The 72089-nt window shown below is 36.1% G+C and overlaps 1 protein-coding gene across 8 annotated transcripts; it reads right to left on the reverse strand.

The window, feature by feature from the left end:
* Positions 1–9180: 9180 nt before the first annotated feature.
* RUBCNL (rubicon like autophagy enhancer) lies at positions 9181–56205 on the reverse strand. Of its 8 annotated transcripts, none has more exons than XM_074217096.1 (16): positions 55906–56205; positions 49172–49264; positions 41187–41225; positions 36773–37450; positions 31938–32020; positions 31023–31233; positions 26189–26290; positions 24396–24456; positions 23874–24006; positions 23102–23247; positions 21065–21129; positions 18144–18382; positions 16882–16943; positions 14103–14256; positions 12679–12769; positions 9181–12172 (listed from the first exon to the last, which is right to left on the reverse strand). In XM_074217096.1, the coding sequence occupies exons 2-16, from the start codon at positions 49227–49229 to the stop codon at positions 12039–12041; spliced, it is 2256 nt and encodes a 751-aa protein (XP_074073197.1). In that variant the 5' UTR covers positions 49230–49264; positions 55906–56205; the 3' UTR covers positions 9181–12038. The 8 variants fall into 8 exon arrangements, with proteins under 8 accessions (XP_074073197.1, XP_074073199.1, XP_074073196.1 ...); XM_074217098.1 differs by lacking the exon at positions 55906–56205 and adding an exon at positions 53687–55899; XM_074217095.1 differs by lacking the exon at positions 55906–56205 and adding an exon at positions 53637–55899.
* Positions 56206–72089: the final 15884 nt, after the last annotated feature.

A 72089-nucleotide genomic window follows, 5' to 3' on the forward strand; every position in this document is an offset into this window, starting at 1 on the left:
CTAGATGTTGCAGTGCTTAGTGTATCAGACCTGGAGTCAGAAAGACTTATCTTCCTATGTTCAAATTTGGCTTCTAGCTGTGTGACCCTAGGCAAGTTGCTTAACCTTGTTTGCCTCAGTTTCCCCATCAATAAAATGGACTGGAAAAGAACGGCATACCACTCCAATATCTTTGTCAAGAAAATCCCAAATGAGGTCTTGAAGAGTGAGACGTTACTGAAAAACAGCAATATTCTTTTCTTATTATTATCCCCTTTTTAACATCACCAGTCCCACTCGTTTCCCTGTTGAATCTGATATTTTTCTACATCAAACTCTCCTTTGTCCAATTTATACACTGATGCCCAGACCCCCCTATACACACATTCTTCCGTGTTTGTATAATATTCTTCTCACCACAATTATGACAAATAGAAAGTTCTGTCTACTTCTTCCTGTCTACACTAATGTATTCCTTTTATGTGTCCTTATCTTTTCCCCTCTTAAAATTCTCAGAACAGAACCAATTGCCCTCCCAGTACTCTCTCTCCATAACAAACACTACCTGTTTTCCTTATGTAACTCCCAGAATACCCTATGAAGCAATTCAGGTACTGAAGGAAGGAGTTTCTTCTCTCTCCCATTAATATATTACCATTATATTATAAAGCCCCTTCAGCTTGTTCAAAATAAATTTACCTTTCTAGTTTTCTCTTGTCTTATATTTTCATTTCAAAGTTCCTATTTAGTTCTTGTCTTTAATGAGAAATATTTGAAAGTCCTCTAATCCATCAAACTTTCATTTTTCCTAAGATTAAAATCAGCTTTGCAAGACAAGCACCAAACTGATTGCTGCTACTCCCCAGCACTTCCAAGACCTCAATGTGGGATTACAATCCCTGTGCAGAACTCTTGGAAGACTTCTTTACTTTTAAAGAGAGTTCTCATTACTTCTAAACTCATTACTTCTAAAGAGAGTTCTAAAAGCAACAGTCCCTGTCACCTTTGTCACTGATAGCAGGTAGAGTCTAGACTTGTTTGCCTATGATGTAATTGTCTTTACTGATTGTCACCTTTGGGGGTGGGGGGTCTGTAGACTTTTGGATTACTTTTTGTGCATTTTGGGAATAGAAAAAAGTCACTTATTCACTATAGTTTTTTATTAGATTTTTTTTGATAATTATTGTTTTGTGCAAATTTCAGGGGTTTTTTTGAAGTAGGGATGAAGCAGAGAGCTGGATTACCTTCCTATGTCAAATAGCCACTTTAGCCAAAAGTAGGAGATTCATTTCTGAGGGAGGATGGGGAAAGGATTCCCAAAGAAGATGAAATTTGAGATGTCCTAAAGAAAATGGAGTGCTCTAGTCAAGAAACAGTAAATAGGTCAATATAACTGCATCATAAAGTTTGTGGAGAGGAGTAAAGTATAAGAAGGCAAGAAAGATCCAGGTGATGAAGAGTTACAAATGCCAAAGAGAAGATTTTAAATTTGGTCTTTCCAGATAATAGGCAGCCAACTGATGTTTATTCAGTATAGCTTTACTGAACTGATGCAGAGTGAAGTGAGTAGAACCAGGAGAGCATTATACCCATTAACACAACTGTGTGATGATTAACTATGATAGCCTTAATTGTTCTCATTAGTACAATAATCAAAGACAATTCTTTTCTGTTGTTGTTTTTTTTTTTAAGTTTTTGCAAGGCAATGGGGTTAAGTGACTTGCCCAAGGCCACACAGCTAGGTAATTATTAAGTCTGAGGCCAGATCTGAACTCAGATACTTCTGACTCCAGGGCCAGTACTCTATCCACTTTGCCACCTAGCTGCCCCAATCAAAGACAATTCTAAAACCCTGTAATGGAAAATGTCATCCACATTCAGAAAAAGAACTATGGAATCTGGATGCATACCAAACCATATTATTTTCACTTTTTATAAATTTGTTTTATTTTCTTTCTCATTTTTTCTTTTGTTCTGATTCTTCTTTCACAATGACTAATATGGAAATATATCATTTTATTTTATAGAAAAAGAAAAAGAAGAATAGAAGGATGGGAGAAGGGCAGGTTGGGAGTAGCCTGTTAATGACTTTGAAGACAACTTGGTGGTGCAGTAGATAGAGTCCAGGACCTAGAGTCAAGAGAGGTTTGAGTTCAGATCCAGCCTCAGACTTGTACTAGTTTTATGACACAGGGCAAGTCATTTATGCTCTGTCTCAGTTTTCTCATTTGTAAAACAAGAATAATAACAGCACCTATATCCTGTGTTTGTTGTGAGGAGAAAAATGTGATCTTTATAAAGAGCTTTATAAATCATAAAGAAATATTGTATATTATTTGATGGTAACTAGACAAGTTTGTATTTTATTCTTAGGCCAAAAGACACTTAAGATAATTGAATAGGGGAGTGACATGACTGTCAGATCTGTCCTGAAAGAAATCATTTTGGTAGCTGTATGAAGGACATAATGGAGTGGAGAAAGACTTGAGGCAGAGATACCAATGAAAAGGATAAAGCAATAATCTAGGTGAACTGAGGTGGTGCTTATGAGTGGAGAGAAGTGGTAAGATGTGAGAGATGCTATGGAGTCATAAACAACAATATGTGGCAACCAATAAGCTATGTGAGGGATGATGAAGGAAGCAATTGCAAGCCATATCAAGGTTATGAATTTCAAACCTCAGAGACTGGAAGAATGGTGATGTCCTTGACATAAACAGGGCAAGAAGGGAAAATAATTAATCCACTTTGGATATGTAGAGTTTGTGCTGTCTCTGAACATCCAGTTTGAAATGTCCAAGAGGCAGCTGATGAGGTTAGACCAAAGCTTGGAAGTGAAACTGGGTCTGGTTGTGTAGGTGTGGGACTCATTTATATAGAGGTGCCCAGTATCTCAATTGCACAGCAATAAGGATTTCTATTAAACCAGTGGCAGAAGAGAAAAAGAGAAAGGATGAATGTAGGATTATGACAACTCTATGTTTTTGTTCTATGAAATTATACTATGATGACTGAGTTTCAAAACCAAATAGTAGTGTTGGAAAAGGAGGGAAAATTGGCATCAAAAGAATAATTCAAAACCTCAGAGCTATGGTCACTGTCACAGACAGGGAGGGTGAATAGTTTTCTTGTCTCTGATTCACTTCACTCACACTTCACATGGCACATCACTCACACTCGGCAAGCTTCAATACCTTGTTCTTGTTCTTCCTGCTAAGACAAGACCATAAATGTGAGCGAGGACTATTGGATTTTAGAATACAATGTAATAAGATTCTATGGAAAATAATAGAGACTGAGTTTGGAAGTTAAACTCCTTGGCTTCAAGTAGTTTATAATTTCCAATCACTATTTTTTTTAGATTTTTTGCAAGGCAAATGGAGTTAAGTGGCTTGCCCAAGGCCACACAGCTAGGTAATTATTAAGTATCTGAGACCGGACCTGAACCCAGGTACTCCTGACTCCAAGGACAGTGCTTTATCTACGCCACCTAGCCGCCCCTTCCAATCACTATTAACAAATAAATTTAACATCCATATAAAACTGCTTCATTTTTTTTTCATTAAGGAAAAACATTTGAATATGCCTCTATTTAGAAAATCTACTCCCCACTAATTTTAAGTGGACATGTCTCAGATAATTTATTTACCTCATTCAACTCTACATTCTCATTTGATAGCCTCAAACCAGCTAAACCAGCTTCCTCATTGTCTTGTGAGTCAGATCTTTATAGAATTCAGGAACTGAAAAAAATTACCTGATAGTTTCTTGGAACCTGGGTTTCCCCTCAGTCTTCCCACAATTGGGACCACAATGAAATAAGCTTTTTTTTTTTTTTTTGGATAGGTTGAGTTTGAGGTCTCCAGGATATCCAGTAAAGAAAGCCCAATAGACAATTAGTGAATTTAGATTGGAATGCAGGTGAAAAATGGAGTTATTTATAGAGCTGGGTGTCATCTGCAAAGAGGCAGATAGTGATGACATGTTGATGAGATTTTCTCCCATAACTATAGTCATGATGTGATTTCCCATAATGTTGGGGAAGGGGGTAAAAGTTAAGGTTCAGAAAGATGAGGACCCTTACTAAGAACTTTACTATCATTCAATAACTCCTCCCAGGGTTACAGATCACTCTATCTGCTCTAGACTAGCCAGAGAAATGAAGAAAATATAGGAGGTACAGTTTTTGACTGTGGTATTGCTATGTATGGCCAGGACTCCCACAGATAAGGAGAGCTATCCCTTTATTGACATAAAAAGAGGCAGAATAAACATCCCTAGCCTCTTCTCCCCCTACTCTTATTCAAAAGCAGATTTTATTTCCTGCTAAATGAGGAAGCAGGAGGTTGGACACCCCTCAGTTTTCTTCAGAGAGAGTATCAAGCTAGATTCAAGGAAAGAGGTGTTGAACACTGATTTCTACCAGTGAGAAGAGAATGCCATACGAATGGACTTTGGGATTGAAGTTAGCTTTGAGAACTGGAAGGGGGTACTTATTCCAAAAATAGTAGCTCTTCTCCTATGAGAAACAAGACTCCAAAAACTGGCTATGAAATATGTTTTCAACACAATCAGAGAATCTCTGTTAACTATACATAGACTTCAGAGTATAAATTGATGGAATGAACAGTATATAATGGTCACCTATGCACAGATAACATATATCACATTTTTTCTCTCCACCTACCTATCTAGCTGTCAGTCTTTTGTCTGTTTCTACATATGTGTGTGTGTGTGTGTGTGTGTGTGTGTGTGTGTATCTCTCATGGCACAGAAAAAATGAAAGTCTCTTCTCCCAAGAGCTTTAATTCTTCCAGCAGTCAATATCAATACCAAAACCAGATAAGCATGTTCAAAATATATGCAGAGTAAAAACATCTTTTCAATTGGCGGGGTAGGAGAACCAACAAATAAAGAGATCAGAAAAAAGTCTCCTATTGGAGGAGGTACTGGAGTTATACTTTAAAGGAAGCTAAATCAAGTATATTTACTATGTAAGCAGGAGTTACCATGACCAATGAATTCATTACCTAGTCATAAAACTAGGCTAGTCTTTAGGGCAGACATAATTTATTCTGCTAATTTAGTTTTCAAGAATCCAACCTTACCCACATTCCATTATGAAGCATTCTTGGAAGAAGATAGATACAGAAATAAACACATAACTATACATGTATACACACATATACATGCTTGTGTGTCTACATGTAAATTTATACATATTTATACATATTAATAAATAAACACTGAAAGCACATTTATTAAGGACCTATCATGTGCAAGGTATTATACTACTAGAGCCAAGCTGAAAAGTGACACAGTCCTTGACCTCAAAAATGAGATACCAAACCAGCAGAGGCTAGTGGGGGCATGTACAAGAATGACTAGAACAGAGATTCTTAACCTTTTCTATGTCATGGAGCCCTTTAGTAGTTTGGAGAAACCTCAAACCCTTTCTCAGAATGGTGTTTGCAATTGCATAAAATAAAATACATTGGATAATAAAAGATCTCAATTATATTTAAATATAGTTATCAAAATATTTTTAAAACAAAAATCATAGGGCCAAGGATAACAACCCTTGAACTAACATAAAAGTTGGAGAATCAGTGACATAGGAGGTGCTTAAGAAATGTTATTTTTTTATATATATGCTCTAGAACATTTTTAAAAATACCACTTCTTCCCAACAATTTAGTAAATCTTGGATACCATATCTACTGAAGGTCTACCGAAAAAGTAAATCGATAGATTTTTATACACACACACACACACACACACACACACACACACACACAGAGTTCTAAAAGCATGAAAACAAATTAGGAAGATATTCTGATAAACCCCATTTAGAGGTAATGACAGCTTAAACCCTCAATGGATGCCATCAATAGATAAAACAATTTATAATATTTATATATACCTCAAAATGTTTTTCAAAAACTCAAATGAGATGCATCAAAGAGGCAGATTTGTAAAATAGGGCCCACATTCATAGTAATTCTGCATTCAGAAGGGTAGTCATGAGATGGTTCAGATTTATGTCCCCAGTTAAGAGAGCAAAACTCCTTAACAATGGACTGGGAATGGAGCTCCTATCTCTGGACTAGGAAAGATCCTTTTCTTCTCATTGGGTCCTCATACTGCAAAGGGATATCCAACAGCATAAGGACTATGTTGACTTCAAATGTTTATGAGAAACCAACAAATGTACTAACAGAATAAATTTAAGAAAAACACAAAAGGAAGTAAGACTGGGCAAGGTAGGGTCTCCCCATGTTCTTCTCTTGGCTAGTTTATTTCTTAGAAACAAGTGCAGACAGAAGGTATCCAGTTTCTCAGTTTGTCCAATGAGAAGGTCAACTCTGATGATCTTGGAAAAGAAAACTGCAAATGTGCCAAATAATAGCTGCTACTCTTTAGTATGGCTCCCCAAAATCTACTGCCACATAATCCAGTTACTCTCTTCAAAAAAGTGGTAAGAATTATAATCTTAGGGAGTTTTGTGGACAGTCAGCCCCCTTTTCAAAGTTTTTTTTTAATACATGTAAAGTCCTTTAGCAAACTAAAAGGCCAAATAAATTTCATCTAAGTTCAAAGTCATTTACATAAGACCCTATTCATTAGTGGACGCTAATTACTAAATTCTCCACTAAAATATAAGATCATAGCTAGTACAGATTTTTTTTTGATATTTTGTCCTTGCATCCCCAGTGCAGTTCCTGGTACATATTAAATGTTTAATAAATACTTGAAAATTGTTTGATTAGGAATGTCAACTGATAAAATCAATGAACAAGAGAGAAAGACAGAAAGTCAGTAGTTAGCTGCATTTGGTAATGACTGTTGAGAGGGACTGACTTCTAAAAGAGAACTCCTACTAAAATCTGTGAAATCCATCAGGCTTAGGCTGGTCAGATCATTTGGATTTTGTTGTCGTGAGACAATAATTTTATGATAACTTAGCATCTTCCCTGTCCAGGCAAAAATAGATAAGGATTAGGAAAACTGTTGAATTCAGTGAAACAAAACCTTATTGCTTGGAGCTGGTTACTGCTTTTAAAGGTACTAACCTAGTGGTAGAAATCGTTCCTCTGCCATATTGGGGAAGAAGATTATAGAACCAACAATGGAGAGCTTCCCAGAGCTGCCAAAACAATTTCCCAAGTAACTCTCTTTCTCATGAAATAAAGGTAGTTAATGCATCATCTTTTCAAACTATTGCAATGCTCATTCCTCATTTTTTAGTAAAATCCTCTTGCATGATCTCAGATCTCAAAAAAGGAGCAGTTTTACCATAAATCTCACATTCACATAATACTTCATAAATTGACTCTGAAATCATTATTTCAGTGAGAAAATATACAGACCTACATATTCTGCCCATTCCTTCTAGATTCCTAGGCAGAAGACATATAAAGTATTTAGGATGAAGGGAGCAGAAAGTGAAGATAGATCCATGATGTTATTTGTGTAAAAACTGATTTGACCATCATGTTATTTGTGTAAAAACTGATTTGATTACCTTCTCTTTATTCAAAGTTGTTTTAAGGAAATAATTTTTAAACAGTAATCAACTTACAGTTTCTTTAAAAGCTGAACAGGTTAATAAAATTGTGTGTGTGTGTGTGTGTCTGTGTGTAAATACATTATTCTTGAGCCTTTACCAATGGGGAAAAGAATAGACAGGAGTAGAAATAAGAAAAGAAATATGGATCTCTATATTTTCCCACTTGTCTGGTTTCTTTGCTTCATTAGCATCAGTTAAGCCAATTTTTAAAAATCACGATGGTGTGATTGAATGATTATTAGATTTTTGATTCAAAAATCCTGCATTCAAGTCCTAGTTATTAGACTGAAGCTAAAAGCTTCATGACTATATTTTAGGAATAATATCTTACCTAAATTATATATATCTACCAACACCAAGAACAATTTTGCAAACACCAGTATAGGATAGTTCCGGAATTAAACTATCATTGCATGATATTAAGTAACTCATTTCTCTTTTCTTAACTTCAGTTTTCTCATTTAAAAAAATTTGAAATGCTATTATTTGTCTGAATTATCTCATTAGGTTCTTGTATGAACCAAATGAAAGAATATTTGCAAAGAACTTTGGTGAGCCTTAAAGTACTAAATAAAATGTACATTATATTCAGTTTGAGAAATTTCTATGCTCTGTTTGCTCATGGATGTGAGTCAATTAATTATACATTATTATATACATATCATCAGTGGAAAGAGATTAAAGGTTAACACTCAGCATCACCTAGGCAAGGTGATGGCAGGAGGGAAACAGTCTTTTATTTTTTGACTATTAGCTAAGAAAAATAAGCCCAATTGCATATGGGACTTCCTTGAGTAGGTTACTGACACTTATCTGGGATATGTGAAGAAAAGACCTATTTAGAAGCAGTAAAGAGAAAGACTTGAGTGAAAGATTGGAGCTAACTGGGCTACAAATACATAAGGGATCTGGCTCTATCATGTCTCTCAACTTGTAAGTCTTGTAATTCTAAAGACAGTTGAGAGAAAGTCTTCCCTCAGATGAGATGGGTTTACTCATTATTCACTTTATATGATATTTTTTGGTGTAACTAGCATTTGGTGGAAAGAATTTAAGTTGAAAAGAGTAAGTTAAGGGATCTAAAGGAAGGAACTAGAATTTGTTCTGAACTTCTCATATCTCTAAACCCAGAAATATTTGAAGAGTTGTAGACTGAGCTAGGCTTTTAATGATTTCCAGATTTGGTACTAGACTAGCAATCTGTTGGTTCTCAGTGAGATCCCAGAGACATTTTAATATAGCACATAGAGTAACAGATATGGAATCAGGAATCTCTGATACTTACTAGTTCCTACAATTCCCCTTCTCCCCTTCAGCTTCATATTTCACTGGAAAAAAAATAGGACCATTCACCAAGAGGTCCTTCTTTTCCCTTCTTTATCTCATATCTTCCAGAAACCTTCTTCCACAATATACTCTTTCACCTATCTCACATGAAGAAGTGGCTCTTCTCCTTGTCAGAAAATATGCACAGGTGATTTCCTCCTGACATCTCCAGCAGATTGTCTCTTCTATCATCCCCCACCCTCTCATTTATCTCCAATCTCTCCCTATTTACTAGCACTTCTCTAAGCCTATAAACAAACCCAAGTTGTTCCCATCCTCAAAGCCCTCCACCCCACCCCCTCTAGTTCTTTATCTCTCATCCTTTTTGTGGCTAAACTCTCTGAGAAAGTTATATATAATCAGTGTTTCTACTTCCTTTACTCTCACCTCAGTTCTGCAGTACAGCTTCCTACCTCATCATTCAACTTGAGAGAAATGATTATTTCTCTCACAAAAAGAAATTTCTCACTAGAGAAATGATTCTCTCACATGTTAATAACTAACTCCTAAATCAGAAACAAGTATTTCACCTTTTTCTTCTTCCTCATCGAGAAGTCAACCAGTGTGGGAACTCTCTCTCAAAGATTTATCCTGCCAGGATGACTGAGATCTAATTAAAGACAGTAAAAGAAATTCTAAGTTTATTCTATCCTATTCATTGTGTTTACTCAGACATGTGTGAGAAAATGTGGGTCCTTCTTTTCATCAGACATTTATAGAAACATCATATTCCACAGCAACTGAGTCTTGACAGATATACCCCAAGAGCTCGTTGCAATATAGTCCACCCTCTATTGCAAGTCATTTTCTCATTAATTGTTAACCAATCAGAATTGATTGCCACCCTCAGCAACACCTGCCTTTCCAAGAGTACATAAACTGTGAATCCACTACCATGAGGTGTGTTTGGTCTAAGAAAGATGCCCAAATGAATTCTTTTTATTAATAAACATGCTGCCATTATTAATAAAACAATTAAATTACCCTGAAACTTTGTCTCTTGATCTTTTAAAATGTCACATACTGAATCTGCTCTCTCCAATGATCTTCCTAAAGCACAAGTCTGACTATCATCCTCCTATTCAGTAAACTCTCGTGACTCCCAGTTAGTAGCATTGTCAAATATAAAACCCTGCTTGGCATTTGAAGCCCTTCATAACTATGTTCCTTCCAACTTTTCCAATTTCCAAGAATTTCTGGAATCTTTGCTGAGACCCTCCATATCCTCACTGTTCAAATTCATTGGCTGTCTTGTGAGCCTGGGATGTTCCCCTTCCCTCTCTCTGTCTCCTGGCTTCCTTCAAGACTCAACTAAAATTCCATCTTCTGCAAGAAATCTTTTCCTCTTAATGCTAGTGCCTTCTTCCATTTGAGATTATCTCTAATTGTGTTTTGATTTTAGATTTTTGCAAGGCAATAGGGTTAAGTGACTTGCCCAAGGTCACATAACTAGGTAAGCATTATGTATCTGAGATTCGATTTGAACTCCAGGGCTGGTGTTCTATCCATTGTGATCCCTAGCTGCCCCAAGGAATTATTTCTAAATAATTCTGAATTTATCTGATTTGTACATAATTGTTTTCATCTTGCCTCCCCCCCCCATTAAATTAGGAGCTGTTTTTGTCTTTGTATTTCCAGCGATTAGTACTGTGTTTGGAAAAGATGAGTTGACTTGACTAAGCTACGTGATCATGGGAAAGTCATGCAACCTATCTGAATCTCCATTTCCTCATCTGTATATTGGGATGAAAGAAAGCATGATATAAGGAATAGAGGGCTGGTCTTAGAATTGGATGGAACTCTGTTCAAATGTGACTTCTATTATACTGTCTATGGAAGTTCAAAGCTACACAAAACCCCTAGCTTTCTGAAACTTATGTCAAAATCGGGGGGAAAGAATGAAATGAAATAGTCTCTAAATTCTTGCTTGTCCAGTACCAGTTGTTCCTCATAATGATATAATCACACATCTAGACTCACACTCTACCCATTAAAAAAAGAGGTAAGAGATATTTTTGAGGTTCAAATGTGACAAATTATTGTTATCCATTAAATTTAAAACATCATGCAAATATCATTTATTGTCATAACCCAGGCTCACTTCAGTGGTTGGATGAGACATCAGAATGGGACTTTATGTGAATAAAATGTTGAGTCCTGTGAATATGATAAATTCACTACAAATTATTTTCTTTCAGTTTATAGTATTCTCTAATTATATTCTCTATCCATTTAACTGAATAAATCTAGGCAGTTGCTCTGTGCTACTAATAAAAAAGAGTGCCATCTTGTGGTAATTGCTTCAATTTCCAGACAAATGTCCATAATTTCCAATGCCCCTTGGGTGGGTAGCAGATGAAATTGGTTGTGATATTAGTAATAGAGGGGATCAGCTTAGGAATTTGTTACATTCAGAAGACCTGTGAAAATATACACATCACTTTTGGATGTAAGAGTTCTCATCCAGATAATCAAAAAAAGTAATGTCAAAGAAACATTGATTATAAGCTAGTGGAGCTCATCTAATCTAACCTCATAATTTTAGAGATGAGGAAACTGAGGTCCAAAGTCACAGGTAATGGAACTGGGATTCAAACTTAGAACCTCTCCATTATAGGAATTTTATGTAGATGTCAGGTTTTATTGTCTATTCCTGATACTAACAATGATTGATGAGGATGAGGATGATGACAAACAATAGGCTCTGATGTTACATTTATTTTTAATTAAAGTACAATAACTAGTCAATTTCACACAATCAAGTTTTTAAGGAAGAGAAACAGAAATTTATCCCAACACTTAAAATTACCTTTTTTTAAAAAATAGATCCAATCATTTTGAAACTACAAAACAGCCAATGATCCAAATACAATTGTCCAAATACAATTTAAGAAGTATCAAAACATTCTTTAAAAAACCACTTAGCAGCAAAAAAGTCAATACCATCTGAAATTCACCTAAACATTCATTTTTTTAACCAAATTAATATAGCAACAAAGCTCCAAGGATAACCAAGTAGCTGTATTTTTTTAAAAAAAATATACACAGAGGAATGCTGTGCTTAGCAAATCCATTTCTTTATACAAAACATACAATGTCTAAAACAACATTACCAGTAGTAGGCAAGCCCAACAGCTTTCCTAATATATGTCAGGAGTTGCAGTCATCCAGACAATATTTTTGGTTTCAAATTGTCATGGGGGAAACTCTGTAAAAGCTTCCTTCGAGCTTGTATTCTCAAACACTTGGGGCAGTTTTCTGACCTGAAGCAGTGTTTATGAAAGCAAGTTTTGCAAGCTGTAAATAAAAGAGAAAATTATCAATAGATAAAATGAGATATCCTTTGATTCTTAAGGAAACCAAAAACTATGCCAAAAAAACCCACTGAAATATATTTCCTACCCCCATCTCAATGAAATATGATACTTAAATAGTTCAGAAAAGGAAAGTCCAAAAGAGCATAGGAACACATCCCCCCACCCCACCCTATCCTAATTCCATTTGAGGTCACAGAGCAATGAGAAGACCCCAAGGGAGAACCCAAGATAAGTCTAGGATGAAAGGAGAATCTGACCAGAGATCCCTTCTGTGTCCTCCCAGTCGTTAAGAAGGAATTTGAGTGAAGCACAAGCTATTCCTCATTGACAAAACTGGATCCTAAAGAGGGTTGATTCCAGAAGTAAACAATCTGATCCACATTTAACCCAAATATTAATTTCCTACATTTCATGCTGAAATCACTTTTATATTTTACAGAAATCACAGTTTTACAATCTAAGAAACAGTTATGTGTTCAAAGATACCTGGGCATCTTTTGCATGTCGTGGTCTGGAATGGAAAGATGATAGTTTTGCTCTGACAGAATTCACAAATGAAGCCCTTTCCTTGACAAAGCTGGAAAAGAAGGACACAGTGAATTACCAATCTTGTTTCTTTTTTTTTGCAAGGCAATGGGGTTAAGTGACTTGCCCAAGGTCACACAGCTAGGCAATTATTAAGTGTCTGAGGTTGGATTTGAACTCAGGTCCACCAGGGCTGGTGCTCTATCCACTGTACCACCTAGCTGCCCCCCCCATTCTTATTTCTTATGATATTTTGAGATCCAGAAACCTAGCTATTCACTGTTTTCACCATGAGGATTGACAAAGGTCATTTTTAAACAACCTGTTTTCTTGTTCTTCACTGTTATATAATATAATCATCCAAAGAAATGGTCCACCTTTCCTAAGAGATAGGCAATGGGATGTCATTCAAAGAACCCTGACTTTGGAACGAGGGGACTTCAAGTCATATCCTTCACTTTCTATCAAACTAGTACAGAGCAACTCATTTAACTTGCATCTCTTTCTTATCCTTAAAATGATGAGGTCAGTTGCAATGACCTCTTAAGTCTTCTAGCTCTAAATGTATGATCCATAAAACAAGGTGGCTTAAGGTATTAGAGAAGCACTTATTTTTGTAAAATATTTCCCTATTTGGACATAAAAGTTTTTCAATTTAAGTATTTATGGAACCTCCTGATGTTTTTGATCTGTAGTTGGCTTAACTTTAGTCAGCCTCACCCAAACACTCAGAATTTCCAAGCTGCATTTTCCAAGTAAAAGAAAAACTTTCAAAATAAAGACTTTGCTGATGAAATCAAAACCATACAGGAACAGGAAGAGCCACATTTCATCTCCACCAGCCTGTCTAATATTAGATTTATCTCAAAAATACTTTCAGTTAAACTAGAAGACAAGGAGCTAATTTTTATTCACTTACAAAAAAGCTGTTTTTTATTTACCTGTTCATTAAACATTAAAGAAGATTTAAGATAAAATAATTATAGCCGGATAAGGACTTGTCCCAGGACTATTTCTATCTGAATTCTGTTTTTAAAAATCAAAGATAATAAAAATAAATTAGTAACACTTAAGATTTGTAATACCTAAAATTTGCAAAAAACCTTTTATATTCACAATCTCATGAGTCTTACAATAACATGTGAGGCATGAATTATACTCATTTCACAGATGAGGAAACTAAAGCTCAGAGATGCTAAGTGACTTTACAATGCCAAAAAAACCATACCTAGCAAGTATGAAGGGTGGCATTTTAACCAAGCTTCCCTTCCCTCCAAGTTCTTTCCCCACATCCCATGCTACCACTCTTCCCTTAGTCTAGACTTTGCTAGAATTGTGGGTATTGACCCATACAGATCTTTTTAAGTGGAGGTGGGTTTCCTTACTTCACAGCTGTCCACATGAACAAGGGAGGCTTTCAAAAGTACTCTCAGAACAGCAGCCAATTGTCCCTTTTTGATCTTGACCAGGTCATCCAGAGAGAACAGGTGGAGTTCATTTGTCAAATGTCCTGGCACCTGCTCAAAATCTTTTAGTATGCTAGTGGGATTGGGGAGGAGACAAAACATAGAATTCCAGATCATTTTATAAATCATAATAAGAAGCAGAGAAAAATCCTAATTTTTCTGGTACTACTATAATTCACCCTTCAAATTCCAGAATATTCCAGAATATAGAGAGCCAGGCAGACAGTAGAGAGTTCACTGATTCTGGGTAAAGTTGGAAAGAGACAGAGAGACAACGAGACACAAAGCCCCAGAGATGAGACAAAGAGACAGTGACAAGACACAGAAGCAGAAACAAAACACTGAGGCAGAGAGACAAACAGTAAGGCAGAGATAACAGACAAACAAGACAGAGAGACAGAGACAAGCCTCAGAGACAAGAGGCAGAAACAAGAGGTAAAAAGACAGAGATAAGACACAGAAAGGTAGAGACAAGAGACAGAGAGGCAGTGAAGAAAGACATAGAAACACAGAGATGAAGACACAGAGAAATAAAGAGAAAGATAGAAAGGCAGATCCAGACACATACACAAAGCAATTCAGACAAAAGTATATAATGAAAAATTTGCTTTAAAAAAATATTGCTATTGGAAGGATTTGCATGAACTGATGCTGAGTGAGATGAGCAGAACCACTTAAACATTGTCCACCCTAACAGCAACATGGGGGTGATGATCAACTTTGATGTACTTGCTCATTCCATCCGTGCAACCATCAGGCACGATTTTGGGGTATCTGCAATGGAGAATACCATCTGTATCCAGAGAAAGAATTGTGGAGTTTGAACAAAGACCAAAGACTATTACCTTCAATTTAGGGAAAAAACCCATTATCTTACTATGTAATTTTGCTGTCTCTTATACTTTATTTTTCCTTCCTTAAGGATACGATTTCTCTCTCACCACATTCAACTGAAAGCAATGTATACCATGGAAACAATGTAAAGACTAACAGAATGCCTTCTGTGGGGGGTGGGGGGAGGGAAGGGAGGTGTGGGGGGGGAATTGCAAAACTTGAAATAAATAAAATCTGTCTTTAAAAAAAAAGTATTGGGGCAGCTAGGTGGTACAGTGGATAGAGCACCGGCCCTGGAGTCAGGAGTAGCTGAGTTCAAATCCAACCTTAGACACTTAATAATTACCTAGCTGTGTGGCCTTGGGCAAGCCACTTAACCCCATTGCCTTACTAAAACCTAAAAAATATTGCTCAAATAGAAATTTTGATCCTCAAATTTGATCCATGGGTTTAACACAAACAACAATGAAAGCATTCTACCAAATTAGTTCAAATATTTATGCCAAAGAAAAGGGTCAAAGTGAAAAGATAATGTGTGGTCCAAATGCAAAATGAAATTTCTGTACTGATCCCTAAATTCACTTTGGTGACCCCACATTATTTGTTTGGCGGAGAAGTCAACAGAGCTAAAGGAAGCAATTAAGTGTGGTAAGTATGGCTAGACCATTCCTCTGAGGAGGGCAAACCAAAACTAGAGAATGGGGCTGGTAAAGGGCAAGATATTTTACCCTCCCCTCCCCCCCAAGTCAATCTTGCCAAAACATTGATTGGAAACTTAAGGAAAGAGGCTAAGAAAGCTCCATATGAGATACAGTCTCACTAATGAAAAATGCTTCCTGCAACGGTTTAAATAATTTTCCTAGTTTGCTGAAGCATAAAAAAAAAAAGCTCTGGGCTACCTTTTTAACCTTTTCCTTGAACTGTTCCCCCCCTATTTCTACCCTGTGATTCTGATAGTTTGGTAGCACACTTGATAGAATGTCAAGGGCAGAGTCAGGAAGACTGAGATCAAATCTGGCCTCAGATATTTACTAGCTGTGACTCTAGGCAATTCACTTAACCTCTGCTTTACTTACTTCAACTAAATTAGGGATTAAAAACAACCTTACCTCACAGGGTTGTTGTGAGATTCAAATGAGATAAAATTTGTGAAGTGCCTAGAGTAAGTCTTATATAAAGGTGTTATCTGCTTTTGCCCACCCCTCACCCCAAACACACATATCTTCAACCAAACTGAACTGTATGGGTGTCCCCTGAAATTCTGCACTTTACCACCTCTGGACCTTTGCCTTTTCCTATGCCTCTAATATCCTTACTGTTTATCCACCTATTGTAATCTTTCTCATTAAAATCTAATTAAAAAGCCACCTCCCTCTATGAAGCCTTCTCAAATTCTCTACACTTGGAAAAGATATATCCCTTTTATGTACTCACTATATTACATACATACATCTATGAGAGAGAGAGAGAGAGAGAGAGAGAGAGAGAGAGAGAGAGAGAGAGTGAGTTCTTATTAGGTACTTGTTCTCTTATGCACTTAGCAAATTCTATTTTGCATCATCCTTATTTATATCCTATCTGCACCTATTAGATTGTAACCTTTCTGAGGATAACATCTAGGCCTTTCCTATCTCTGTATCCTCAACCCCATCTTACCCCTTATACTCCATAGTACCTCTAACATGGTAGGCATTTCAATTTTTTTTGAATAAATGATTAAAATTTTTTTTAGAAAAAACAAGCAAAAAGAATGAATTAATGGATAAATTGGATGGAAGGAGATGAAAGCTCAGTTAAAGGGCAGAAACTAGCTATTAAGAATCCCCACCTCACATTCCTGAAGATATTTTACTCAAAATAGTACCTTTCAGCAAATCTGCAGGTCTTTAATAGCTTCTTAATCTGAACAAGCTTCTCTTGAATCTCCTAAGGTCCAAAACAATGAAGGCATTGTTACTCAAATGGTAGTAGAGGAAAATCACACACCATAAGCACATACTGCAAAGGACTACAATTTAAGAATCAACCTTAACACTTCCCTGCCTGCTTAAATGCATTTGTTTTCTCATATTCAGCTAGTTTAATTCCTAAATTCCTACCATGCTTCATGCACTTAATAGCTGTATGACCCTAAACAGGTCCCTTAATTTCTCTCAGCCTCAGTTTCCTCATCTGTAAAATGGGGAGAATAGCCTCCATCTCACAGGATTGTCAAGTAGATCGGAGTTAACATATGCAAAGTGCTTTGTAAACCTTAAAGTCCTATGTAAATATTAGCTGTCAAACAGCCCCTGCTGACAAAGATCATACATTTTACTAGAGGAATGAAACTTATGAACATATAAATAAATTCAAGTTAATTAGAGAGACCTCAAGGGATGTGGAGTTGGGAGGTCTGAGGGTGAGGGGTTGGGGAATCTAAGAAGATTTTATAGAAGAGATGGCTTTGGACCTGGACCTTCCCAAAAGACAAGGATTTTTGAAAGACAGACTGTAAATGGAGTTGGGAATTGAATTACTGGATTTGAAAAACAATTTGAAATATATATTTTTATATATGCATATAGATATAGATTTATAGATACATCTATGTGTTCATATATGCATATATATGCATACATTGATATAGGACTTAATATGTGTTCTTTACAATTATTATTTCATTTGTGCTTCACAATAATCTTGGGAGTTAAGTGCTATTATTATCCACATTTTATAGATAAGGAAATTGAGACAAAAATAAGTGAGTTGCCCAGGATCACGCGGCTAATTAAGTATCTGAGTCCAAATTCGAACTCAGTTCTCTTCCTGATTCTAGGTCTGCCATTCTAGTACAGAAAGCAAATAATATCAAACAAGGCTGAATATGTAGAGATGTCCGAGTACCTTAAATACCAGGCTAAGGAATTTGTATCTTATTCTGAAATCAGTGGGGAATCATTTAAGGTTTCTGGGTTGGGGGAGTCATAATCAACCTAAACATTATGAAGGTTGTTTTGACAGCTTTGCAGGATACTGGAAAAGTTGGGAGTAGGAAACCTACTCAGGAGACCACTGCAACAGCCAACTGTCCTCAGTTTCAGGCTTCAGCAGCTTTCAAAGGTCTATGTTGAGACAAAAGCTTACCCTGACCCGATCCAATTCCTTTGCTTTGGCATACAGGTTGTGACTGATGTAACGCAAATTGAATAAGGGTTGATGCCATATGCTGTCCAGGAGGTGCTTAGAAAATTTGCTAACATGATATTTGCGGAAATCCCAATTCATGAGAATCCGGGCAGGAATATACGATTCTGCATAACTGTGGCAGCAGTCACAGAAATACTTCCCAAGGTAATCACAATAGCGGAGTCTCTTGATGTACTCTGAAATTAAAACAAAGGTAAGCTGAGGCTAGGAGAGGGAATGGCATGTCACTGAGAAGGGGCAGGGAACCTCTGGTCAGAAGACCATATTAGACAATTGGCGATGTCAAGGTAACCACAGGTGGGGACTCAAAATTCAAAAATCTAGTAGCTTTTTAGGGGTAAACTAATTGTTTGACCAAACATAGTCTGCAAATGTTATAAATCTCCAAATGTCCCTTGGCAGGAAAAAAGTTCCCCATCCCTGGAAGAAAAAACACTGAGCTTGGAGTTGAATGTCCTACTTGTGAAAGGATGTGTGGCTCTAGGTTAAGTCCCTTGACCTAAGTCTCAGTCTCTTCATCTGTAAAATGGAGAGAATGCTACTTACATTACCACCAATCAGAGGAAATGAGATAATAAAATGTCAGCTATTGCTACTATTACTAAGTACTTTATTATGTTAGGCATTTGATTTTCACAACCTTGGTTTGAAATTGAATTTGGTTTTCTCTTATTTTGCTCTAAAAATTTTCCTGCCTTTTCTATTATTATTTCCATATACAGAAGAAGAAACAGAAATTAAGTCATTTGTCCGAGTCACATATCTAGTGAATATTGGAGGCCCAGGGCTCTAAGGTGTCAACTAGCTTTATAATTATAATTATAAAGCAATGTGTAAACCAAGAGCATTATTATGACAGATATGAAACAGTAATAATCTCAAGCTCTGTATTCTTCTTTAATTGTTACTAAATATCCAGACTTCTAGAGTCAGCAAAGGAAGCTTTCCACTCATTTAAAGCTGCTACTTGGACTCAGGGAAACTCTAAACCCAGTTGCTTAACTGGGAAGGTGAAAGGCAGATCTAACAGGAAGAGAAAATTCTGATCTGTGCCTCCATTAAGTCAAAAAATAAGAAACAGCTGACTTTAATAAGGCACTTGAGGACTGGTGAAGTATTTTACATGTATTTTCTTTGACCATCATAATGGTCCTCTGAGGTATTAATCTCATTTTTTTGATGAGGCAAATCACAAAGATGAAGTGACTTGCACATGGTCACAAAGCTAAAGTATTAGAGATTCCATTCAAAGTCAAGTCTCTGGTAAAACTCAAAGTCTACAAATCTTTCTATTAGAGCACACTGTCTCTCAAATTTTTTAAAAAGTAAATAAATGCTGATTGTCAAAATGATTTCTCCTCAGAAGTTCACCACTAGGAAAATAATCTCCCTCTATTCAGTAGGGAGGTAGGGGATTATCAGTGAAAAATCACAAGCTGCATTGCCCAATAGGTCCAAAGTCTTCCTTCAGATTTTATAATGTCACTTCCTTACTCAAGCTATTTTGTTGTTCAATCTTTTCAATTGTGTTTGACTATGACTCCATTTGAAGCTTTTTTTGGTGAAGATACTGGGATGGTTTGGCATTTCCTTCTCCAATTCATTTTACAGAGGAAAATGAGGCAAATAGGGTTAAGTGACTCTCTCAGGGTCATACAAGATAATGTCTGAGATCAGAATTGAACTCAGGAAGACGAATCTTCCTGACTTCAGGTCCAACTCTATCCATTGTGCCATCTACCTACTTTTACTCAAGCCTCTGGGATAAATATAACTTTTTCTGCATGACTTTTAAAGATCTTAATAATATTGCTTCAAACTACCTCTCCAGTCATCATTTATTGCTTATTCCTGGACTCTACAATACAGTGGAAATTGTCTTCCTACCCTTCCTTGTCTTTGACCCTTCATCCTGCCTCCATGACTTTGCACTAGGTGTCCCCGATTCCTAGAATTAGATCCTCTTCCCTTCCACTTCATAGAATCCCTTACTTCCTTCTGCCATGAAAACGTTCCTGTTCTTCCAATTGCAAGTACATTCCCTCCCCAAACTAATTTGTTTACATTGGTACATGTTCCCCCCAATAGAATATGAGCTAGCACCCAGTATAGTGTTGACTAATTGAACATGTTGATATATTTTCCTTTGTAGTCAAGGAGGGTTATAATTTGAGGGGAAGGTGGTGAAAGAGGAAAAAAGAGTCACTGGAAAAGTTCAGTCATTTTTTTTAAAGGAAAAAAATCAACAAAACATTTTTAAAGGCCAAGCTGATATCAAAGAAAACTCAGGCATAATTAAATATGTTTTAGATATAGATATAGGTAAATATATTTTTATCTATTTGGTTTCATTTGCTAATTTGTAATTTGAGGAAGCTGAAATAGATAATCTCTAAAAAGTCCTGTGGTCTTTACAGGGTCTTAAATATCACAGTAATAACAATTAAATGGTGGGGAATATCAGATACAAGAAGACAAGTACTAAGGGGCAGGGCAGCCATTTTGTGCTCATTCTGTCATACATACTACAGAGGTAGTTGTCTACTAAAATAGCTAACATTTATAAATCGCCATCCTAAGGGCTTTGTGAGGTCACTTGGACTTCACAACTTGGGGAGAAATGTGTTGTTAGCTTTACTTTATAGCTGAAGAAACTGAAGCAAGCACTACACTAAGTACTGTGCCCACTGGACTTGGGGAATAAGGGAAAAACAAGGGAAAAGATCTCCCTTAAAATTTTTCTACTCAGAAAAGAGTATTTGTTATATAAAAAGCATTCCTGAAAAATCTCAGCTGCTGCTTATTATTATTTTTTACAATTAATTCTGAATCAGTCACCTATACCAAACCAGACTTACTCTGTTCTATCGGTGTTCCACAGCCAGCACAAGAAAAATTTTGGGCAGAGACCACAAAGTCCCTCCTGTAACAAAGAATAGAAACAGTTATATTTGATAAGAATTGGTAGGGATAGAATAAAAGTGACTGTTTTCATGGTTTGGGACGATTTTGCCTTTCAAAGAAGAAATAAGGAAGGAACATATGTCCTGGCCAATATCTGAAACATTGCCCTCTCTGTATAACAATCAGAGACTTTATAAAACAATTACAACTTGGCTTATCACATAAACAAATATCATAATAGCCCAGAGACCAAAATCAGGCATCTCTAAAACAGTTTGTCTTTATAAGAAATAATGTTGGGGTGGCTAGGTGGCATAGTGGATAAAGCACCAGCCTTGGAGTCAGGAGTGCCTGGGTTCAAATCCAGCCTCAGACACTTAATAATTACCTAGCCATGTGACCTTGGGCAAGCCACTTAACCCCATTTGCCTTGCAAAAACCTTAAAAAAATATAATGTTACAAAGTTTCCAACCTTTAGGGAGAAGTAGGTATACTCCATTATGAAACTACCATAGATCTTCTTTAAGGACTTGTTCAAGATTTAGATAAAGGATTGAACTGAATAAAGGCAGAAGTATAAAATAAGATTCATCATCATTCAGTGACTACATTTCAAGGGACCTTAGCAACAACACACGCACATGCACACACACACACACACACACACACATACACAAAAGACATGTAAATAAAATATTTACCCAAAGATGCTCAATGAGACAAAAAGTCAGAACCATCCAACATTCTCAAGGAAGTATCATCATGTTTTATTGAACTTGTGTCTGACTGTGAATCATTCTGAATATAATCTATAGTTTGGGCAAGTTAAAGTTTATCTATGATTGGGTTCAATTTCTAACAGGAATGGCCCCATAAAAATATAGTGCCCTTCTCTTGTCTTTCCCCTTCCCTTAAAGAAGGCTTACTTTTGGATAAAAGTTGATTAGATAAAGTTAATTGATTCACTCCTGTACATGAATTACCTCAGACAGAAGAAAACAGAAGGCTGAGCCATCTTGAGCTCTTCCTAGAATCACCTGAAGTTGGAAGAAGGGGGCTCAGAATTCATCAAGTCTAACATTTTCTTGAAAAGAGGCTCCCACTTCAGTTGAAGAAGGTGAAGAAGAATCCATGACCTCCAGAAGAAACCTTGCCATATTTGCAAAGCCCTAATCATTAAGTAGTTTTTCGCAAAATCATGCACAAATTGACCTCTTTCAAACTTCCACTGAGAATTCCTAATTCTATCTTCAGGGGTGAAACAAAATGTTTGTCTTTCTTACATATGAAAACCCTTCAAATACCCAAACACAGTTTTTATTCACTTTTCTTCCCTCCCTAAAAATCTTTTCTTCCTCAAGTGTTTCTTCATCTCTTTACCATTGTGGTACAACCACCCCTAGATAGTCTCCATTTTGTTATTTCCTTCCTAAAATATGGCACCCAAACACAATCCAAATGTAGTCTTTCTAAAAGTGATTGGTTGGTTTTGTTCTTCTTTGTCAAAGAGGACCAAAATGACATTACTATTTTAAAGTCAAGTTATGTTGTGTCTGACTGTGGCCAATCAGACCAAGATGAACTTAAAACGTTCTATCACATTTCAGGCACAGGTAGCCCATGTGATCATTTGGGGTGAATTCTTTAAATTTGTGCACCTCTTGATTCTTTTTAGACCAAGGTAGGGTTTGTAGAATTAGAGTGAGTCAAGGTTAATACCTCATTTTTTCATTTTCTCCATATGAATATTCCAAAATTAAGTAAATACTAATGTGACCAAAAAAAACCTTTCATTTTCCAGTTCTGTTAGAAATCAAAAGTCTTGTGAAAAACAGGGCAGCAACAAATCACTTCAGTTAAAAAACTAAAAACCAAACATTTTAATGTCTCTTTTTTGATATGACTAGTTTCCAAGGATACCAAACTTGCTAAATATTAGTTAATGAAAATGAAAGGAGAGTAAAGAGGTCAATGTATCAACTCAACTTACTTAAGTGGTGGATGAACATTAAATATTATTTCAAATCTAGGTGGAGTCCAATCTTTAGACCCTCTAATCCTGGTCTTAAACTTTATCTCCTTGACTACATCAAAACTGGACTCAAAGTCTTTTCGAAAACTGTCTTCATTTACAGCCTGGAAAACATAAAACAGAGAGATTTAAATATCAATTTAAATTATAGTTTAGCAGGAAATTTAAGCTAAGCAGCAAATAGAACCACTTTAAAATTTGTCAAAATTTAGTATCTATTTTTCCAACAAAAATATTTTGCCTTTGGAAAAAAGTAGCATTAGTAAGCATTTATTAAATGGTTACTATGTACCAGACTGGGCAAAGACAAAAGTGAACAATGTCAAATATACTTCAAATCCCCTACAAAGGTATCCCCCTAATGGATGGGGTTAAGTGCCTCAATTCTTTCTTCCTCCCATGAGTCAACTAAAGCCTGAAATTCTCCTTCCTTGGTATTTTTAGATGCTTTGCTTTTTATAAATTGACATCACCTGGGGCAGCTAGGTGACATAAAGCAGTGGATAAAGCAATAGCCCTGGAGTCAGGAGGACCTGAGTTCAAATCCAACCTCGACACTTAAAACTTACTTAACTGTGTGACCTTTTGCTTTGCGAAAACTAAAAAAAAAAAAATTGACATCACCCAAGGAAATCAATTTCACTTGGTATACTTTTATAAAAAACAGAAACACTCAAGATGTTAGAAAGCTTTCAAAGAAAAGCCAATTTATTTTGGCCCAGATACTTACCATGGACCCATTTGCTTGACTAGAACTTGCCTGGTGAAAGTCAACCTCTACCAGCCTGCAGCGCCTGCAAAAAGCTCGGTATAGGTCCTTTGCTATCAGCTCAGCTGAGTTGAAATCTGGTTCACCAATGCATCTGAAATTCAGATAAACTTAATTTGCTAAGCAAAATCACCAGAACATGGATTCAGAGCAGCTTGGGACCTTAGCTATCATCTAGTAAATCCCTCCTCATTTTCCAGATGGAGAAACTAAGGCCCAGAATAGATAAGTGATTTGTCCAAAATTATACAAGAGATAAATGACAGAAACAATGTTTGAACTCTGGTCTTCTGATCTGAAATTCAGCACTTCTTACACTATGATGCCTCTACCCTGCCATGCTGCCAGAGATACTGGCTTCCTTCCAATTCTCCAGGTTCCCTTGTGATCCCTCTCACATTTGTCAAGGAGGCTAAATATTCAGGTTTTACTTTGCAATGAAAATGCTGGTAATGACCAATGACCCATAGCTAAGAAAGTTACCTTTTGTTCAAGTCATTGAAACATTTACAATTTTCTGTGATTTTCTCAAAGTCTTCAAGTTCTTTAGAAAGACAAGAAAAAGATACATTAGACTCATGCACTCACAGACCACAATAAAGGGATGTCAAATTAACTTGCTCAGATTTCACAATAGGAATTGATGTTCTACAACTAAAGAAGCCAATTCATTCCAGATCTCTGGACTTCAGGTCTCTCTAAATTCCTTTTTATAGAAATAACTCCCAGGATAATATTTTTTTAAATCCACAAAAGATAGTCATGATATCTAAATCTTTATCTGTGTGTGTGTGTGTGTGTGTATATAGATGCATGTATATAGGCATATATAGATATGTAAAGAAAAATATAAATGAGTACATAGACCATATATATATATATATATATATATATATATGTGCATGCTATAGGCATAAATGCAATTACATATGTTCACAAAATGGGGCTATAAATTAGTCCAACTATTCTAGAAAACAATTTGAATTATACTAAGAAAGTGACTAAAATGTCCATAATCACTGATCCAATGCTAGATAAGTAAACCCAAGAAAGTCAGTTATAAAAAAAGAATGTTCCATGTACACTGAAATAGCTAAAGCAGCTCTTTGTGGTAGCAAAAACAAATAGATGTTTATATTTAGGGAATTGCTAAACAAATTATGGTACATGAATGTTATTGTGCTGTAAGAAGTAATGAATATAATGAATACAGAGGAATCATGTAAAAACACAAATTTATACAAAGTGAAGTTAAACAGAAACAGGGGAAAAATATACACAAATCACAATAATGCAAGTGGGTAAAAGCAACTACCATAAAACAATTGAAAAGGAGTGCTATGAAATGATGAAGGATAAGCTTGATCCCAAAGAAGAGACTAGAAGACACTTCTCCCCCTGCTCCTTTGTAGTGATTCTGGTCCATGGACATAGAACATTGCATATAGCAACAACAGTTTTTTTCTAAGTACTGATTAATTTTACTAATTCTTCTTCTTCCTCATTTTTCAAGTTTTTAAAAAATATTCTTTCTTATAAGAGATAGCTCTCTGGGAGAGACTAGAGGGAGAAATTAAGAGAGGAAATTAAAGTGGCATAAAATACAACAAAATCAATAAAATCTATTTTTAAGAAAGAAATTATTACAACCAAGCTTGGTCCCAAAGAAGAGATATGAGACTATAGCTTCTTCTCTTCTTTGCAGAGGTTAGAGACTGTGGATATGGCATATGTCTGATATGGTGATTAGATGTGCTAATATAGGGGTGAGAGGGAAATATTTCCCTTTTTTTTTAAATTGATGTTATAAAGGATAGCTTTCTGGGAGAAGATGGGGGAATGTCTATATAGGTAAATGTCTACTATAAAAACAGCAGATATCAATAACAATTTAACAAAAGGAAAGGGATTTTTTTTAAATCCACAACTGAAATTTTGTCATTGTGATACCACATACACAGAAAGGATGTGTCGGTGAACAAAAGGAGTTTATTTCTCCTAGACTGATCACTATAATCTCTACTTTTCCTTGCCCTTTCCTCAGGTACAAATGACATAAAAAAAGAAAAAGTATCAAAGTTGTTTTAGAATCATAAACACTTGAGAGCAAGAGAAGGCCTAATTATCTAATCTGACCCACTCACTTCACAGATGAGAAAATTGAGACAGAGAAGCAAACTGATTTATCCAAGATCAAAGCCAGTTAGGACAACAATCCCCTGGTCTCTTTCCAAACACATTGGCACAAACATATCATATGAATTTTCACATCTTACCCACAATGACAAAGTCACTGTAGTCACATTCACAGAGCTCCTTCAGGTCATTTTGATGAAGAGGTGTTTCAACAACTGGGTTTACTTGTAATGCAGAACAACCTAGAAAGGAGAAATAAAATGTTTTTAGCAAACTTTAAGGGGGGGGAAGAAAGTTGACCCTTCTCTACAATCCTGACAAGACAAAAATAGGCAAGAGAATGTTTCTCCTTCATTTTTTTTTAGGTTTTTGCAAGGCAAACGGGGTTAAGTGGCTTGCCCAAGGCCGAACAGCTAGGTAATTATTAAGTGTCTGAGACCAGATTTGAACCCAGGTACTCCTGACTTCAGGGCCAGTGCTTTATCCACTATGCCACCTAGCCACCTCTGTCCTTCATTTGCGAAGAAGACCATGACATCAGGGAGGTGATGCCATGACATGCACATGAATTGGATTTGAGTGAGGGGATGCTGTGCTAAGTCACCAGCCTCACTTTCTCCTCCAGAGCCATCTGGGTCCAGTGGCCAGACATGAATCAGTATGACTGGAGACAGCACTGAATTTGAAGCAATCAGGGTTAAGGGACTTGTCCAAAGTCACTCAGCTAGTAAGTGGCAAGTGTCTGAGACCAAATTCGAATTCGAACTCCTGTCCTCTCGAGTCCAAGGCCAGTGCCCTATCCACTGTGCAACCTAGCTGCCTAGGCAAGAATAGATTTAAATAGGATTTTGCTTAAAAAAATAAGGTTTTAAGTCTACCTTAGTTCTATGCATTAAATAAATATGTCTCAGGTAGCTACAGAATGATAAATCATATATAAAAATGAATAAAGCACAGTCAGTGATATCCAAGGAATTTACAATGCAGCAAGGAAGATAGAGCATGTACATAAAAAAAGTATGCTACAGGGCCAGAATATGCAACATTCTTCATTTAACTTTAAAGGGCCATGTAAATGTCAGTTGTGACTATAATTAATAAAAAAAAATGTAAATCTAAATGCAAAGAGCTACAGGAATTCTGAGATTTAAAAAAATTCAATTCTATGGAGATTGGAAGGAGTCAGAAACAGAAACACTTGGTGGAGAAGGCAGCATCTGAGATGGACCTTTAAGAATAAATAAGATATCAAGAAGCAAAAAAAGAGGGTAAAATGGAAAATACTTGAGGAGAAGGACATTGCGTAAACAAAAGATCCACAAAGGGAAAATAGATTGTAATCAGGGCACAGTGATTAAAGTACCAGTCCTTTGAACCCAGAACTTCAGGAGGACCTGAGTTCAAAGTCAGTCTCAAACACTTGAAACTTATTAGTTGTGTGACTCTGGCCAAGTCACTTAACTCCAAATGCTTCACTAAAAAAAAATAGTTGCCCAATTTTTAATACTAGAACATCTGGAAGTGTAAGGCAGTCAAGGTTGCTACTTTTTTTGCTTAGAGTTGGGGGTTGGAGATAGAGAAGCTAGGCCATGAGATGGATAAAGTATTAGATCTGAAGTCAGGAAGACCTGAGTTCAAAGTAGTCTCAACTTCTTATTAGGTGTTTGGTGTAGGGTAAAATATTTAAATCTCTGTCTCCCTCAGTTTCTTCATTTGTAGAATGGCGATAAAACCACCTACCCTCCAGGTTTTTGTGAGGATCAAATGAAATAATTACTGTAAAGTGCTCTGCAAACCTTAAAACACCATATAAAGGCTAATTATTAATAATAATACTATAGCAAAATGGGATTGATGTGTATTTAGGAAGGTTAATTTGACAGAAGCATGAAGAATAGATTTTTTATAAGAAAAATTAGAGACTGAGATAGAAATTAGAAGACTTTTAGAATAACCCAGGCAAGAATTAATTAGCACTAGGTACAAAATGAGATTAAGCAGAAAAAATGAATGAAATGATAAAAAGAAGAAATTAATTTGTCACATTGTAAAGAAAGAATCAAGAAAATGTGATGAATGTTTGAATATAGAGGGCAATGGAAAGGGAGGAAGCAAAGACGACTGTGAGGTTTTGAACATGACTAACTGAAAGAAAGGTTGAACAATTAACAAAAATGGAGAAGTCAGAAGGAAAAGAAAGTTTGGACAGAATCAGATAAATTTGGTCTAAGACATGTTGAATCTGAGGTGGTTAAAAGATAATTTATTCTTTGTACTTACATCATCATTGCCAAATCCATAAATGATTAATGAATACTTATTGATTTATTGCCAGAATGATGGACTTGAGGTTAGGAAGACCTGGTTTTCATTCCTTTTTGACATTTAATTGTTATATTACCATATTCAAGTCACTGAAAAGCTCTGAGTCACAGTCTCTTCATCATTTTATACAATGAAGCTGATACCTTTAATAACTACCTTTTAGGGTTTTTAGAAGGGATTAAATAAGAGAGGTAGGACCTCCTAGATCTTTAATTTCAGTGATATTGGGAATTTCTAGATGAGGAAACCCACTCTTGCAATGCAGGTTATCTTCTCTGAAGCTTATATTCTTAGAGAGTTACTTGGAAGTCTGGGAAGCTAAGTGACTTACCCAAAGTCCCTAAACCAGGACATCCTAAAAGTAGGATTTGAACTCACCTTCCTGGCTATGAGATCATCTCTTTATCCACTACACCATGCTGCCTCTCTTAAATAAGGTATTGCACAGAAAGTACTTTGAAAACATTAAAGGTCATGTTACTGTTAATTTGTCAGTATAATTAACAATAATAAATGTAATCCTAAAGCTTGTGGGGAAGAAATGAGACTCTAGTTTGGAGAATAATATGCAAAGAAGTGATCAGTGAAGCTGTGGTATTAGATGAGATTGCCAAGGAAGAGAGTAATAACAATAATAGAGCAATAGCAATAATCATAGTAATAGAGGAAATAACTACTTTTAATTAAAATAGGTAAGTTACATGGGCACAGAAAAGAGATTAGGCTGTAGCTAGGAAGACTCATCTTGCTGAATTCAAATCTAACCTTAGGCACTCACTGGCTGTGTGACCCTGGTTATGTCATTTATTTCTCTTTTTTTTTGCTTTAGTTTCCTCATCTTAAAATGAGTTGGAGAAGAAAATGGCAAACTTAGCAGTATCTCTGCTAAGAAAAATCACAAACAGAGTCATGAAGAGTCAGACACAACCAAAAACCAAACAATGAAATCAAGAGGAAAGCTAGATTTGGATACTCCAAAAGTGGAGGTATATATTTAACACCCAACTGGGAACAACAGATTTTATTCCTAAACAATTTCTATCTTGATAGAAGCAGAGGTCCAGGGACTAATGTTAATTTATATTACATGCTGCTACCTCCTATTTTGTCTATCTTGGTTTATTCCTATTAAATAGTGTTAAAAATCTATATTTATAAATCTCTCTCTATATATAAAATTATAAATTAAATGTTGTCAATATTATTAAATAAATAAGTATTAAATAAAAATCAGGATATATGCCAAAGTGCAAGGTTAAACAATGAAGCCCATGGAAGGAAATGAGAAGAGGATGAGGATTTTTTTCCCAGTAGGATGGGGCATGGAGCTTTTAAGAAAAAGCCTAATTGAATAAATCCACATCAAGGTAAATTTATCTACATATTCTTAGATTAAAGAGAGGAACCTGAGCATCCACAATGAAAGGGGTGGTCAGTTCTCTGAAAATCAAGAATATTAGGGAATTATTTAGATACCTTTTGGTGCTGGGTGGGACTCAGTCCTATTAGGGATGGCCAATCTAGCCATAGTCACACTGCCAAATTGTCTAGGGCAAGGATGGGGAACTTCAGGCAATATAAGGCCCTCAAAATCATTTTTTGGCACTTCCAGGGCAACCGCAGGTGGAACTTAGAATTCAGTAAATCTAAGAGCTTTGTAGGGGTGAATTAATTAAGTGTTTGGCGAAATATAGCAGGCAAATGATGTTATAAATATCTAAATGGCTTTTGGCAGAAAAAAGGTACCTCATCTCTGATCTAAGGGCTTATTAAAACCCAGTCTAGTTTCAGTGCTTAGCTACTCAATGCATTTTCCTCACAGGATTCTCTGAGGTAGGAGAAGACTTTATTCTCTCTATTTAATAGCTACAGATGATGAAAATGAACCTGGAGACATGATGTATAGCTAGGGTCGAAATCCGAGTTTGTATTTGATTCTCATACCAATCCTGGAAGAAAGGTGCCATTTTACAGAGGAAGAAACTAAGATTTAAACAGATTAAGTGATTTTTTTCCCCCTAGTTGTTGATCACAGAGTTTGTATCAAAAATAGGAAGTAGATTTACTTTGCTGCCCAAGTCCCAGAGTTCTATCTGCTGTGCTCCTATGCCTGGCACATTTAAAGGGGCTTAATAATGGTTGTAAATTGCTTCTAAAGTCAGCTGGGGATAAATATTTGAGGAGCAACTATGTTTACCGGTTTGAAGGGAGAAAAGAAGTCATTAGAGACAAAAAAAGGAAAGTAAGAGATCCACAGCAGCCAAAGGAGAAAAGAACTTCAAGAAACAGGGAGGGGTCAGCAATTTGAAATACTGGAGTCAAAGATGAGCGTGGAGAAAAATCCACTGGGATTAAAAGGTTATTTGTACTGGTCATTTTTTTGAGGCAATCGGGGTTAAGTTACTTATTATTAGTAAATGTCTGAGGCCAGGTTTGAACTCATGTCCTCCTGAGGTTGCTGGTAATTTCAAAAGAATCATTTCAGTACACTGATTCAGACTAAAGACAGTTGTCAGATGGTTAAGGAACAAAAAATAAGTGATTAAACAATACGTGGTTTGCTCTTCTGAGAAATTCTATAACATGGGTTTAAAAAGTATATTGCAGGAAGAACGAGTCATTAAGGACTCCCTCGCTCTGGCAACTTGCCTTCATAGCCACTGTCAGATGAAGTAGAAGATGCAGATTTTTGCTTTTCAGGTACATAAAAGCCCCCCTCAAAGTCAGTTTGATCACTTCCAAGGCAGCCGTTCATTTCCAGTCCTTCCCAGCTCTCTCCTTGCTGCTGATTCAGGAGGTTGTACTTCATCATCTCCATTGCAGATATTATCATATCTGCAACATGGAAGTGGGCATTCTCCTGCAAAAAAGCACATGAGACATTAAATAACTACAACATAATGACATATACTAATTGAAAGAAAGCTAATCTTAAAAATATTCCAAGCAGGTATATTTAACAAGGGAGAGAGAGAATTGAAAATGACTCTTAATTTACTCAGAATAAGTCTGTTAGCTCTAGTCTGGCAGAAGGAGAATCCTAGATTGCCAAAGGCTACGATCAGAGCTCAAGATCTGGAAAGGATTTAGGCACAGTCCTTCTGAGGGACTATGTCTGTTGTCTGAGCCCGGTCTACCTAAATTTTAAGAAGCTTATCATCAGAGATTTGGCCAGTGGATAATACCTAGGTGGTTGTAGTTGTTTTCGGGATAGAGATAAGAAGCTGGGGAGGGGGGGGGAGGTCAGTAGAATGTAGAAATTTGTAGAAACTGTTTACTAAGTCATGGAAAGGATAGTAATACACATCAATGACCAGAGTACTCACCTGGATGAAATCAATGACCTTTAAAGCATTCAATTATCTAACTGAATCACTGACCATGGAGTTTAAAAACACAGTGTTTAAGGACCATTTCATGTAAGAACCATTGAAGGACTAGGTCAGTGATTGAATATGACCCAAAATGTATTTCTAGAACTCAAGTGCTATATAAAGCAAATCCGTGTAAGGCAGAATAAATCTGAAGAGTCACATTCAACAAAAGATGGAGATAACTATTCACCTTTTCTACATCAGCGGGAAGCATCAATGACCCTGGTGAGAAGCTATTCAAAGGAAAGGCTTTTCTGCTGACTGGGATCACACCTGCCAATATAAAGTTAAAAACACCTGTTTAGAGTTTCCACAGAGAGTGGTTTAAAAATACTGTTTAAATTAGTCTGATTCAGAATTAGTTTTGCAGTTTGGAATTCAGCAAAATCAACCAACACATGAGTGTAACAACAGCTGAAATATTCTAAAGCCATAGCCCTTCTTCAAAGAGTGAAGAGAAGTTTATTTTTTTCAACTCTGTAGGATAAACCATTTGGCCAGAATTGGAATATGAATTTCCCTTAATCATAGTTGACCAGACTTTCAGTCCTTAGTTGAGCATTCACACACCTTGTTTATAGTTTATGATACTTAGTGTAAGTCTTAGATTTGGCACGATGCTGGTTTTTTCTTATGCCCCTATAACTGGACAAACTAGGGGGCAGAACAAATGGCCGGATCTACATTGGCATTGCTTGCAGACAAGACAGACAGGACAGGAGCTTGCTTGCAGGGCAATGGCAGACAGTGAGTGTATGGTAGGAGATGTGGACTAGGAACTTGAGAGACTGATAAGTAAACTTGGGCTACACATATTAAAATATATGTGGACTTGACCCTGCAGCCTACTGCCCCCAAGATTGAAGATTAATAAGGTATAAAACTCTCCAAATCTCCTCAGCATTCCTTTGGTCTTTCTGAATAAAGAACCTATAAAGCAGATGCCAGGTGATAGAGATGGAAAACCTCCAGAGACCCTGCCTAACAAATGATTTACCTGAGGCAAAAACTTCCTGGACTAGTACTGGCACAACTGATTTGATTGGATTTATTTGATTTACAATTGTCCTCACATACAGGATTATATTTGACATACTGTCCCAGGAATAACCTTGGAAAAAAAATCCTTTTAGTGACTGCTATTGATTATAAAGCTGCTTTAATACAGTCACTTTATCAGAAAACGAAAGGAAATTATAGAGAGAGCCTAAAACAAGTGCATTCTGCATAACGTACTGGAGAAAGTGCATTCTGTGGATAAAAGCTGAACTAAAATTACAATCATGAACAATGTCAATGACCACAAATGTAACACACTGTTTTATTTTTATCATGTGATTTCCCAAGCTGGCTGAGCTTAAGTAAGCACTTTACACTCTTGAATAAGAGTTATGTTCTTCATGTAAGAACCATTCACTTGGTGCCCCCCACCCCCACCCCCAGGACCAGGAAAGATGAGATAAGAGAACAGGAACCACATATATGAAATGAAAGCAGAGTTCACTCAGTTCAGGTCAAATAATACATTTTGACCATTATTCTGCCATTTCAAAGATACAAAAGAGATATAATCAGAGACACAGAAATGATTAAAATCAGGTATATCATTAGTAAGGAAACAGGAATTAGGTATTGTGTAGCTTCTTTTTTGTCTTACCCAAGTAAGAAGGAAGTCCCTACAGCTATCATGTTACATGAAAAAGAAAGCTATAGTCTCTCATTTAGTGTTCTCAAATCTCTAGCAGGTCAAAAAATGAAAACAGTAAATTCTCAAGGTTGGTCTTATACGGTCCCATCCTGGAGAAGGATTTATAGCATAGCACATAATGGTTGGGAGATTATCTCAAAGCTCTTGGAGGGGGTGTTCCTGCCGAGCTTTAACTTTAGACCTTTGTTGGACAGGGAAGGCTCTTCTTAGCTTCTACTTCCTGACAGAAACTTCTCAGTTGAGAAAAAAGTGAGTTACAGGTTGATTTAAAAATCCCGTAGTGAAATTTGAAATTATCTTTTCACTGGAACAGAAAGGAACCTCAGAGCTACTAAGTGTCAGAGTCACTATCCAAATCTGAAACTAAATACAGCATTCCAAGTCAATGCTATTTTGTAACACATTTCAGGTTTTATAATATACTGAAAGAATACCTTCCATTTCCTAATGCATAAAGGGGAGAGGAGGTCTCTTCCCTTCATTTCTTTCTTCTTAAAGAAAGCAATCATAATCTAATGACCACCAAAAACTTAAGTCACTATTCAATATTGAAAAATTCAAGACAGATGAGAAAACAGTTACTAAATAATGCCAAGGAGTTCAGTTAATCATGTGTCAACCGCCAGTACCTGCAGAACTGGCTTCTTCCTCTTTTCCACAAATCAAATACAGATCTTTCTTTATATACCAGTTTGGTATGAAAACTCTACCTCACGTCACAAATTAGCAAATTTATTCATCATGGTTCAAGGGAATTATCCTGCCTCCATATTTCAGTTTTTCAAACTGTTTTAAACTAAATAAGAAAAATGAACTATTTGGAAAGTGGCCCTTGTGAATGAAGGCTCTCAGATCAGACTCTAAAATTATACTGACTTAAAAAAAAAGAAAAGCAGTAATAAAAAGAGAACTCTCACATACACCTTAATAACTGGATACCCATCAATGCAAGAGTGACTGAAAAAAATTGTACATGAGTGTGCTACAACTATGCTGAAATGAAATACTAATTTACTGGAATAGTAGGATGAATATAGACAAGCATCAAATGTCTTATATGAACTTATGCAGAATGAGTAAGTAGAACCAAGAAAATAATATACATCATGACTACAGTAATGTAAACAGAAAACAATCAGAAATGACTATTGCAAAATTACAAAGTCCAAGTATGGCCCCAGAGAGAAGATACAGGAGGACACTTCCCCTAGTTCATTTTAGGGATAACTGGGGCAACCACAGGTGTGAAACATTACATATATTGTCAGATTTTTTTTTTTGGTGTAACAGTTGTTTTGTTGAGTTTTCTCCCTCTTTTATTTTCTTTGTTATACAGTATGATTCTGGAGGGGGAAATATAGGAGGAAGGTAATGTAAAAGCTAAACATATCAATGAAAATGTATTTTGAAAAGCATGCAAGAATGTATATAGTCAAGAGTTTATCCCCTTAAAGAAAATAATGATAATGAAAGCAGCAGTTATCAGTTTTGCACATCAGTTTACACAGTAGTTTACAGTTTGTCAAAGTAGTTAGTCACCTGAGAGGCTTATTCATTTATCCCAATAATGCATGAATTCCTTAGAAATATTGCTCAAGACATGTATAACGTCTTCTTTGGAAATGGCTTCAGAACCCTTAGTGTTGGCAGTGAAGAGACAGTCCAACTATGAGCTTTGATAGTAAAGAAATAAGGCAAATTCTCTTAAATTACTGATAAATAAGATCTAAAGGCAATTCCAAAAGAAGTCATCTGGAACAATTGGAGTATCAGAAAAATAAGTGTAAAACCTTCCTAGAGAGTTAGCTGATGGACAATGCTTGCCTAGATTCAAGAATTCTGATCCATTTCTGTTTTAAAAAAATCGATTACTAATGTACCACATCTCATCTACAGAGATTGAGGGTTTATGAAGGTGCATATATTTTGCATTTATTTCTTTGTGTAGTATTCTCCCTCCAACTCCTTAAGAGCAAAGTTTTACTTTTAATTTTTGCCTAGTACAGCACCAGCAATACTTATTGAATTGAATTGAAACCTCACACTTGGGTCACTATGGTTACACACTATTTTCATTGTCTAGAAATTTTCTGATAGAAATATATCCAGATACCCATTTACAAATAAATCTAATTTAATATTATACTGCTTGAAGAGAGGTCATATGTTTTATACTTTTTTTAATGGTTCCACAGTGACCAGTATATAGTGCTGCTAGATAATTAGAAGTTAAAAGACAATATGGCATAGACAATTTAATACTAGATGTGGTTTTGAATCTAGCTTCTGTCATTTAATAGCTTTGTGGCCATGAACAAGTTACTTGACTTCTCTCAATTTCCTCATTTGTAAATTGAGAGAATAATGTTAAAAGGTTCAGAGACAATATATATGATGGGTTTTGCAAACTTTAAAAAACCAGTTAAAACATTCAATGTACATATATATTGTATAGACATGGAGCATAAAAATATGTATGCATGCATGTATGCATATGGTACAATTTATGTGTGTGATATCTACATACAAATATATGAACATTTAATCTTATGATACTCTGTGGAAATCATACCACACCCTACCTCCTATATCCAATACCCTATTAAAAGACTTGTTCTCCCCACTACCCACTACTGGAATCTGCTTGGACCCAGCCCACTTTCCTTCTTTCAATAAACTTTGCATTCACTTCCATTTATAGTGTCATCTTCCTTTTTACCAAGGGTTCACCTTTTGACTTTTAGTAAGACCTAAAAAGTAGAGAATTTCATCTTAAGAAAGGATCTCAGGGAAGCTAGGTGGCACAGTGGATAAAGCACCAGCCCTGGAGTCAGGAGTACCTGGGTTCAAATCCAGTCTCAGACACTTAATAATTACGAAGCTGTGTGGCCTTGGGCAAGCCACTTGACCCCATTTGCCTTACAAAAACCTAAAAAAAAAGTATCTCTTCACCCTTCACAATGTTGGGCACACAGTAACCACTTAATAATTGGTTGATTATTAACAGCAAGCCAAGAGCTGGGTGGTTCAGTGGCTAGGACATTGATTCTGGAATCGGGGAAACCTCAGTTCAAATCTGGCCCCAGACACTTACTAGCTGTGTGACCCTGGACAAGTTGTTTAACCTCTGTTTGCCTTAATCTACTGGAGAAGGAAATGGTAGACCATTCCAAATATCTCTGCCAAAAAATATCATGCCAAGAAAACTCTAAGCAAAGTATGGTCCACAGGTAATGAAGAGTCAGACACAGCTAAATGACTGAACAACAAAAACCAAGGAAACTCAATTACAGGAAGATGTGATTAGCCAACAATACCTTCTTCAGGAGGGGTCATCTGCTTGAGGGGTCGCTGGGAAGCATGGCTGTTCACAGGAGATAGGGAGGGATCCAGAATTTTAGACCTTGTTAAAATGGATGATGGAAATAGATGGCTCTCTGGAAGTGTAACATGCTGTTCTGATGGAGACGGGGACAAGTGGATATCTGTTTCTTCTGAACAAGTGAGGGAACTGCCCACTGTAGCAATACTATTTCCCAGTGGTGGGGTTTCTGTGAGGGAGTCACTGGAGGGAGTAGAGGAACATCCCAAAGGAAAGGGTCCATGGTTGGTTATAAAATGGACCTCTTCACTCTCACGTGCAGGCACAGGAGTGGACAAATCCATCACCTGGAGCTGTCCCTCTGCAACACATGGTGATGAGTTAATCCAGGCAGCCTTGTGACGTGTGGACATAATATCAACTTGTCTAAGAGGAAAAGCAGTGTTGGACTGGCTGAGTCCCTCCTTTGTGTCCTCACTACACTCATTCCAGGGATCCAGAGGAGAATCTTGGCATCCAGAAGCTTGTGATACCATCTTTCCAGGTCTTGAGGGTAGTTTCAATGTAGACAACTTCAAAACAGACAGGAAGATTTCTCTGATGGCTATCATACCATTTGGATGGGACCTAATACTCCCATTGGGTCCAGCTGCTACTGGTCTGGAGGGTTGATCTGTAGAAAGAGATGTTGGGTTTCTCAGAGTCATTACAGGTAAAAAATGAACATTTAAATCGTGCTCTTAAAAAAGCACTTGTTCTAAATCTAGAATTTCTATCGTAAAACTGAAGGTCATTCTTGTTTATTTCTGTAGTCCCAACACCTGATACTTAACAAATGTTTGTTGATTGATTCCTTGATTTATAAGCCTGAATATACTCCATAGGGTAGTGAAAAGAGACCTAGATTTGGAGTCAAAGGAAAGGAGCAGCATTCCAGTTCTACTCCTTATTATCTCTGTGACCTTGGACAAGTTATTTAACTTCATTGGACCTGTTTTTTAAAAATGAAAGGATTAGAAAATTAGATTGCTCTTGTCTAGTTCTAATTTTATGGCAATCATGTTTGCTGAAAAAGATTTAGCTTTAGCATCAAGAGGTAGGTGAAAGGATAGAAACAAAAATTCTTAAAGAATGAAAAAGCCTTAGCTCTATCTTTCTCCCACAGTAATCTTCAAGGCCCACTCCCTTCATATCCCATCTTTTTATACCACAAGAAGATACAAACCATGACCCAGAATTTGCTTCCCTTGAATACACCTCTGATTCAAGCCAAGGCCTTTGTTCTGTTTACTGGAAGAGACTGACCTAAGATAAAGTCACAAGCTTGAACCTCCCTATTTCCTTATCAATAAAATGGGGCCAAGACTGACTTCTTGGAAAACTTTGAAATTATAAGAGAACAAGGGTCACATTTTAAAGAGCTTGGTCAGATATAAGAATTGCTGTTATAGCAAAATTTTGTTTCAAAACTTCACAGCATACAAGAACTGTGGTGAATTATTTCTTTTGGTTTCCAAACCAGTGTTGGTTATGGTGAAAAAAGAAGAAGAGATGAGAGTTAGGCGATTTGAATTTAAGTCCCAATGCTGGGAGTGACTGTGTGACCATGAGCAAGCCATTCCACCTCTGAAACTCAATTTCTTGATCTGTAAAATGGACAAGAATCACTGTCTCACAAACCTCATGGAGTTGCAATTAGTAAAGTGTAAGTCTTATAGTGAAACAGAAACTTGAGGTAGTAAAATGAAATTGGGCATAGATCTTCCTGTCAGGCTCAGGGCTATATTATATTGACAGAAATTTAGCTGCCAATATCCTTTAAATGGCTTGAATTCCTTCAGCTATGACTATTTTTAAACAAAACAATAATTATTAATAAAATCAAGTCTTTGTTTTCCTCACATTTCTGTAAGTTGAGGCAGTAAGCAATTTAAAGTCGATTTTCTTTTGCTTTTTACCCCAATAAAAGAATTACATAATGCTAAAGTTGAGGAAGACCTCCAAGTCATCTTGTCTAACTCAAATCCCAGCAAGGAAAAAAAAATCAACTTTCTCCATAAGAGCAATTCTGGGTTCTGGATGCTGATACATGACTGTAATGACTTTTCTATCCTCAGTCCTTATTTCAGTACTGAGCAAATACCATCAACAAGGTCCTCATCACTTTAACATCAATTCTTAATAAGGGGTTGGGAATAGGATAGCATGGTAAAAAAAGGGTTCTGGGGGGCAGCTAGGTGGTGCAGTGGATAGAGCACCGGTCCTGGAGTCAGGAGTACCTGGGTTCAAATCCGGCCTCAGACACTAGCTGTGTGGTCTTGGGCAAGCCACTTAACCCCATTGCCTTGCAAAAAAAAAAAAAGATTAATGAAAATGAAAATGGAATGCGAATTGAAAGGGCATCTGTGGACACATCAGTTATATAGTGTCCTTTCTTCATCAGAATTCACTCTATCCATGTCCACAAGCAGTGCTAATGTGGGCTATCAGCAAGAAAGTGTAAAATGTCTCACTACTAAAGAGTTAGCATTCAGTGCATAGTAGCATTCATTTAAATTAATACAGATAAAGGGTATTTTCCTCATTATCATTACTAAGATTGAACTGAAGTTAAAATTACCAATGTTTCTGTGGTTTAAAAAAAACAGTTTCATTATTTCAGAGAGAATTGTTCCAATTCTCTTGTTCCAAAAGTCCTGCTGCTAATAACATATCAGCATATCCATAAACAGAAATCAGGATAAGAACTATAGAAAAGAATTCTTTGTGTACCAGTACCAGACTGCTTTGAAGTGAACCTAACCTTCATTATCCAAACAATTATTCAGGCTCCAACATACATACATGTACACACATACACACCATGTGAGTTTGCAGAGATGTTTTCCCTATAGCCTACCAGTGAGATGATTCTAATTAAAGAAATGAAGTGGTGACATGGCCACTTTGAGGCTCTGATCAATATATCAAACCAGTGCTCTCAAATCTTGAACATATGTAACTGGTAGACCCTGGAAGCTGGTAAGAACCATCAGAGTCATTAAGAGATTATGTCCTATGAGTTTGCCTTCACAATTCAGCTTTTACTCCTTCAGTTGGTTCCAATTACTCTTTCTGAGTCTCAGTTTCCACATCTATAAAAATGAAGTTGTACTAGATGATCCCTAAGGTCCCCTTCTGTTCTAAATCTTATGATCCCATAATATCATTACCACATTGCTGGTCTGTCAGTTTTTAAAAATTTTATACTAATAAAGGGGGTTAGGAAGGGTTAAAGAGCTTTAAGTTAAGCAAAGAGGAATGTGCAAAATCCACTATAAATCTGTTTGGGGGGGGGGAGATAGTTATTTGTTTTTTGGGGAGTTTTTATTTTTTGCTGTCCCTCAGACCTCCCCAACCTGCTTCCAAGGACTTTCTTGAAATTTCCCTTGCTTTCTATTTGTCTATCCTGAGAGATATGAGAGCATCTCAGTAGGTCAATAATGTTTATTGATTGCTGTTGTTGAGTTGTCGCAATAATGTCTCATTCGTCGTCTACTTTATCAAACCAAATCCTGCCCTTATACTTGGGAACATTAACTAAAACATCACTATTTCCTCAGATATCTTCCCTTGCTAGCTAACCAACCTCCCAAGGGAGATCAGGAGAACATCTGAGGAGGATTAAGAGGTTGACCAACCCCATTTGGGTTTTTCTTGGCAAAGATACTAGAATGGTTTGCCATTCCCTTCACTTGCTCCTTTTCAAAGATGAGTTTAAAGCAGAGTTAAATGACTTGTCCAGGGTCACTCAGCTAAAAAGGGTTTGAAGTCAGAATTGAATTCAGGAAGATGAGCCCTCCTGACTCCAGGTCCAGAGCTCTATCCACTGCATTACATAAGTATCTTGCTTATTGATTACCAGATTTCTAATAGGCCTGCCAGAATAAATAATTTGACCTAACAGACTGATCTGAATTCAGTCAAGTTCAAATGTAACACTGAGGAAAAAATGTTAAATCAAGGGAACGGGTTCTACAAGGGTTTTCTTATTGTCAAAACAATTCAGGAACAAGAAAAGCAGGAGTTTTGCCACAACTTTGCCAAAGGCTACTTACTCTGACCCAGTTACTTCATTGTGGATTTATATAGACACTGCTAATCCACAGAAATAGGAGAATAAGTTGCTGAAAGACAAAGAATCTCAAAATATACACAATTTATCTACTAAGCAAGATTTTATTTGATTGATTGGATTCCTGATAGGCCTGCAAAAGGTTTCTCTGACTGCACATCTAGTTACAGCAGGCATTACAGCCTTTTCTAGAAAAGCAATGTATGGAAAAGCTATGTGGTGCGGTGGATAGAGAATTGGCTCTGGTGATATCAGGACCTGAATTCAAATATTACCACAGACACTTAATACTTACTAGTTGTGTGACTTTGGGCAAGTCTCTTAACCCCATTGCCTTGCAAAAAACAAACAAACAAAAAAAGAAATGTATATTAGTAGAATATCATGATCCCATGAAGATACTTCTGCATCAAGAATGAAAAGAAACAAGTTTTCATTATAACTCCTTCTTTGTAACAGGGCCTAGTGATGCAGGTCTACCATTTTCCACTTCCTCTGCCCCCTCCAACCAGACTTTCATAAAACCCTACCAGACTAATCTTTTCTTCAAGCAAACCTGATCATATCATTCTTCTAATCAGAAGTCATCAATTGCCTGCCCCTTCAGAAACTGCCTGACATTCAAGGCTCTCCACAAAATGGAACCAATTTATTTTCTTAATCCTATCTCACATTAATACTAGACAATGCTCTACTTCCCTAAACAAGAATAGAATATCTAGTGCTGTCACCTATTGTATTCTTCTCTTTTTTACTTATTGAAACAATTGAATTTAAATACCAAATCTGCTACTGGACAGTAATGCAAATCACTTCACCTCCTGGGTCTATTTCCCCATTTGTAAAATGAAAGGTGGATCTCCAAGGTCCCTTCCAACTCCCAATCCTTTGATCATTTGAATGTTTATCCTTCCATTAAAACTCAATTCAAAAATATCTCTTCCTCTAAATGACACTTTTCCCCTCTAAACCTCACTTGGCACTTTGTTCATAATTCCCTAATGCATTTATCATGAAATATTGTGTTTTGTACCTTTATTGGTATCACAATCCACTATCCATAAGCTCCAGAAAGACAGGAATCATGTCTTATATAAATTTCTTATTCTCACCAGCACCTAGGACAGTTCTCTACACACAGTAGACATTTAATATGTGCCTACTATATTGTACAGTTCTACAATTATTTGCAGCCATGAGTCTCCACTCTATGTCTGAAGCCTCTGGTTTCATCTACAAGGGGTGTTATCTCCAAGGAACAAGACATCCTCCCAGGATAAACTCATCATCTCTAAACTGACCACTGTTGTGCTGACTCAAGCCTTGACTGACTGGTTTTAGTGGAAGGATATACATACAACTGATAAAATCACTAACTTGACCAATCATAACAGAGTTGACAAGAAATAGTACTCATTCTCTCCAGTACTCAGCATAGACTGGATATATCACAATATTTAAGGTTGTATAAGTATATGATTATAAAGTAACATCTCTGATGAAAGAACTGGAGAATAAAATAACAGACTCTTCCCAATATCTTCTTTTATAGAATCTAGACTTCAACTTTCTTCATTTTAAATCCCTGCACTGCCTGGCATCGACAAGATGTCTCTCCCAGGATAAGATGATCATTTTTAAACTCACCACCATGCCGACTCAAGCCTTGATTGATATCACCTCCTTCAGCCTCCCTTCCTATCTATTTGGAGAGTGGAGAATAGAGCACCAAATTCCTCCTAATGTCTTCCTTTAGAGAGGGCAGAAACTGGACTCTGCCTCAGCTGCTCAGTATGGTTTTAACTCCACAGAGCAATGCTCCCAAGCTGGTCGCCTCCTGGTTTCACCACCCAGTTTCCTAAATTCTTTTATAGGTTGTCCTCCCTGTCCATTCAATTGTAACCTACTTGAGGGCAGGGGACTGTCTTCTTATCAATTGCACCCCTTGTGCTTAGTACATTCTAAGTACTGAATAATGTTTATTTACTGGAATCATAAAAACACTGGAACAAGACAATTTAGAGTTAGATCTCAAAACTACTCATGTGCATTAAATCCACTCAATTATGGACAACACAGAATAAAAGCTATACTCTATTTTTATGAAAATGAAGATAAGCTTTACCTCACCCATGTTCTTAAGTTCAGCACTCAAAAAAACAAAACAAAACAAACAAAACCTAGTCCCTAAAATCCAAGACTTCTTGGTGCTCCCCTGTTTGCTAGACCAGCACTCTCTTCCAGATTCAATTCATTTTCCAAAATAGTCTATAAAGGAAGCATAAGACTGTAGGGTAGTTTAAACAAAGGTAAAATCATTTTACCCTATAGTTTTTGGCAGTGTAAACCACAAGGAAGAGTGCAGTCAAGAATTTTGTTTTAGTTTTTCATATACTTCCTTCTGAAAGTCTTCCTTGATCCCTCTTCCCTCTCAGACCTCATTCAGTAATATTTTATGATGCTATAATACATTTACTATAAATATTGTGTATTGCATAGGTTTCTTTCTCATTGATTCATACCAGACCTTAAAGTTTTAGCAGGATAAAGACATGTTTCATTTAGTACTACATTCTAGAATTATTCCAAACCCCGAATCACATTAGCATTAAAGCCAGATGGCATAGATTCCCTCACTATTCTGACTGCCTGACCTAGTTTTATCTTTCAAGTTTCACTTCACTCTCCAGGCCCCATCTATCTAGATGGCACTAGAATCAGGAATTAATTGTTGTTCAGTCATTTTTTCAGTCAACTCTTTATGACCTACCTTGGGGTGTTATTGGCGAAGATAATGGAGAGGTTTGCCATTTCCTTCTCCAGTTCATTTTACAGATGAGAAAACTGAGGCAGAGTTAAGTGTGCAGGTTCTGACTAACAGAGGTCTAGCAAATGATTCTCAAAAACTATCAATTACTTTTTCTTCATTATAAGAGGATATTCTTTGGGAAACTAGTTAGGTGGCACAGTGGATAAAACAGTGGACCTGTCATCAAGAAATCTCATCTTTTTGAGTTCAAATCCAGCCTAAGACACAGACTAGTTTATGGCAAATCACTTAACCCAGGTCTCAGCTTCTTCATCTGTAAAATGAACTGAAAAAGGAAATGGTAAACCACCATTGTATCTTTGCCAAGAAAACCCCAAATTGGATCATGAAAAGTTGGATGTGACTGAAAACCCCTGAAGAACAACAAAAACCTCTTTGGGAGTTCTCTATGTTAATAAGATCATAGGTGAGATCTTCAAGGACAAATCAAGATGTTTGCTGGCCTAGAACAGCTTAACTAACTGAAAAAAATGAAGTCATCAAAGAGCTGACCACCAAGGGACTATTTTTAGCCAAAGCTACTTGTTAAACCCATTTCTAAGAGAAGGAGAGCTTTCAACTGGTTTTAGTGGAAGGATATACATATAACTGATAAAATCACTAACTTGACCAGTCATAACAGTTGACAAGAAATAGGGCTCGCTCTCGGGTACTCAGTATAGACTGGATATATCACAATATTTAAGGTTGTCTAAGTATATAAGATTGTAAAGTATAAATTGGACCTCCTCAATCGTTTCAGATGTCACATCCAAAAATGAATTATTAAATTCAGTAAATTGGTTAGGAGCACTATCATTTGGGGTGGGGAAACCTTAAAATCTCCAAGTGAGATTTTTTTCACTTTCCAAATTGTCTCTCCAGGAGCAGCTAGGTGGCTGACCAGCCCTGGATTCAGGAGAACCTGAATCCAGATTGTCTTTTCATTCACTTTAGTGTAGGTTATGACATTTTGCATAAGGTTGCCACAGTTTACAAAATATTACCCTATTTGTTCCTAAAACATAGGCACTAGGAAGGAAATACATTAGCCTATCTATGACAATGACTAGGCACTGTTTTCTTTAGTTTTAAAATGGTCTTTATTTCAACAGTCTGCTGTTACAGGGGTGGTGAAGAAAGTCAGCAGACAGGAGTAGAGTAACTAAAAAAACCAGGGGGTGATCCAGAAACATCAAAGATCAGTTGATCTTTTTGATGTACAAGTGACCAGCATTTGAACTTTTAAAGGTTATATATCAAATTAAAAACTTAAATGTTTTCTAGACACCCAAAGAATGAAAAATTCATCTGTCATCTTCATCATCTTAGTTTTAGGTTCAACTTTATACAGAGCAGTGAATAATAGTCTCAGAAGTCCCAAGCATGGACACTCTAAGACAACACTGCTGTAGATGAAGAGAAAGTGTATAACAAATAGAAAAATTAATCAGACTCTATTTACAAGGACAAATGTACTTGAAATGAAAAGTGTTAAGAATTTCATTTGTGGATAGGATATGATATTTCAAAGTTATCACTTCCTCCAATTAGCTCAATAAGGTAAGTGATAATGTAGAATATCACGAACTCCTTGGATGCTTTTGGAAGAATGACCATTGAAGGATGTGAAAGAAGTTGTTGTGTGTGTAAGACATAGCATAGAAGAAGACATAGGAAAATTGTAGCTAATTATAACTGACATTGATACAGCTTTTAATGGTTTACAAATAACTTATTTGTTGTTTTTTTTTGTTTTTGGCAAGGCAATGAGGTTAAGTGACTTGCCCAAGGTCACACAGCTAAGTAATTATAAAGTGTCTGAGGATGGATTTGAACTCAGCTCCTCCTGATTCCAGGGGTGATGCTCTATCCACTGCACCACCTAGCTGTACTACAAATAACTTCAATCCTTAAGATAATAACCGTGCAACATTTAGTACTGTTATTTTATGGATGAAGAAACAAAGGTTCAGAGACTTTGTGACTTTCCCATAGTCACATAGCTAGTAACTTAAACACAAGTCTCTACCACCTCCAAGTGCAGTGCTCTTTCTCCTAAATCACATTGTTTCAAGAAGCAATGGAATGACTAAATGAAGGGTGAAAAGACTGAAGCAAAGGAAACAAACAAGGAACAAGAATTAAGGATGTCTAGGACGTACTGGTAGAGATATCTGAAATAGGAAGTAGAACAGGCAATGAAGAGATAGTTTCATTAAGCTAAGAGAAAGGTTTTTGTTTTTATTTGTTTTTAAATTTAAAAATGTAGAGGGGAGATTTAAAAGTTAAGAATATGTTATTAGAATAAAAAGATGAGAAAAATCCAAGATATTAAGTTATTTCTTTTTTTTATTTTTTTATTTTTTGCAAGGCAATAGGGTTAAGTGGCTTGACCAAGGCCACACAGCTGGGTAATTAATAAGTGTCTGAGGCCAGATTTGAACTCAGGTACTCCTGACTCCGGGGCTGGTGCTCTATTCACTGCACCACCTAGCTGCCCCATATTAAGTTATTTCTACCATGAAGAATGCTCTGTACAGAATTCCTTCTATTTCTTTTAATTTTTAAAAGATGGAACTAATTATCTTCCCCAAGATGGGATCAGAATAGCATTGAGAATTACAAAATTGATGAGATCACTGGTATCACATACAATAAGAAAAGTATGAATAAAGTTTCAAGGTCAAAATAGGTTAAGTGCCTCAGAATAGATGTCATCATCTAAAAGAGAGTGGGGCAAAGAGAATTAGTTGCCTTTTCCTAACTAATAAAGCATTTATAGGCTGAACTGATAGTTTTAGGTTCATAGACTTAGTCAGAAGAAGAAGAAAATAAGCATTTATATAACTACAATTAAGGATCAGACCCTATGCTCAGTTATGAATATACTTTATTTGCTCCTCACAAAAATGCTGTGAGGTAGGGTTATTGTTATCTCCACTTTATAGTTGAGGAAACTGAGGCAGAAAGAAGTTAAGTGATCTGCCCGGGGTCCCACAGCTAGAAATTATCTGAGATCAGATTTCAGCAGGGTAAATTGGAAGTTTCATACCTGACTGAAGGGAGACTTGAGGAACTTGAGGAGCAAGACAGCTAATCCTTGGTGAAGTGTGAGATGGAGGAATATGTCCTGAATTTGCTGATTCCATACAGACTAGTTTACTTCTGCTTATCAACTGTAATGACAGGAAATTGAAAATAAAAAGAAAGAAAGAAAGAGAGAGAGAGAAAGAAAGAAAGAAAGAAAGAAAGAAAGAAATGGGAAAGAAAGAAAGAAAGAAAGTGAGAAAGAAAGTGAGAAAGAATGAAAGAAAGAGAAAGAAAGGAAGGGAGAAAGAATGAAAGGAAGGGAGGAAAAGAAAAATGAAAGAAAGAAGAAAGGAAGAGATCACAAAAGACAATTTGCAGTTCTGTAGAACTGGGAGAAAATTTGCAAAAATATTTCAGAGAGGGGCAGCTAGGTAGTAGGTAGCACAGTGGATAGAGCCCCAGCCCTGGAGTCAGGAGGACCTGAGTTCAAATCCAGCCCCAGACACTAAATAATTGTCCAAATTGTCCAGCTTTGTGCTTGGGCAAGTCACTTAATCCCACTGTCTTAAATTTATTTATATATATATATATATATATAATCAGAGAATACATTGTTATTTAGGACTATGTAGAGCTAGAAAGGATTTTAGTAATGAAAGCCTAGGAAGATTACAGGAACTGTGTGAAGAGAACAAGCAGTGTTGTTTTTATTAAATCCAAAGACTTCATAGTATAGTAATACTTTTCCTAGGGGGGTTATAATTGAGTGAACTAGTCTTTAGAACAGAGACTGAACAATTAATAAAAGCTTTGAATTCCTTTGAATTTCAGAAGTGTAAATCATTCAAACAGCATTTTGTTTTCTCAGGAAATACAAATGGTTATTGAGTGTTTCAAAAAAACAAGAAATTCAATTTTCTCATTCACTATATCAGTCAAGACATTTTTTGAGGGATAAAGGTGACATGAACTTTATATTTGTTTTGCTTAATATTTTGTGGGTTTTTTCAGTATAGATATATTGATCCAGCTCCAAATAATTTATTATCCAAGGAGAAAATGAAAGCAGCAGTGAGAAAGGTGAGAACTTGCATAAGACTCCTGAAACAATATATAGATTCTTGTTAGAGAGTCATACTTAATTTATTTCTTTTCAAGGTATACAGATAACTTACACAGATTGTCAATAAAAGAATCTGATCCACAGAAATGTGCATTGATCTTGAGCAGAAGCTAATTGATGTTTTGTATGATAAATTTGTTGAATTTTACAGTTGCCTGTTAAATTTTGAGAAATGGAAATTAGTTGTGTGAAGGGATCCTCTCCACCATTCTCATACTTTGTGTTGAAAAAGTATTTTTGTTCCTCTCTGAGCTTCAAATTCCTCATCTGAAAAATGAGCATGATAATCTCCCTCACAATGAATCTATCTCAATCTATCTCACAGGCGGGTTGTGAGGAAAGCATTTTGAAAACTTCAAGAATTATTTTACACACCTGGTACAACTTTTTCTAAAATATTTTCAGCATCATTTTTTTTTATTTTATTAGGTGCTAATGTAAAAACTTTTCTTTTAAAAAAAAGTTGATTGTTTTTTGTCCTATCACCTTCTCTTCCAAAATGACTACATCTCTATATAATGAGTCTTTCAACAGAAATGGGTGGGGAAAAGCAGTTCAACAAATTAACTTATCAAATATCATGTCTAAAATTCTGTATCCAAAACCTCATTTCTGCAAAGAAAGGGATGGATTTGTGTCATGTCTCAATGACAGATTGGAACTCTATTCATTCAACTTTGCTGCAAAGAAAACTAAACATCAAAATTAAACTAAAACCATAGATAGTGAGGAGCCTCATCTCAGGATCACAAGGACATCAAAGTCCTCTAATATTATTTCCCTTTCTGCCCTTATTACTTTCTCTTATCTCTAATCAGAACAACGTGTTAGAGAATATGCCACAAGCCTATCAAGTTGATTTCCAAATTACAAAAAATTTCACTAAACTTAGCTTATTAGAGGCAACGACAACGACATGGAAGAAAGTGGGAGCAAAAACTTCTTAATGAGGAAAATATTTAAGAAAATGGAAACTTGACATATAGAAAACAAACCCCAAAAATCTTAATATCATAGGCAGACTTTTTTAAATAGGACTTGGACTTTTAAAATTGTTTTTTTCTGTTCAGCATCATGGAAAAGAGACATCCTGAAATTTCATATTAAACCTGAATAAACACCAGACAAAAATTATAATATAACTCAAACAAACTGACAAATCATATCTTTCCTGGGGTGGGGTGAGGTGGGGGTTGGACAGGAAACTATCCCCATCAACCAGAAAATTTTAAACATGGGAATATTCTCTATACCAGTTAGATTTAGATGATGATTCATAAATGAGGAAAGGAGAAAGAAAAAATACCTTACGTACACAGTTGGTTTGTGACTGGGCTGTCAGTTGCTAGTGGTAAAGACTGAAGAGAAAACATACTGGGAAGTCTTGATTTTTTTCCCTCTTTACCACCTGAAAGCAATTAAAAAGAATATGATACCAGTGAGTGATTTTCAAGTCAAGTCAACAAAAATTTATTAAACACTTCCTATGTGCTAAGCATTTGCCTAAATGGTGGGAATATAAAGAAGGGGGAAACAGTTCTTAAAGAACTTGAAAATATCCATGAGCAAACAAAAGATCTACAGAATTAATTGGGAAGAAACTCAGAGAGAAGGCAACAGTATTACTTTGTTTCTTGCTGTCATTTTCTAAAGTTAAAATTTTATCTCTAAAGTTGGAGCTGAGGATAAAATGTTTAAAATGAGCATATTTATATCATCCTCTCAATAGCAATAGTAAAATAATCAAGCATATCATTGTAGAACCTGTTCTGTTTGTTCATTTTTACAATTTTTCCCCTCTTTCTCATCTGAAATATTTTTTTAAAAAGCCATTATTCCAAATTGACAATAATGATAAAGTATATACTTCAAGTTCCATTGAGTAAAGTTAGCAATAAAAGTAGTTGGGTATTAATTCAAAAAACATATACTCTTTGAAATTATACTCAAAACTTCTAATTATTATAACATTATGAGTTTTACAATGTGCTCTATAATCTCATTTCAGCTCCATTTTGAGATAGACATTCTTATTCCCTTTTTACAGCTGAGGAAACTAGGGTTCAGCAAGTTTAAGTGACTTGCCACAGAGCAATTTTCAGAGATGGAATTTGAGCGGAGCCAGAGTACTATCCATTTTAACACTCTCCCCAAAGAGGAATCAAGAACACAGAAACTCAAATGATAGAATTCAGAGATTGAAAACAAGACACCACAACTCAGGAAACCTGAGTCTTATTTTCCCTCTCCCTTAACTGATACTTGTTTATTATAAGAAATATTTTTCATTAAAGTGGTGAAACACAGGGCAGCTAGGTGGTACAATGGATAGAGAACTGGCCCTGAAATCAGAAGGAGATGAGTGCAAATCCAGCATCAAACACTTAATAATTGCCTAGCTGTTGTGACCTAGGGTAAATCACTTAATCCCATTGCCTTTTGAAAACAAAAGCAAACAAAAAATAAAATGGGGGAAATACTCTTCAAGAAGATCATAAAAGTGCTGGAAAGAAAAGGTTAATGTTTTTAATTTCATCTCATAGACAGGGGTATGGAGACTTAAATTGCTATATAAATGTCAATTATATTTTTATTAGCCTACAATCAATTGGCCTCTAGTCTGGGGTAATCACATTCCTAGAACCTTCTATTGCACCCATCCTGAGTTCAATGTCTATAATGTAATTCTTGGGTGTGCTGGTAAATATTTCTCTGGAAGAAAAAGAAAAATATATATATATATATATATATATATATATATTTATATATACACACACATACAATATACTTTGTCATATTTAATTTACATTATTAATACTTTATCTTTACAATAATCAAAAAATAAATGAAGCCCTGATTTGTAGCAACTGCCATTTCCTGAGGTTGAAAATTTAACTACTGGTTCTTTCAAGCTGGTTATAGCTAGTTCTAGCTCATACCTGCCATTAATTACCCTTTCACAATATATTTTTCTGGAAGTAAGTACAAATATCTTCCCCATTTCAGGTAAAGAAACCATTTTGGTAATTGGTTACAAAGAAACCCAGCTGAGACTCAAACTCAGATCTTTTGTCTACAAGTGCAGGAATTCCTTTCCCTATACCATTTGCCTCTGTTAAAAACCTTATATGATTTCCAAATGAGAAAAACTATTTTGTATTGTTGGCAAGTTATTAAATATAAAATGAGAATTTTTTTGATGGTTTGCCTTCTGAGATTTACATTCCTTTGTTGTAAGTAGAGAATCTATTTTGATTATGGCATAAACATAAGATTGCTTCAAATGGGTAAGGAAATTATGCCCCAGGTAATATAGGGTTTTTTAAATTTTACTTTCTAATCATCCTTTCTCACAACAAATAACCAAAGGAAATTTCTCATTCTTCTGTGCCCCAGATCTAATATTATTTCCCCTACAACCATTTATATCATAAAAAAATGAGAATTCCAACCAATTTTGGAAAGTCAAAGCATATTTTTGTGACTAAGTAATCATAAGTGGTACGCACTCATTAAGTAGTTATAAGTGGTATAATAATAATAAAATATACTTCTCCATCAGTACTCATCACAATTGCATTGAACGACCCCAATAAGCTCATGGAATTAACCAAATAGAAACAAAACAAAAGGGAGACAATCTCTGAGTCAATTCTAATAAAATTCTAAGATTTGTGCTAGTATAATATGCAAAATGGCCCTCATTAGCATAAGATGGGAAGCTTCTTAGATAGACAGCCGCCACATGGGGTCAAGATGCTGACTCTAGTTGGATGGGACTTGGGTTGATACTCCTACCATACCAATTCACCATCTTTGTGAGCAATGAAGCAGCGCTGTAGATGTGGGCCAGCAGGGGCTCACGAACTTTTCCCCTGTTCCATTAGTATCTTGCTCCACAATACACCCTCAAAACTCCGAGAGCACTGAATCTTCTGTTAACTTACAAGAATGGTCACCAGTTCATGCATGAAGGACAATTATTCACAAGAAAATAAAATGGCAGTTTGTGTAGTTTAAGAATAGCTGACAGGGTGTTAAATATTTTAATAGAAGGCTGAAAGATGCTGCATTTCTTTTAAAAGAAGCTAAGTTCAGGGGCGGCTACGTGGCGTGGCGCAGTGGATAAAGCACCTGCCCTGGAGTCAGGAGTACCTGGGTTCAAATCCAGTCTCAGACACTAAAATAATTACCTAGCTGTTGGCCTTGGGCAAGTCACTGAACCCCGTTTGCCTTGCAAAAACCTAAAAAAAAAAAAGAAGCTAAATTCTCTTGTACCTAGAATAGATTATATTTGCTCCTGCCAGACTCAGAGTGAGGACTGGGGAGGAATTGAAAAGGGGGAAGAGAGAACAGGTTAGAGAAATATCTCACATTTAACTAACATTAAAATTTTTTTCTTTTTTTATATCTATTATTTTATTATTTATAATATCACCATAAAGACTGGAACAAGATTCTTGCCTCCGAGTGTTAAGGAAAGATTTTTAGCAACATTGAATAGATGAAGAAAGCCACAGTGGGGGTAGAAAAAAAAGTTCTCAAACTCTTCCTAAGCGCTTACTTCAGGAAAACTGCTACAGCCCTACCTTGTGGAAGGTGGGGAACCATGAAGCCCTGCTCCCAGCGCCAGGTCCGAGCGGTTTGGGGGACACCAAGACCAAGGGTTTTTTTTACTTATTTTAGTCTCCAAATTCCCAGACCAGATCCTTGCCAACTTTTTACTCCTGAACTCTGAATGTTCTGCTGTAACTGAACTTCTAAGAATGTTTCTTTTGTAATAATAGAGTAAAAGGCTATTCTTGAAAACACTGTACAACGTTTTCTCCTTTGACACCCCAAATCCTTACAGGTTAAATAACCAGTGACTATATGGTTTTATTCCTCCTCCAATGACATACTCCATTTCCCAACTAATTCAGAAGCTGGCAGGCAACTTTTCTGGACTTGTTTTTGCAAGGCAATCTTTTGCATTTGAACTCAGGTCCTCCTGACTCCAGGATGGATGCTCTAACCATTGCTATACCTAGCCACCTAGTGTCAGATAAATTTGAAAGAAGCCTGAGTTAGGGACTCTTAAAAATGTGCAGGGAGGGAGTTAGATTTGACCTAGAATCTGTCATGGCAGCCACACTGGGGTAGGAAAGGTCAGGGGAGGGAATCCCAAACAAAACGATATGCTTTGGGGTTGCTTCACTACAAACCTTGGTTGGTGTCTTCTTTCCTGTAGTGTAGCCAATTCAGGCATATCCCTTTGTAATAGATCTAGGCTAAACAAATAACCAAGCGACCTGTCTCTCCGGTAGCTGCGTGTTTCGGGGCAGCTCTGTTTGTGTCTTGAGGGATTTCCACATCACTTGATGCTTCCCCAATCGGATCTTTTTTTCAGTATAAGTTTGAGTTTGGGGAAAAGAGATGGTAAGAGAGAGAACCTACAACTGTTCTAGATGCATGGAAAAAGCATATAAATATAATAATCCACATTAATCCACCATTGCAGCCCAGGAGCACCATCCATCCATGATTTGCCTAGATCGTTGGCTTCCTTCCCCTTTGTGGCAGTTCTGCTGTCTTGTGACCTTGGGCAAGTCACTAGACCTAACGGACCCATCTCCAGAGAGGCAAATGAAAGGAGTGGAGCAGACCATCTTCCAGCCCTGAGAAGCCATGCCCTTACGGTCCCTGTCGCTTATTTCTCATTCAGGACTAGATAACCCCTATCCTGGGGCTGCCGCTGCCCTCCCCCTCATCCGCCCTTGGAAGAGCCCATGCGTGCCCACCTTGACCTCTTGAACAAAGCTCTGTCTTCAGGACCAGGCTAGGGCCCTACCTTGCGGGGCCGGGGAACTGGAGAAGCCCCGCTCGCAGCGCCAGGTCCGAGCGGCCTGGGGGGTGGACAGACGGCAAGAAGGAAGAACTCGGAGGCTGGAAAGGCAGAAGCCTAGCGGAGGCGCAGGGAGGGCGGAGCTGCGGCGATCCTCTCCCCCGCAGCAGCGGAACTAACAGCCTCGGGGCACCCTCTGCTCCCCAACCTCTGACAGTGTTTACTGGCAAAGGAGCTTCCGTGCTCCACCGCCACCTCGGCCAAGCAGTGCAGGCCGAGTCCAGACTCCTATGTGCTCTGGGTGGAGCGGCTCGATGCGGCCAGGTAAGGGGCGGCGCCGCAGGTGAGGGACTGCGCCCTCTGCTCCATTACGCTAAGATCTAACAGACTGCACTGTGGGCACTTAAACGTTTCCGCGGGAGCAGGCAAGCAAATTCGAGCCTGGGATGCAATACCCACATGAAGATGATTATTACACCAGCTGAAGAGATTCTGAGCAAGGTGTTTTTAAAGGAGTTTTAAAGCACACGGTGATACGCTGAAAGAAGAATAACCGTTCCTAGCTAATAGGGGAGAAATTTATTTTTGCTCTGCCCTTTACAGACCCCACTTCAATAGAGAACTCCAGATGGAGGCTGAGCAGGCATTAATTCCGTCCTTCTTCACCTCCACTCCTTCTTGGTCTTCCTGGCATCCATAACTCATACAGACTCCCTCTCAGCATGTAATAATCATGAGATTATCAATAACATGGATTATCGATTTGGCTAGCAATATAAAAAAAGGGGGGGTTGGATTGATAAAGTACTTCATATAAATAATCCTGAGAAATTGTCTCTGAGCTTCCTTCCTCCTCTTTAAAATTCTGGGAGTTTTACCTCTTAGCGATCATTTCCAGGTGTAAGGATAGGATTACTCTAGGCTCCTGAGCATCCCTCTGTTTACTCCTATGCCTAATAGAAAGGGGAGGTTGTTTGATGCAGATCAGCAGGTCATTTTTCATTCATTCATTCATTCAATAGGCATTTAATAAGCATCTACACCATGGAAGAGGGGCAAAAAGGAAAATATTTTCTGCCCTCAAGGACCTAACACTATAAATCTTATTTTTAACTGCATTTTTTTTTTTATGATAAGGCACCAACATGGCAGAGTAGACTAATTCACAGAGTCTGTATTAGGATGACTTTTTTGTTTTGTATCTGACATACTGGTCATGAGATAAGTCATTTAAACTCTACTTCAGATAATTTTAGGATAATAAATTGCTGGTCTCCACTCAATGATGAAGTTTATCCCAGGTTCCAATCCAACAGTTCAGTGCTTAATAATAGTAATTGACTTAATAATTGCTTGTGGATTATTGGAATAAATTATTTCATTTAGTACTCCATCACATCCTGATAAAGAAAAGTGAGCAGACAATATTATTCCATTTTTTACAGATTAGAAAATTGAGTTTTAGTTATAAAGTGAGCGACTCAGGGATACACAGCTATGTAGATTTGAAACCCAAATCTACCTTATATCTAACTTACATGCTCTTTCCAGGACACACAATGTTTGCAAGTTGAGTAGAAATTCAGTGGTTTCCTAGTCTTTGGACTGAATAGTTTCTTTTTAGTTAATTTGATTAAATTGCACATGACCCAATATTTTTCTCTTATGAAAATAGATTTTGAATCTCATGAAAATACACTGTAGTCCAAATCCTTAACCTCTCTGGCATTCCCCAAAGCTGCAAAAAATATTTGACCACCAAAACTGGATGATCAGGAATCCATAGAAGTCTTTAATGTAGAGAATGAGAGTCATTGAGGTAGAAAAGAAATTTTAAGGGAAGTTATTAAATGAAAGAATATTTATGAACATACTGCAATATTTCCAGGATTTGAAGCAGTTCTTAACTTTCATGAGCACTTTGGTAGTCTGAAATATTTAAACTCTTTCTGAAAATAATATTTTTTAAATTGATAAAATACATTGGATTGAGATTACATTGAGATATAGTTTATAGAACAATAGCAATAATTTCAAGTATACCAAGTAAAGGACCTCCAATAAGGGCAGATTGTTCCTGTCAACCTTTGGTTCATTATCCCTTGAAAAAAAACCTTCTTAATTTCTATAAAAGTTCTTTTTAAGTGGAGGTTATGGATCAAGGTCACCAAAATCTTTGATATTAAAAGGCACCACAGAAGTAATAGCATTGTCAAATAACTTACCACTTCAGTCCAGAATGGCTTACGTCCAAATGCCTATTAAATACAGAGGGAGCTCCATTGTGATCGGAGCAAGTTCTGGAGAGGAATAAAAGTCAAAGACCTGCCAGACCAGACCCCATGCCAATTTCACAAAAAGCGAGTCTGTAAATGAAAATGTGTAAGTTGGAAGCAGAGCTGTGACCTACTGGCGAACTTGGATGACAGTCAGCAACTGGGAAATCAATATGCAAAAAAATGGGAAGGAAGTGAGCAGTTAGCAAGCAAGCCTAGAGGAAAGCACAGAAGGAGGGTTCCGGGGTTGTTAACTAGCACCAGAGAGGAATAATCACAATGCCTGACTGTAGCTGAGCAAGAAGCCAGGGTGTGGCCAGAAAGAGGGGAAGAACATTAGCATTGATGTCACTGAAAATAGCAAAGTTTCATTTGGCTTTTGACCTAATTTAGCCTTTCTTTCTGCCTGTCCATGATGATGATGATAATGATGTCAAAGAAAGTCAGGACATCAGGGAGGTGATGCCATGACATGCAAGTGAATTGGATTTGAGTGAAGGTGTGCTATGCTAAGTCACAAGCCTCACTTTCTCCTCCAGAGTCATCTGTGTTCAGGGGTCAGATATGAATCAGGACGATTGGAGGTGACCCTAAAATGGCAGGCAATCAGGTTAAATCTCTTTCTTGCCCAAAGGTTACAAAGCAAGTGGGTGTCAAGTGTCTGTGGCTAGTTTAAACTCAGGTCCTCCTGAATGCAGGGCTGGGTACTCTAACCACCTAGCTGCCCATGACTTTCTGAGTGTCAAAACATTAGGTTCAAATCATAGCTCTACCAGATAGGTGGCACAGTGGTCTGACTTTCTCGAATGCCTCTCTGATCAAGATGGTAATTACTGTAAACCCTGAATGGAATCAATCTTTCTGGTGACAGGTCAAAAGGCAGTTTGGTTGGGGAGGAGGGCAGGGGATTCTCCATTTGAATAGCCTCACTATCCCATAAGTAATCAAAACTCTCCTTACTCTGCTGCATTTTAGAATGGCTAAAAAGTGATGCACCTATAGGGCTAAGGAGTTCAGCTAGGGAAACAATACTGCAGTGGAAGGAGCCTAAGTTAAAAGCTGTAGGATCAAACCTTGCTTTATTAAGGTGAGTACCTGTCTCTGGTTTGCCCAATTTATTCATCTGAAAAGCAAGACAATAAAGCTAGATGATCTCCTAAATTGCATGATTCTTTTCCTGGCTTTGTCCCTAGGAACACAATCTCTCAAGGCCTCAGTTTCCTCCATTATAGTTTTTTTTTGGGGGGGGGGGTGGTTTGCAAGGCATTAGGGTTAAGTGGCTTGCCCACAGCCACATAGCTAGGTAATTGTTAAGTGGCTGAAGTCAGATTTGAACTTGGGTACTCCTGACTCCAGGACCCGTACTCTATCCACTGTGCCACCAAGCAGCTCCCAGTTTCCTCAATTATAAATAAAGGGAAGTAGGCAAAATAATCTCTAAAAGGTCCATTTAGCCTCTCTGTTAGCATCCAAAATACTGTAGTAGAAGATTTTCATTGTAGGCATACTTCATGGATTTTGTAGACACAAAAAGAGTTTATGGAGCCCAGAGATAATCTTATTACATTCTAGTCCGCTAAGAATGACTAACTGGGTGTTCTCCCTGCAAACACAATTGCTAGAATTAATCTTTTTTAGCAGAGAAAGATAAGATAAGACAAAAGCTGCTTATCTGATATAAAAAGTGAGCCTTGCTAATCATTCTCATCCTTCTCATCCATAAGTTGGTTCTGACTGATCATCTCTAGCCTTAGTAAGCTACTTAAGTCTGAGATTATTCCTGTTCTGTGCCTTTTTTTTAATGATGAAGCATATCTCATGACATTTTAGCTTTCATATAGGAAAAGACTCATGCCTCAGAGTTGGTGTGTAGGAGTTTGTAGGGATGCACCATTGTTTGTAATGAAAGCTTCAAGCTAGCTTCAGCTTGGGGTCATAGCTTTGATCCATGAATAGAGACTAAATATCACTTTACTAATGCAGGGTGAAACAGTGACAATATTGCCTCCAAAGACAAGCAGTCCATTAGCTTCCTCTTGAGAAACTCCTTCAAAATTCTGATTAAAACAAAAATTTCACTGTACACATGAAGAGAAGCTAACAGTGGAAAAAAGTGGAGACAAATAGTATGAAGAGGCTGTGGAAGATGGTGGAATAAGCACTATACAGAAGGTCAAGAGACTTGAAGTCTTGGAGGCAAGCTAGGTGTTGCACTGGATCTGGGGTCAGAAAGAACTCAGTTCAGATCTAATCTCATATTTACTAGCTATGTGGTCCTGGGCAAATGACTTAATTTTTGTTTTCCTCATTTTCTCTAATTGCAAAATAAAAGTAATAACAGCACTTACTTTGTAAGTTTGATTTGAGGATAAAATGAGATAATATTTGTAAAGCATCTGGCACATATGAAAATGTTAGTTATTATTATTATTATTAATTTTGTAGAAGAGGAAAATAACCCCCCCAATTTTTTCAAATAAGCATTGACAGATAGAACCTAGAAAGGAAAAAAAAAGACAAAGAAAGAAATAAATTGAAATATATTCAGTGACCCAAATATATACCATCAATAGAACAGATTCTTCTGAAACTTTAAAATAATGTTACTGGAATGGTCATTAAGAAATGATAAATCTCAAAATCCTCAAAATAACAGTCTGTGGTATAAGCCACTAAATGTACTGATTCTTTTTTAAAGTGAAAAACTTAACAACTATCAAACTAAGTATTTAAATATTTAAGTATTAAATATTTAAAATATAAATGACTATAATAAATATTTATATTTTCAAACAAGAAGGCAGCGGCAACAAAGACTTTATGGTTATATAAAGGTGAAGAGTAGGATGGAGTGCAAATGAAGTCAGGAGACCTAGGTTCAAAGTCACAGCTTGGCTCCTAGGGAAGCTAGATGATGTAGGTGGATAGAGTTCCCAGGCTGAAATCTGAAAGACCTGAGTTCAAATGTGCCCTCAGATACTTAACAGCTGTATGACCCTGGGCAAGTCACTTACCCCTGTTTGTTTCATTTTCCTCAAATGTAAGATGAGCTTGAGAAGGAAATGGTGAATCACTACAGTTATCTTTGTCAGGAAAACCCCAGAAGATATATAAAGAGTCGTTGATGACTAAAATGACTGAATAACCACATCATCAATGACTAAAATGACTGAATAACCACGTCACCTGATTTGTGAATTTTAGGAGTTACAAGCTCTATCTCTCTCTCTCTCATATCCATCAGGCCCCAGTTTCTTCACCTTCAAAATAAGGAGACCTGCCTAAATAATCTCTAAGGTCCCCTGCAGCTCTATGGTTATAGGAATTTAAGACCATGGCAACATTAGCAATGGCAATCAGCTGTAAAAATATATGATCTACATTGAGTATAATATGCCTCAATTGTCCAGGAAAAGATTAAATCATAAAAAATTGGTAACATGTAACTTTTTTCCCTCAAAATCAAAATGGTAAATATTTTTTAAAAACTATAAGAAAATATTTTATGGAAGAAAAGTCATGTTGGGATTAAGTATAATCCTCAATTTGATTCAGGTAAATATTCTCAGAATTCCCTTTTTATTTCTTCTCTTAGCAGAAGAAATCTTGCTAGGTTTTGACCAAACATTTTGACCAAATTCATCGTATTGTAGTGTGAACCACTCTTTGCAGATCAGAGCAATTGGCCAAGCCCTGATGCGGATGAGTAGGCAGCGGTGACTGACAGGCAGAGAGAAAATAGGATTCTTACTGCTTTCTCTAGAATGCCCACAATATCTATACAGCCCTCTCCTAATTCCCCATATTGATGGCTAAAGCATAAAGAGAGTCTGCTCTTTAAAAGCAGCATTGATATATACAGAGCATTCAGGAAGATCTGGGTTCAGTTCCCAAATTCAGATACTTTACTGTCTAACTCTAGGTTATAGTTTTCTAATTTGTCAAATGAGCAGGTATAACTTGATGACCTCCAAAATCTTCCACCTCTAAATCTATGACCCTATGATGTTTGCCCCTTCACATGCTAATTATCCTCCACATAATGGCCATTTAAATCTGATTTCCTTTATATTAAAATGTTGAGGTTGGGGATGGATCTGTCATGTAGTGAGATTACATCTCACCCAAAGCCCAGAACCTCTAGAGACAATCTTACTAATATGAATACACTCCCAAGAGGTAAACTATTCCCAGTTCCCGGGGTACTCTTTAGCATCCTAAAACATGCATTAGCACTGATATTTGTTGGTACTGTATAAAATTAAGTATTATTTTATTTTGTATAAATTATGCATAAAATTTATTATTATTATTATACAACTTATATTTTTGTTTGCAGTCAAAATTGAATTTAAAAATTGAATGAAATTTATTGATAAATTTAATAAAATTAAAATTATTAAATGATTGTGCAAAAGAATAAGTTTAGAGTAGCCAACATATATTGATTTCTAATAGTAAAACACAAGCCACTACTGTAATAACCTATTATTTCCCTAATGGATTCATCACATTTTGGGGAAGTAGAAACTGGTACTAAAGAACAACAAAGACAGAAAGAGCAGTTGGACCAAAGTACAGACAGATCCTGCGTTAAAGTGTCAACAACACTGAGGAATCAGTTCTTAAGGTATCTGAAAGGGGAAGTTGCAGAATGACTGGAAAAAATAACAGATATTCTTACTGCTAAATAAAAGACAATTGAAACAAAATAAATAATTACCAGTGCACATTTCTACTTTCTCATCACTATGAAATCTGCATGAAAATAATATGTTCAGTTATGGAAGGCATCTTTGATGAAAACAGGAAAATAGAACTATCAGGTTTTTAGGAAAATGTTCTAAAGCAAGTCACAATTTTTACAGTCACACAATTTTCTGAAAGGTACATCAAATGCATGATTTGCCTGTTGTTTATTGATTAGTTGTGTTTTTTTTTAAACCATTTCAGATGTAGAACAGAATACAGCCTTAAAGGTTCTCCTCCAACAAAAATGTCTCCTCCAACAAAGTGAATATGTTAAAATCATTTGTGTTCCCTTAGAAGGTGCAATAACAAGGTGCAACAACAGAGAAATGCCAATATTGTTTGACACTATAATGGAGTATGACTAGTTCAGAAACCAAGTGAAAGAGAGACTTCCTGGAGATCAAAAATGTTCCCCCCCCCTTTTTTTTTTTGCAGATGGCTTGTCATCCTGAATGTTGCAGAGCTTTTAAACTGAGATCTATTATCACTTAAAAACATTTTGACCTAACAATCCACAGAGGAAAAGTCAAGTGGATGAAAAGTTACTATTGTTCAGGTTATTATATGCATTTGTATTGACACCTCCCCATAGATCTAGTCAATAAGTTCAAGTATCTTGTATAGATGTTATATTATAGATGGATAAGTTGGGTCCATTTGGAGGAAGAGAGAAACAATGTAAGCAACTGTGCAGTGATTGATTTTCTTGAAACAAATACCCATTTATTTAATTTACTTTTTAGGCTCTAACTAGATGTCAGTGGACATCTTAAACTCAGTATGTCCAAAAGTGAACTCATTAATTTTCCTCTACCTCTTTCCTATTACTATAGAGACAACACACTCTTCCCAGTCCCTCAGGCTTGCATCTTAGAAATCATTCTGATTTCCTTACTGTCTCTTATCCCCCATCTCTAAGCTTTCATTAAGATTTCACGTTTGCAACATCTCTCAATATTCCTTTCTTTTTGACATTGCCACCACTCTGATATAGATCCTTATCACTTCACACCTGGATTATTGTAATAACCTTCTGCTAGCTCTACTTGCCTCAAGTCTTTCTCTATTTCAATCCATCCTATATTCAGTCACTTCAGTCATTTTCCCAAGACTCAATTTGGGCTATATCACATCCCCTCTCCTCACCAATAAATTCCACTGACTTATTATTACCATCAGGATCAAATACAAAATGCTCTCTTTGGCATTCAAAGTCCTTCATAACCTAGCCCTTTCCTATCTTTCCAGTCTTCTTACACCTTTCCCTGCCACGTGTTCTTCAGTTGCAATATAGGTCTTATATGTCAACACCAAGAATTTTCTTTGGCTGTCCCCCATGTCTGGCATGTCCACTTTCTTCCATTCTGATTACTTGACCTCCCTGACTTCTTTTAAGTCCCAACCAAAATCCCATAATTTATAGGAAGCCTGCCCCAACCTCTCAATTCTAATGCCTTTCCTTTGTTAATTATTTCCTATTTATTGTTTTTTGAATTTTACAAATTTTCACCCAATCTCATTTCCCTCCCCCACCCCCCACAGAAGGCAGTCTGATAGTCTTTACATTGTTTGCATGCTATACATCGATCAAATTAAATGTGTTGAGAGAAAAATCATAACCTTAAGGAAAAAATAAAATAAAAAAGATGGCAAAATTACAAAATAAGAACTTTTTAAAAAAATTAAAACTAATAGTTTTTGGTCTTTGTTTAAACTCCACAATTCTTTCTTTGGATATAAATGCTATTCTCCATCACAGATACCCTAAAATTGTCCCTGATTGTTGCACTGATGGAATGTGCAAGTCCATTAAAACTGATCATCACCCCATGTTGCTGTTAGGGTGTACAATGTTCTTCTAGTTCTGCTCATCTCACTCAGTATTTCCTATTTATTGTATACATACATACATATATATATATACATATATATATGTATATTTAGCATCTTGTCTTCTCCATTAGATTGTAAACTCCTAGAGGGTAGAGAATATCTTTTGCTTCTTTTTATATCCTAGGTGTAGAACATCTGGGACACAGTCAACACATGTTGAACTTCAATAATCTTTCAGAAATGCTATATGGCTAAAAATCTTGAAATAGCATCAGAATTACCAATTACCCAAAGGGCAATGGATAGACAGATGGTGATCATAAATAGACTGCAACACATTTTAAATGATGAATTACATACATGAAGTAATATAAAAGATAGCAGAGAGATGAATAAATAAAGAAAGGATCTTGTAGAGAAAACAATGAATGACAGATGAATCATGTATATTGTTAAAACCTAGGAAAACAATCTAGTCCTTGGGACATTCATTTTGTTTTTATTCTTCAAGCTGGAATTCTATTACCTTGCCCAAACTTCTCTCTCTTTCTCTCTCAATCTACCAAAATCTATTGATACATACTTATTAACAGACATTTAAGAGTGGTGCAGTGTATATCCATTTCAGGCATTCACTATCTAGATATTCCAGGTAAGTCTCTTAAATGTGTCTGCCTCAATTTTCTCTAAAATGGGATTAATAATAATAGTGTCTATCTCCCAGGGTTGATGTGGGGATCAAGTGAGATGATATTTGTGAAACCCTTAAGCAAAGTGTCTGCACATAATGATTAATAAATTCTCATCTCCTTCCTCCTTATCTTTAGTCCTTTCATATTTGCTTTAAGAGGATAGAATCTTAGAGTTGGCAGAATCTTTAAAAATCTTCTAATATACAAACTTCCTGCCCAAATCATGGGCTCTCCTCTTCTAATATTCCCAACAACAACGATGCCCAGTCACAGCACAAATACTTTCAGTGAAGAATTCACCCTTATAAAAAGCACTTCAAGTTATTTTGAACTCTGATGGTTAGGAAGCTGTCTCATATAAAACTGAGCCCAAATCTAACTTGAGTCTCAGTTAAAATCCCAGCCTCAGCAAGTTTTTCCCTGTTCCATTTTGATGCTTACTAGTGTCTTCTCTCTGAGATTGCTTCCATTTTGCCTTGTCTCCATATATATCTTGTTTGCACATAGTTGTTTTTGCAGAATTCTTCAAACTGTTATAGCTTCCTTTTCATTTACACTTAGTTTTAGTCTGGATAATAGCAATTGTGATGGGACAAGCCTTGGCTGTAATGGTCCTTTCCAGTTGACAAGTTGTCATAATGCTACTAATGTTCTTGCCTTACTGTTGACTGTTGTAAAGATAACTGGTGTAAATATTCTGCATGGTCTGGCTGTCAGATTCTTGCTGTATTGATATGTCTCTCCCAAGAACAATAAAACAACTACCTCTTGGGGATTCTGAGGGAAGAGTGTTATTAATTGGGAAGGCCAGGCATCTGCATTCTACTTAAAAGACAAACCTTTCTTTTGTTAGATGGTTGGTATTATATTTTCAAACTCTTTATCTCACTGTCAAAGATTCCCTCTACTCAGTAAGTCCAATCAGAAGTACTGCCAGAGCTTGGAATTCCATTATTTTATTTTCCTGTAATGAGATGAGTTGGCCAGGATTGGTTTGCTTGATACTCCTTAGGAACTGCATTTACAGGTCAGTGATCAGCTTTAGTTGATGCTTCCCTCTGCAACAAAATTCTGATCAAAGATTATAGTCACTGGTACTACTATAAAAATGAAATGTAAAGAGGATATTACCCCCTTCTCTTAACAATCAACCCTCCCCTCCCCCTTCCCCCCCCACCCCAGGCAATGTATTTTGGGAAGCTCATTGGGTATCTGGCTTAAAAATTAAATAAATAAATTCAGAGTGATAATACAAGCAATTTCTGGATAATGATAACTCTGAAGCCTTTTCACCCTGAAATATCCCTCTGCCAGGCTGGCCCCTACATGCATAAAGTAATATAATGGGAGCCATTGGTGGATTTCTCCTGGTGCCTTCATTTTAGGCAGGATCCAGACCAGCCAATTTCCATTCCTCTATAGCTTCTGCTCCTTTCCAAATTTCAAAACCATGCCTCATCTGCTGCTTCATCCTGAAGCTTTCCTCAATGTCTATGACCTCCCAGTCTTGGAACATCCAACTATCCATGTGACCTTCTCACTCCAGAATGTCCTATCTCTGATGTTTACTAACCTTACAATCCTAGAAAAGTCATTTATCCTCCCTTGGTCTCATTTTCCTCATCTGAAAAAGCAAGAATTCATCCTAGAAAGTCTTCTGGGCTTCCTTCTATCTCTAAATCTATGATTCTATGGTCTTTATTATGGTGTTATGTCTCAAAGAAAGCAGAAAAGGATTTATACACAAAAACATTTGTAGAAATTATATTTATCCTGGCAAAAAAATTTGAATGTCTATTAATTGGGGAATGACTGAACTAATTATGGTATATAAAGGTAAATAGACTATTATTTAAGAAATTACAAAAGAGACGATTTTTTTGGAGAAACTTGGAAAAAAATGTATAAATTGATGGCAAAGTGAAGCAAGAAGAACCAGGAAAACAATTTGTACAAGAAGACTTAAGAATGCTGATCAATGCAATGACCAGTCATTATCCTAGATGGCCACTGATGAAGATAATAGACTGATAGATAGACTTGAGATGAAAAATGAAACATATTTTTCTAAGTAGTCAATTCAGGAATTTGTTTTTGCTTGACTGTGCATATTTGTTCAAGTTTCCAGCTTCCAGTTTCATAGAGGAAGAAAAAAGTGTTAGTTGAAAAGAAAGAAAAAAAAATTAAAGAAAATTTCTACACCAAAATGAAAAATGAATCAGAAAAGAGATGACTGTCTTTGTGTACTCTCACTCTGTGAGTTTGTTTTCAATTTTGAGAACTATTTTTAAAAATGAAAAAATAAAATCTTCTGTCTGTACCCAAAACCCTAATTGTATATAAACCTCTGTGGTTGAAATCTTGCATCTAACAGAATATAAGAGTAGGTCAGTTATCAATATTTAATTTGTCTTGAATAATTGGCTACCATCACTGTGAACAGTGTATTTGGTTGTTAAAAATTTCCCTTTCAATCACTATTATTATTAATTATAACTATTACATGATAAATAGTGAATAATTATAATAAAATAAATATTATTTTCATCAATGTTCAAAATTATTTCAAATTGAACTAAATTCTCTTCTCCTCCAAGCTATAGTTTGACAGAGGATATAAGATAAGCTGCATTTCCTTTTCTTGATGACATTTCAGATATTGTTTTTGATGTCCAAGATATCATTTTGTGGGTTTGATATATGGAAAGGGTGTTTGATTCTTGCCTGAGAGAACTCAAATTGAGGCTTTTATAGTTTCTAGAGTTCTATTTAAGAGAAAAATATATTGAATTAAAACAGAATTTGGAATATAAACTCCTTAGTGCAGCAAATTTTTATTTCTCCCTCAGGTGAATGATGATATTTTAGAAATCGTATTTTCATCTTGATAAGAAGCCATTACCTTCTATATTTTAAAATAAACTATAAAAAATCAATGGAAAGACATGTAATAGATGTCAGGTGACTGCAGTTTATTATCTATGAGAGTTCATGTGTGGAAAGTGGTATAAAAGGTATGTATGATATTCAGGAAAAAGAGATGGTTCAACCATGAAACCAGAGTGAGAAATAGCTGGTGGATTGTCCAAGTGTTATATTAGTATATTTGGATTTTTTTCCTTTATGTTTTAGTGAGGCTCTTTTATTTTTTTTTTATATTACTATCATTTCCTTTCATCAACAACATGCCAAAGAACTCTCCCTTGTAAAAAATACACTGTGTTAAAACTAATCAGGGCATTTTGCCAAGTCTAACAATGTATTCATTGTTTTCCTCCTATTCTCAAACAGATATCTTCTGTGAAGATTTTTCCTAATTAACTATTTCTATCCTGAATCTGTTGATTTTGTTTATGGAAAATTCTTTCAATTTTTTTGTGCTTGAAACTGAATCTTTTATTAATTATGATCATTATTCATTGATTAGTTAAGAATTCTCCCCATCATTATACATAGTTTTACAAAGTACCTCCATTCTTCTCTAATAATTTATGCTACATTTTATTATTTTATATTTAGGCTGTATGCCCATTTGGAGCTTTTTTTTGGCATGAGGTATAAGTTGTTTGCCTAAACTTAGTTTCTCCCAAATTTCTCCCAAATTCACTATGTTTTCTAGCATTTCTTGTTGCATAGAAAATCTTTACCATAGTGTTTAGTATCCTTGGGTTTATTAAATACAAGGCTACTTTGTTCAGTGGCTTCTGCATCTAATTTAGCAAGTCTGTTCTGTTGACCAACTTTTCTATTTTTTCCTAAGATTTCTCACTCAATTCTAACTGGTTTATTGATAATATAAACTGATATGACAAACAAAAGATATTAGATATCTTCATGCTATACCTGGTCCCAGTTCACTTTGCTTTTGATTTTTATTCTGACCTGACTTAGTGTACCTTTTTGTTACTATTGTTACATTTTATTTTAATTTTTTTAATTTACTTAAGACAATGGAGTTAAGTGACTTGCCAAAGGTCACACAGATAAGGCAATTATTAAGTGTCTGAGCCTGGATTTGAACTCAAGGTACTCCTGACTCCAAGGTTGGTGTTCTATGCACTGTACCATCTAGCTGTCCCCTATTGCTACATTTTTAAATACCCAACTGACTCCTTATCTTCCTCCCCATCCTGCACTAAAAAAGGTCATCACTTATGCAAATTTATAGATAGATGTAAAACCATATTATATATATTATCTATCAATTATTTCTCTGGAAAAAGATAGCAACTTCCCTCAAAGGAAGGTCCTTTATAGTCAATGTGAGTATGGTACTCTTAATAATTTGGTTGTTCACAATTATTCCTTGAACAATATTGTTATTGCTATATACAATGTTCTTTTGGTTCTGCTCATTTCATTGTTAATTATTTAGTGCAAGTCTTTCCATGTTTTTACTTGTTTAGTCTTTCTCCAATTAATGAGCATCCCCTCAATTTCCAGTTCTTTGCCATTGCAGAGAATTGCTAGAAATATTTTAAAATATATAAGTTCTCTTCCTTTTTACCTGGTCATCTAGGGGAAATGACTAACTGGTATTACTGGTTAAAGGTTTTATAACTCTGGATATAATTCCAGACTACTGTCCCTAATGGTTAGATAAGTTCACAAGTTCCACCAATAGTGTTTTAATGTCCCAATTTACCACATCCCCTCCAACATTTGTCATTTTCTCCTGTCATTGTAACTAATTTGATAAATATGAGGTGATATCTCAAAGTTGTTTTTCTTTACATGTTTCTAATCAATAATATTTAGAGCATTTATATAAGACTATATATATATATATAATTTTTTGCATCATTAAAATCTACCTGTTCATATCCTTTGATTGAATAATGACTCATATTCTTATAAATTTGACACAGTTCTCTTTTTATTTGAGATGAGACCTTTATTTGTAAAGCAATCTATAAAATTCCTCCTTCCTACAAATTTTCTGCTTTCCTTATAATCCTGGGTAATTGGATATGTTTATTATTACAAAAACTTTTAACTTTAGGTAATAAAAATTATCCATTTTAACATCTCTCTTGTTTATTCATAAATTGCTTGCCTATCTATAGGGCTGATAGGTAATATATTCCTAGTTTTCTTATGATATCTCCTTTATATCTAGACCATGTATCCATTTTGACCTTCTGGTGAATGATATAAGATATCGATCCAGACTGAATTTCAACCAGACTGCTTTCCAGTTTTTCTAACAATTTCTACCAAATTCTGCATTCTTAAATGAAAGAATGGCCTACTCTTTCTCATTAATCAGAGGCTGGATTCAAGTGATTCAGGAAGTTGGGACCTCATACTCTTTTAAACTCAAGAGAAAAAAAAGGAGCTGGAGCAATTGGTGATAAGTAGAGTCAAGATAGAGTTGAATAAACCAATCGTGTAGGACAGATAAGATTGCCAGAAAGGTTAGTAAAGTTCCTTTTGGTATTTGGTATTGATCAATGAACAATGTATCAACAAAGAAGCATTGAACAAGTAACTGAATTAGATGTGCTTGTCAAAATGGAGGAGTTTATGATAGCAAATCATAATCAGTTCTTTTCAGACATAGATTACAGATGGGTTATCCTTAAGAAACTCAGACATACCAATTTAGATTGTTCAAGAAAGTGATAGAAAATGTGGAATACATCACCAAAGTCTACAACTATCCATCACTTACCTTATACCTAGCATATTATGGATCCAATAGCTAGAATCATCCATAAGAAACATGAACTTTCCAGACAATAAATCCCTACTCTAAAAATAGAATTACAGATCTAAACTATATCAGAATTAGATAATTATTGGAACCAACTACTCCACAATTATCTAAATAAAAAACTAATCTATTAAAATTTAAGAATAGTTTCTTTAAATAAATTCAAATACGAAAGATCTACAAGTTAGATGTAATGAAAAACTTTGAAAATTCAGAGACCTAGTAGAAGAGATCAAAACCCTGTTGGAATGGAATGAAGTCCATCTTATCCTCTTTATCCTCTCTTTCCTAGGAGTTGACCTCATGATGTTTTCAGTGAGCAAAAGCATGACTTTTATTCAATTTATTTTTTCCAATATATATTTTTGTGTAGCACTTCACAAAAAATTTAATATAACAGAATAATAACAAAGTAGTGAATTGTCTTAGGATTGTTTCTATCAGAGCCTCATCCCCAAAATAAGAATAAGATGAATAATGAAAATAACATTAGCTTTTATATAACACTTTAAATTGCTTTCTTCTCAATAACGGTGTGAAATTGGTAATATTGAAACTTCCCTCAACACTGATTGACAAGCAGGGCTAGGAACAATGGGTCATTGAGTCAACATAACTTTCAATGATAGCATAGGCGTTATTTTACCTATTTTACACATGAGAATACTTAAGCTCTGAGACATGAAGCAATTTGCGCATGGTAACTGAACCCAGTCTCTCAATTCCAAATCCAACAATTTTTTTCTCCTGTGTTATGCTGAATAGGTCTCAAAAAGAAACATTGGTGTATATGAATATAGGTTTATATATAAATGTGTATATACATACACATACTGTGTATGAATATATTCCAATTATATACTGTGATGAATATATTCCAATTATAAATTGCTATAGATATGAGACATCATAAGAAGTTAGAAATACTGCACTAATAATAATAATAATAATAATAATAATAACATATATAAACTAATATATGACTAACATATCGAACTCACTATGTCTCAGACATGTGCTAATTGCTTTATAATTATTATTCCATTTGGTCCTTTGAAAGATAAGTGCTATTATTCTTCCCATGTTTCAGTTGAGGAAACTGAACCAAACAGGGACTTGTCCAAGGTCACTCAGTCAAGAAGTAGCTGAGACTGAATTTAAACCCAGATCTTTCTAACTCCAGGTCAGTCACTCTATTCTCTATACATGAAGGTAAAAGGTAGCAAAAATGCTAATGTGGGGAGTATTACTTTTTCAATGTTTTTAACATGGGCTCCTTTGAAAAATATTCAACACCATATTTAGGATTTATTGAGATATCAGTGTTGTCCTAAATTGAACTTCCTTGTTTGGGTGGCAGATGATGCAATACAAGCATCTTGTGATCACACAGTCATATGATTTCAAGAGATTTTAAGAGATCATCAAACATATTTCCTTTAATTCAGGTAAGGTCACCCTTAGACCATCCAACACAGGTGAATGGGCTCCAGGTCTTCACCAGACAAGATTCACAATCTTCTTTGGTCACAGTTAATAACTTTTATGGTCAGTAACATCTTATTTATTTCTAAAGAAAAGGCAGCAAATTAAAACTACTTCCTCCTCCTCCTCCTCTAGTTGTACAAGTAAAGACAAACAGCAGATGCTCACTTATATATGTGCAAGAAATTCCTTTCTCTATTTGAAAGCTATTAACTCAGCTCAACTAAATCACTACTAATAGATGCTGAACATAATAAATTAAACTTGTTCCTGATGATGAGAAATATAAAACTGAATCTAACAAGAGTCTTGACCTAGAGTACTTACAATCTGAAGGGGAAAAGAATTACTAAATGATCTGTCAGGCTCCTTATCTTGAAAAAGTCCAGTTATTTTAATATTTCAGTCAACTTTATGGTTCTCCATTGAATTGTTCTAAAATTCTCACTGTCCTCTCTTTTATAACATAGAAATGATTGCAATATAATCTTTGGCTAACTATTGAATATTTTAATACTAGGTTAGACAGTATAATAGTGGAAAGGACTCTGGCTTTGGATTCAGGGCACCTGATTCAGATTTTATTTCTGTTACTTAATGTGTTACTCTGCACAATTCATATTTTGGACATCAATTTATTCATCTATCGAATGAGGGAGCTGGATTAGATGGCCTCTGATGTCCATTATGATCCTCTAATTCCTATTTGCCTCAGTTTTCTCTTATGTAAAATAAACTAAAAAAGGAAATGGCAAACCACTCAAGTATCTTTGCCAAAACCCCATGTAAGTCCTGAAAAGTCAGACACAGTTGAAATGACTGAGCAACAACAAAAAACCCTGCTCCTATAAGGAACCTTATGTAATTGGAAGAATTTTCTTTACTCCATGCCTGAAGACCATTTAAAAACATCCATTGATGGGGCATTCACTGTATCTCAATGGTAGCTCACTCTATTCACCCTGAAACTTTCACTCTTTGGTCTTTATCTTTATCACATTGTGGCACTTTCTTTTTCCACAGGACAGTTGTTCAAATTTTAGTTAGCTAGTATAACCTACTCTTCTGACAGAAGTCTTCTTTTCTCTTCTTTTTTTCAGTTCTTTCAAACAATCTTTCTCTGCCCCTGGTTTCAAGTCTTCCTACTGTTTTTGTTCAGTTGTGTATGACTCTATGACCCATTTGGGTCTTTTGCGGGGCAAGATATTAGGATGGTTTGCCATTTCCTTCTCTAGTTCATTTTATAGTTGAGGAACTATAATGACAGGGTTAAACAGGGTTAAATGACAGAGTTACACAGCTAGAAAGTGTCTGAAAGCAGATTTGAGCTCAGAAAGATAATTCTTCTGACTTCAAACCTGGTGGCCCAAATTTGACAATGTACCTTCTAAAATGTTGTCCCTAGAACTACAATCATACAGATATATTCTTATCAGAGCAAAGTATCTAGAGACTACATCCACTTTTGCTCTAGATAGGGTACTGCTACTATTAATGAATTCCCTTGTGTGCCCTCTATTTAGTCTCTTGTGGCATCTATCTTTTAGCCCTAATTTGTTTCAAGCACTTGAATTTTGATTATATGAAGAAACCTCAGAATTAATCCCTCCTAGTTTTTTTCTATAATTTTTTTCCCTCCTTGATTGTCCTAATCA

The sequence above is a fragment of the Macrotis lagotis genome, chromosome 1, assembly GCF_037893015.1.
Source record: "Macrotis lagotis isolate mMagLag1 chromosome 1, bilby.v1.9.chrom.fasta, whole genome shotgun sequence".
Lineage (NCBI taxonomy): Eukaryota > Metazoa > Chordata > Mammalia > Peramelemorphia > Peramelidae > Macrotis > Macrotis lagotis.

What these genes read in the sequence shown, in the direction of transcription:
- RUBCNL (XM_074217096.1), bottom strand. Translation starts at nt 49,229, where the DNA reads ATGTTTTCTCTTCAGTCTTTACCACTAGCAACTGACAGCCCAGTCACA. An exon ending in CCCAGTCACAAACCAACTGT is followed by an intron (nt 41,226 to 49,171) that starts GTACGTAAGGTA and finishes GTTTTTTGCAAG; the next exon opens with GCAATGGGGTTAAGAGACTT. An exon ending in TTCCCGCTGATGTAGAAAAG is followed by an intron (nt 31,234 to 31,937) that starts GTGAATAGTTAT and finishes GCTTTTTTGCAG; the next exon opens with GAGAATGCCCACTTCCATGT.